At 45.1% G+C, this 72,089-nt stretch overlaps 4 protein-coding genes across 5 annotated transcripts in view; 1 reads left to right on the forward strand and 3 right to left on the reverse strand.

Annotated features, from left to right (window-relative positions):
- Positions 1-9,544, reverse strand: part of LOC149281782 (uridine-cytidine kinase 1-A) — an 11,118-nt gene extending 1,574 nt beyond the window's left edge. Inside the window, exons 1-6 of the mRNA XM_089499003.1 lie at positions 9,455-9,544; positions 2,741-2,900; positions 2,187-2,283; positions 1,411-1,553; positions 556-650; positions 288-336 (exon numbers count right to left, since the gene is read on the reverse strand). Of these exons, the coding sequence (XP_089355129.1) occupies positions 288-336; positions 556-650; positions 1,411-1,553; positions 2,187-2,283; positions 2,741-2,900; positions 9,455-9,544 (634 nt within the window). The remainder of the gene's footprint in view (positions 1-287; positions 337-555; positions 651-1,410; positions 1,554-2,186; positions 2,284-2,740; positions 2,901-9,454) is intronic.
- Positions 9,545-13,366: 3,822 nt separating this feature from the next.
- On the forward strand, positions 13,367-20,508 carry LOC149281783 (proline rich transmembrane protein 1B-like). Its single transcript, XM_089498958.1, has 4 exons — positions 13,367-13,376; positions 17,924-18,270; positions 19,195-19,326; positions 20,365-20,508. The coding sequence occupies exons 1-4, from the start codon at positions 13,367-13,369 to the stop codon at positions 20,506-20,508; spliced, it is 633 nt and encodes a 210-aa protein (XP_089355084.1).
- Positions 20,509-22,422: 1,914 nt separating this feature from the next.
- LOC149281784 (rap guanine nucleotide exchange factor 1-like) lies at positions 22,423-52,779 on the reverse strand. Its single transcript, XM_089498947.1, has 23 exons — positions 52,728-52,779; positions 39,330-39,469; positions 38,392-38,570; positions 37,663-37,819; positions 36,164-36,252; positions 35,806-35,955; positions 35,213-35,336; positions 34,934-35,117; positions 33,981-34,451; positions 32,861-33,063; positions 27,442-27,530; positions 27,029-27,152; positions 26,869-26,944; positions 25,979-26,063; positions 25,626-25,718; positions 25,086-25,274; positions 24,886-24,970; positions 24,543-24,637; positions 24,361-24,439; positions 23,841-23,942; positions 23,627-23,724; positions 23,087-23,215; positions 22,423-22,573 (listed from the first exon to the last, which is right to left on the reverse strand). Exons 1-23 carry the CDS (start codon positions 52,750-52,752, stop codon positions 22,423-22,425), a joined length of 3,117 nt encoding a protein of 1,038 aa, XP_089355073.1. The 5' UTR covers positions 52,753-52,779.
- A 15,310-nt stretch (positions 52,780-68,089) lies between these two features.
- LOC149281785 (mediator of RNA polymerase II transcription subunit 27) overlaps positions 68,090-72,089 on the reverse strand; it is an 88,090-nt gene continuing 84,090 nt past the window's right edge. For both annotated transcript variants that reach the window (XM_089498999.1, XM_089498998.1), the window contains one exon: positions 68,090-68,224. In XM_089498999.1, the coding sequence (XP_089355125.1) occupies positions 68,090-68,224 (135 nt within the window). The remainder of the gene's footprint in view (positions 68,225-72,089) is intronic.

Raw genomic sequence — 72,089 nt, forward strand, 5'->3', positions numbered from 1 at the left:
GATCTTATCACCAGTATATCAGAACATATCTTCGATGCACCGCGACACCATTAAAACAAAAAACAGGCTTAAATATTTAAGAAGCAGGAGGGTTAACGTTATAGTGAAGGAGCAGTCAAGGTTCTTGAATGGTCGTAAACTCAAGAACCACGTGAGACACCTGGATGTGAAATAACAATAAAAACCTCAGCTTTAACACCGCGTAGGAACCGTTTCGGGGTTAAGTTTACGATACGGTTTCATATCTAAAACACATAAGTAACTGAGTGCCCGTCGGCAGTACTTACCCATATTATCAACCCCCCGCGGGATAATTACATCCGCGTACTTCTTAGTCTAAAAAAAAAAAAAGGAAAGGTGTGAGGTTATGATAAGAGGCGAATGGTCTACCGCGGTGTCCCCTACGCTCTTCATCAACCCAAAATCAGCCCTGGGGCGTGGATATGAAACAATGCATTATCCTGGGCCAAGTCTGAGCAGGAGAAGCTCACAGAGGTTGGCATCTCACGGTATATAGCCAAGGTGGGGAGTCTCCGGGGGGGGGGTGTATATTACCGGCAGGGAGAACTCCTCGAAGGCCGGCTTCACAAACGTCGTGTACTGCGTGAGTATCTGCTCCAAGTCTCTGCCTCGCTTCATGTCGCGTAGAACTGAAAGAGAGAAAACGTGACACTGTGTTCGTCACCGGCGGGTGGAAGAGCTGCGTGGATGATGGGAGAGGGTGTGTGAATGTATGGTGTTAGCGTGAGTTACTGTGGGGCAGTGTGTGCATGTATCAGTGTTTGGTGTTACTGCGCATGGTTGTTAGTGTATAGTGTTAGCATGAGTGTGGGGGTATTCGAATACGGTGTTTAGAATGTGTGTGTTAGTGTATGGTGTTAGGCTGTATGTGTTACCGTGCATGGGTGTTAATGTATAGTGTTAGCATTAGTTGTGTGGGTATTCGAATACAGTGTGAAGAGTATGTGTGTGTTAGCGTATGGTGTTACCATGTCAGTGATGTGAATGAGGGAGAGTATGTATGTGTGTAATGTATGGTGTTAGAGTGAGTTACTGTATAGCAGAGTGTGCATGTATCAGTGTATGGTGTTAGGATGTATATGTTACCGTGCATGAGTGTGTGTAATTTATGCTGTTAGAATGAGTTTGCGTGTCAGTATGCACATATGGGGGTACTAAAGAAATACTGCACCTAGGGGCCATTAACCCTATGCTCACCCGTTAACTGAACTGCATTAGACTGCAAACTTTGGGGACTATTTAAGTCTATGAGCAACACTCAGAGTTCCTCATGGAAGATGTTTCAAGGAACGTCCCCCAAGTTCAGACCCGAGCCGTGACCCCCGAGTACCTTAATGGGGGCACTTGCCTCGTTTTCTCCCCTGTAAACGCCAGAATTTACAAACTTACCCCTCCGGGACAACCTGACATCAGAATCTGTATCGACAAAAAGTTTCAGATGGAACATGTCCCTGATTTCTTGGTTGTAGAACGCGAGGATCCCCTCAAACAGCAGGACGTCGGCGGGGTACACAGTGGTGGTCTCTGGTAGCCTGAGTTGGGGCGAAACATGACTAAAGTCCATCATGGTGGTCTAAACATATGCAATCTTCCCCAGGTCATGTACGAGTTCTATCTGCGGTCACATCCACACTAGAATTTGACGACCATTTTTAATTACCATATTTGCTCGATTATAAGACGACCCTGATTATAAGACGACCCCCCAAAATCTGAATATTAACTTAAGGAAAAAAAAAAGAAAAAGCCTGAATATAAAATGACCCTATAGGAAAAACGTTTTACCAGTAAATGTTAATTCATGTAAACTATTTTTTTTAATAAAAGCTATGATTGAGAAAAATATTTTGTTTTTATTTCCTTTTATTTTCCAACCTGCCCCCCCCAGTTATGCACATCTGCCCCCTGGCTTGCCACTCTGCCCGATAATGCCTTATACCCCCTATATGCCACTGTGCCCCATGATACGCCTTTTAACCCTCTATATGCAACTGTGCCCCATGATATGCCTTTTGACCCCCTATGTGCCACTCTGCCTCCAGAAATGCCTTATACCCCTATATGCCACTATGGCATTTAGGGGGTTAAAAGGCATAATATGGGGCAGAGTGGCATTTAGGGAGGTATAAGGCATTTCAGGAGGCAGAGTGGCGACACGCACTTACCTGGAATGAGTTACAAAGTCATAAATGGGCACATCCACAATCTGCCCTTCCAGGATACGGGTCAGCGTTCTGTGCATCAGGTCATTATCAAACGCGTCTAGAAATGGGGCAAAAAATAACACTTTAACAATAAATCCATAAAGTAGAGACCCGGAGCAAACCCCCTATCAGAGGCTTCACCCGTACGAGCGCACAGTCCCGCCGTAACACGACCGGGTACTGGAAGTCCACATACAGGTCCCACCAGGAGAATATTACAGGCTGCTCATCATCCACAAGATGCCATTCCATTACAGTCCAGCGCGTGATGGGTTAAATTACAAACGGCCACCAAATAAGTGAAATCGGTTGACTTTTTACCATCGGAAAAGAAAGATCCCCCTCGGCCCGATCCAGGCCCCGCGTCAACAAGCCCCATGTTTTTGGAGAAATCATTTCGTTGCATTAAGTGTCTGCTAGGGAACGATAACTAAATGGTTGATCAAAACAACCTGCAGCGTCCCCAAAGGTTCAGGAATTATTTACCGGGGGGGGGGGAATATAGATTTACTCACCGGGGTGATCGAAGTTGTACTGTCCTTTGACGGCCCTGGCTTTCTGCTCCGTCGTTAGCACTTTGTAGAACCGGTCCTGGCTTAAAATGACGACTTTCCTCTGCCGGTGATCCACCTCGTTCTGCCCCAGCAGCTCCATGATCTTCTCGCACACCGTCGACTAACAGGCAAAATAGCACAAGATGTTCCAGAGATCACATAATATGCATTAAATACACGCGTGAAGATACCGCAGAGCGCGCACGACAAACATTACAGCAGCGTGTTCTGTTTTTCAAACTGGTGCAGGACTCAGAACACGGAATAAATATGCACAGCCTCTCATACTCCAATGAACTGCTGAGGGAGGGTAAGCAGAAGCCGTCCAAAAATGCCAATTATTTTAGTAGATTCTCTGGCCTGACGGGTGAACCTCGAGCCGACAGAATCCCAATAATTACCAAATAACCAGAAAATGGAAATAAATCACAAGGCAGCCAGTAATATTAAGAAATGCAGACCCCACACTGGACACACACAGTCACATACTTACACTGACATACACACACACACACTCACTCACTCACACACACACACTAACATCCCTACTGACACACACACACTGACATACCCACACACCTACACATACTCACATACCTATACACACACACACTCACATACTTACACTGACATACACACACACACACTCACATCCCTACTGACACATACACTGACATACCCACACACCTACACATACTCACATACCTATACACACACACTCACATACCTACACACTCACATACCTACCTACACACACACACACACACACACTCACTCACTCACTCACATACACACACACGCACACACACACATTACAAAATATTGATTGGGGGAGGGGGGCAGCTCTCCTGCATCCATGTGCCAGGGAATTCATTATATTTCGGGGGTCAGACTCAGTCAGTGTGGGGACCGGACACAACACCCCCCTGCTGCCCGATCGCTCCATGAGAGCGACAGTGCAGCGTTACCCCTTCAATGCCGCGGCATTTTAGGGGTTAATTCCCGTTTTGTACGGGGTTCTGCAACAGCAAAAACACATGAGCGTGGAGAGCAGCCCCAACCCTCCCCTGCTGCCTGATCGCTCCCTGAAAGCGACAGTGCAGCGTTAACCCCTTCAATGCCACAATTGTGTATGACACATTCGTGGCATTGCAGGGGTTAACATTTGTCCCCATTGAAAGGGTTAAAAAAAACCAAAAAAACAAAAACCCAGCACTGACCTAAAAGTCCAGGGTGCTCCCAGGTGAAATGCTGCGAGTTTAGTAAGTGGGCTGATGATGATCGGATCCCTCCTGACCAACTGTTAGTTTAAAAAACATCCTGGCTCCTAACTTTTTTAGCTGGCGCCTAGATTCACAACTAATTTGTCAAGCCCTGTGTTACTGTGTGTACGTATGGTACTGTGTGTGTACATATATGTTACTGTGCGTGTACGTATGGTACTGTGTGTGTACATATATGTTACTGTGCGTGTACGTATGGTACTGTGTGTGTACATATATGTTACTGTGCGTGCACGTATGTTACTGTGCGTGTACGTATATGTTACTGTGCGTGTACGTATGGTACTGTGTGTGTACATATATGTTACTGTGCGTGTACGTATGGTACTGTGTGTGTACATATATGTTACTGTGCGTGCACGTATGTTACTGTGCGTGTACGTATATGTTACTGTGCGTGTACGTATGGTACTGTGTGTGTACATATATGTTACTGTGCGTGTACGTATGGTACTGTGCGTGTACGTATATGTTACTGTGTGTACGTATGGTACTGTGTGTGTACATATATGTTACTGTGTGTACGTATGGTACTGTGTGTGTACATATATGTTACTGTGCGTGTACGTATGGTACTGTGTGTGTACATATATGTTACTGTGCGTGTACGTATGGTACTGTGCGTGTACGTATATGTTACTGTGCGTGTACGTATATGTTACTGTGCGTGTACGTATATGTTACTGTGCGTGTACGTATATGTTACTGTGTGTACGTATGGTACTGTGCGTGCACGTATGTTACTGTGCGTGCACGTATGTTACTGTGCGTGCACGTATGTTACTGTGCGTGTACGTATATGTTACTGTGCGTGTACGTATATGTTACTGTGCGTGTACGTATATGTTACTGTGCGTGCACGTATATGTTACTGTGCGTGCACGTATATGTTACTGTGCGTGCACGTATATGTTACTGTGCGTGCACGTATATGTTACTGTGCGTGTACGTATGTTACTGTGCGTGTACGTATGTTACTGTGCGTGTACGTATATGTTACTGTGCGTGCACGTATATGTTACTGTGCGTGCACGTATATGTTACTGTGCGTGCACGTATATGTTACTGTGCGTGCACGTATATGTTACTGTGCGTGTACGTATATGTTACTGTGCGTGTACGTATATGTTACTGTGCGTGCACGTATATGTTACTGTGCGTGCACGTATATGTTACTGTGCGTGCACGTATATGTTACTGTGCGTGCACGTATATGTTACTGTGCGTGCACGTATATGTTACTGTGCGTGCACGTATATGTTACTGTGCGTGCACGTATATGTTACTGTGCGTGCACGTATATGTTACTGTGCGTGCACGTATGTTACTGTGCGTGCACGTATATGTTACTGTGCGTGCACGTATATGTTACTGTGCGTGCACGTATATGTTACTGTGCGTGTACGTATATGTTACTGTGCGTGTACGTATATGTTACTGTGCGTGTACGTATGTTACTGTGCGTGCACGTATGTTACTGTGCGTGCACGTATATGTTACTGTGCGTGCACGTATGTTACTGTGCGTGCACGTATATGTTACTGTGCGTGCACGTATATGTTACTGTGCGTGCACGTATATGTTACTGTGCGTGCACGTATATGTTACTGTGCGTGCACGTATATGTTACTGTGCGTGCACGTATATGTTACTGTGCGTGTACGTATATGTTACTGTGCGTGTACGTATATGTTACTGTGCGTGTACGTATATGTTACTGTGCGTGCACGTATATGTTACTGTGCGTGCACGTATATGTTACTGTGCGTGCACGTATATGTTACTGTGCGTGCACGTATATGTTACTGTGCGTGCACGTATATGTTACTGTGCGTGCACGTATATGTTACTGTGCGTGTACGTATATGTTACTGTGCGTGTACGTATATGTTACTGTGCGTGTACGTATATGTTACTGTGCGTGTACGTATATGTTACTGTGCGTGTACGTATATGTTACTGTGCGTGTACGTATATGTTACTGTGCGTGCACGTATATGTTACTGTGCGTGCACGTATATGTTACTGTGCGTGCACGTATATGTTACTGTGCGTGCACGTATATGTTACTGTGCGTGCACGTATATGTTACTGTGCGTGTACGTATATGTTACTGTGCGTGTACGTATATGTTACTGTGCGTGTACGTATATGTTACTGTGCGTGTACGTATATGTTACTGTGTGTACGTATATGTTACTGTGCGTGTACGTATATGTTACTGTGCGTGTACGTATATGTTACTGTGCGTGTACGTATATGTTACTGTGCGTGTACGTATATGTTACTGTGCGTGTACGTATATGTTACTGTGCGTGTACGTATATGTTACTGTGCGTGTACGTATATGGTACTGTGCGTGTACGTATATGGTACTGTGCGTGTACGTATATGTTACTGTGCGTGTACGTATATGTTACTGTGCGTGTACGTATATGTTACTGTGCGTGTACGTATATGTTACTGTGCGTGTACGTATATGTTACTGTGCGTGTACGTATATGTTACTGTGCGTGTACGTATATGGTACTGTGCGTGTACGTATATGGTACTGTGCGTGTACGTATATGTTACTGTGCGTGTACGTATATGTTACTGTGCGTGCACGTATGTTACTGTGCGTGCACGTATATGTTACTGTGCGTGTACGTATATGTTACTGTGCGTGTACGTATATGTTACTGTGCGTGTACGTATATGTTACTGTGCGTGTACGTATATGTTACTGTGCGTGTACGTATGGTACTGTGTGTGTACATATATGTTACTGTGCGTGTACGTATGGTACTGTGTGTGTACATATATGTTACTGTGCGTGCACGTATGTTACTGTGCGTGTACGTATATGTTACTGTGCGTGTACGTATATGTTACTGTGCGTGTACGTATATGTTACTGTGCGTGTACGTATATGTTACTGTGTGTGTATGTTACCGGGCCTAATGGTTCTTCTCAAGCTCCATGTTTCTAAGGGAAGGTCGGCTTTGTGCCGTCTCGGGTGCAGTAAGCGTTATAGTGCCGTACGTGTGAGGCGTACGCGTGAGGCGTGTGTGTTGTGCGCTCTGTGGTGCATTGTGATGTGTCTGATGACATCACTTACCAGGCATTCTCTTGCAGCCGCTGCTCAGACAGACATGACGCGGAGGATGCTGCCGCTGCTAGTTTTGTGTTTGCTGTTGACGCTGGACCTGTGTTGTTACTGCAGGCCAGTACCGGAGAGGTGAGCGCGCTTCGTGCCAAGCGTGGCCCCCGCGTGCCCCCCCCCCCTTCGGCACAGTCCGGTCTAACCTTTTTAAATATGTCCCCGACAGCTTCCCCGGAGACATCCCAGATGACTTCGAGGCCCCGCTGGAATTACCCATCGAACATTTGGGGATGGAGGACGGTAAGATCTGAAGCCTTTGGCATAAAACCCCATGAGCTGACACTCAGAACCGGAACACGCGGTGCGGCGGCTCCCACAATGTTCTCCTAGAGGTTGCTAAACCCCTAAAACTCCTGGAAATACCCCAAACACATATATACGCACTGGGTAGACGCCCCGGACATCGGCCCGCCTAAAAAGCCCCCTCTGCGTTCAATATTCTAACGCCCCTTCATTGAATCTCAAAGACCCCCATGGGAAACGTACTCGTAAATAATTTTTAGCCGTAAACTGACTTAAAACAGAGAAATTCTCGCTGCCCGACAGCAGATCCGATCATCTGACGAGATCTCCCTTTTCTAGAGTACGGGATTCTCCCGTTCCACCCAAAGTTAATCCGCAAACGGATCCGACCGAAGACTAAAGGACTACGGAGCAAGAAAACCAAGAGAGACGACCCGGACATCCAGGAGCTGTATTATGACATCATCTAACAGCAAGTAAGTAAGAACAGTCATAGAATGCCTCGGTCTTAATCACTCAGACACCCTGACTAATTAAAGTCTATGGAGGGACGGACTTCGTTAGCATTGCCGTAAAGCATCAGCTCAGTGTGGTGATTGAGCAGAGGAAGTCACCCAAAATATCTAATGCAGAATAAATACACATCCGCAAAACCGGACATCTCTAAATACAATCTATGCAGTCAGAGATAAGGAGTGTGCGTGTGAGTGTGAGTATATGCGTGTGTTCCAACACCTGAGACAAACTCACCTGTTGGGGTGATGGTTGTGCATGTTTGTTTGTGTGTTAATGGATGATTAAGTGTCAGTGTGTGTGTGTATGAGTGTGTGTGTGTGTGTATGAGTGTGTGTGTGTGTGTGTGTGTGTGTGTGTGTGTGTATGAGTGTGCGCGAGGTTAATGTCCCACTGTCGGCTGTTGTGCCAAATGCCCCATTTATCAGTATTGCCCAAGATGGGCGCTGTAGATCACATAAGGAAAAAGTCCCAAGCAAACCGGGGAGGAAAAGAGATCTGGGTCCCAAAAAGGGACTGGACCTCCTAAACAAGGACACATGGGTGGTATAAACAGCAAACACCTCCGATACAAATCTAAGGGGCAGATACATACATACTCACACACGCACATATACATACTCACACACGCATACATACTAACACACATACATACTCACACACGCACATATACATACTCACACACGCATACATACTAACACACATACATACACACACACACAAATATAAACACACACATGCATACTTACACACACACCAATACCGGCTTAGGAGGGGGGAGTCCCCTGGCCGTCAGCTCTTGCGCTCCCTCATGCTGCCTGCGTCCAACTTGGTCAGCGAGCGGGGAAAGTGTGGTGGTCTTGGCGGTGCTGGGGCCAGGGCCCCACCCAATGCGGACTGAGTCGGGTTCTGGCGCTGTCACTATGGCAGCACACACTGTCACTATGGCAACACACGCTGTCACCACGGCAGCACACGCTGTCACTAAGCCAATATTTATCAAAAGAGCGAAGTCGGCTTCTGTCAGGTTCCACTCCGCGACTAACATCCCCACCACGCAGCAAGTGACACTACAATGCCCACATCCATTAACTCTACACGTGCCACGGGGGCCACTCTCTGCCAGCATGCAATGAGCTGCGAGTACCATACAATAATCATACTAATAAATAATAATACATTTATAATAATAATCATAATAAACAATAATCATAATAATAATACATAATAATCACAATAAATAATAATCATAATAAATAATAATAATAGTAACCCGTCGGGGGGGGGTCATCCCTCCAGGGCCAAAGGGCTACGCACAATTAACTGCTAAACAGAAATAATGCCCTGAACCCCACCCCGGGGTAACTGCAGACGCGGCTGGTCACCTGGTAACTGCCCCAAATACCCCACCGTGCCAAACACGTGCAGTCAGAACATTTTGGGCAGAAATATTGTTAAAAGCCGCCCCTGGTCACAGCAGGGGGTCCTCACCTTGCCGCTAGCCGTCCCTCCGCTCACCCCGATCAGGAAAGGCCGCTGGTGGCCCCGCTCCGCTACTTCCAGGCTACCTACAGAAGCCATGGCCGTAATACCTGCAGCCAACGGGGGTGGGTGGCTGGAGGGACTACGTCACCCAGCAGCACTTGCGCCGCCGCACCCCCGAAACTACCCGTTTCGCAAGCGCAAAGCCTGCTGGGACTCGTAGTTCCCCCAGCCCAGAGCTGCACATGCGCCTGGGTGACGGTCATATGACCTACAGGGAAGTGACAGCTCTAATGACATGCAGGGGACCGAGCTGTCAGCCGAGACATCACTCATTTAACTCCTTATCTGCTGGGAGCGGCGGGGTCTCATCTGTGTGCACGTTTGGGGTTATTGCTTATTTATCACACATACTATACCACACGTACTATAGTGTACTATACTGTACTATAATATACAATGCTATCCTATAATTTATTATAATATACTATAAAATACACTATACTGTACTATAATATACAATGCTATCCTATAATTTATTATAATATACTATAAAATACACTATACTGTACTATAATATACAATGCTATCCTATAATGTATTATACTATATATCATACTATAGTGTACTATAATATATAATGCTCTACTATAATTTATTTTAATATATAATATACTATAGTGTACTATAATATATAATGCTCTACTATAATTTATTTTAATATACTATATACTATAGTGTACTATAATAGACATTGCTATACTATTATATACTATATAATATACTGTACTATAGTGTACTATAATATAAAATTCTATAATTTGTTATACTATATAACATACTACAATGTACTATAATATACAATACTATGTTATTTATTGAGATATACTGTACTATAATATGCTATAGTGTACTATACTGTACAATGCTGTACTGTAATTAGAATATTCTATTTAATATAATTTACTGTAATATACTATAGTGCACTACATTGTACTATAATGTACAATGCTATACTATAATTATATTCTATATAATATACCGTACAATAACATACTATAGTGTGCTATAATATACAATACTATCATTTATAATGTACCATAATATACTACACTATACTGTACTATAAAAAAAATATACTTTACCGTAATATACTATATTATACTATATGCTATACTGTACTATAATATAATACTATATATCATACTATACTGTACTATAATACTATATTAAACTATATTGTGCTGTACTGTGCTATCCTATATTAAACTATATAATGCACTATAATATGCTGTACTGTACTATCCTATATTAAACTATATAATGTACTATACTATAATATGCTGTACTGTACTATACTATAATCCACAATCCAGTTTCTGAATGTTTCAGAGATTGTTCCCCGATGGAAGCTGCGATCGGTGACAGAGCTGGTATAACACTTTGTCACGGAAGCCCCCGCTTGGTGCGTGACGTCGGGTTATATCCAGGTATTTGCTTGGACAGCAGACTCCATTCTTCTGCCAACAGTTGAGGTCGTTTATCTAAAAAATGGCGCTCTTTGGTTTAAAGGGGCAGCTGGTATTTGTGTACCGAGCAATCGGAGAGGCGATTGCTGCGCTTTTGTTTAACTTTGTGACCTCGACAGGGTGATTAAACTGTGCAGAGCCGCGCGTGCTGGGGACGGATGGGAAACTCTGCTCCGAGCACCAGGCCGGCACAGAATAAATACGCCTTGTCCTGGGTGCTGGTCTAGAACCCCCCTTTCAGCCTATAGACCGGACGGGCCCTGTGAAACAGACCGCTTAGCGCTATATGTGAGCAGAATGAGAAGACCTGTCCGTGAAGTCAATAAAAATAATAGTTATTAAGGGAAAGCGCGGAGATATGAATGGCAGGACATATATTTGCAGTTATATACATTATATATTCTTATATACTTTGCATTTTCCTGAACCGCTCTTCCTTACTGCACATTCCCCCCCACAACCCCTTCTTTTAAATAAAATTACAATTTGGGATTTTTTAAACACATAACTGGAACCAAAAAGAGTTCAACGATATCTGAGCTTCTATTTTAGTAAAAAACAAATTGCAAAGGATAGTCTGAGACCTTTGATCGGATTCCTATCTCTAGATTATCAGTAAAAGTAACTTTCGCTAATTACTGTCCTCCAAAGTCACCCCGAGCATTCGCAACCCTAAACCACAAACACTTGGTATGGCCCACGGCAGGACTATATTATATATTTATTTTGCTGGGGGCCGTGACATTCCCAGTCCTGGCCACCACAAGTCAAGTGGTCAACGAGGCCAATGATAGGAACAGCGGGCAATTCTGCATCTCTAAGGGTTAAATCTTTTCCATGCTATTAATGCAAAGGGTTAAAGAGGCAAATTCTCCCACTGAGCTCATTGATAGATAACACGTTGGGGGTGACAACACGTATGTGACATTGAATGCCAGATTCCAACCCCGCCACGTCCCATTTCACCAGGGAAACTGCCTAACACTGGATTACTTAATACCTCCTTCCCTCCTACCTCTATCCATAACTCCTTAAACAAAAGCCCCGCTTATGCCCGCTAATACCCCTTCCATATAAACAGCCAGCCCATCCTGCCCAGCCTCGAACTGTTTACCTCCCCACCGGAAGATTTACTTAAGAAGGATCCCAACACGTAACGCTTATTTTCTTTGGCACATTTTTTATTGTTAATTTACTTCCGATCTCTGGCCCTCAGCCTGCTTCGGAAACCTTCCCATGAGTTTTGGCAGCCTCCCTGATTGTGCACAGGTGGAATCTGAGACAATGGCAGGGCCGCGGTTATACCTCAACCTTTTCCTGGTGGCTTAGCGGGGATAGGTAAAGTGTCTGTACGAGGACACCGGTGTCCGTGGCAAGGTTTGGAGCGGGTGGACATCTACTGGACCACAGTCAATGTCCACCCCGAGCGATGTAGGTGCCGACCCCCCATGGGTTAGAGTTGGGTTCAACTAGACAGGTTACCCGAGAAGAAACCATCCAGAAACCAGTCCAGAGATCGCCACCAGGGGCCCAACATGTGCTCTAACAGATCACACATCATTGATGTATATGTAACACTATCAACTTATTTCGGTGAGCAAACACGTATATATTTTAAGGGAACCTGTGGAATTCTATAAAGGTTCCTTTCTAGCCCTGGTTGGGGACTCCTTAAATTATATCTGTGGGTTGCCCACCTGGCTACTAATTACCTGCTGATCCATAGAAAGGAGAGGCAACTTTGACTTGTTAGCCTACAGATCACATAATCCTCGGCCAAATAGTGTTGGGTTAAGCATGGTGGAAGTTAAAGCCTGATAAGAACTTTATCTACTGGGTATCAATGCCTCTTATCTGCCCAGGGTTCGCGAGATACCCCAGCTGAACACGGTACAAAGCTCCCGTCTGATCCATTCATAGCCTTTGAACCATTAAGCCATTGAGGAACTGGTACTGCCAGCTTTCTCGGGGAAAACCGCACCATGAGCCCATCTCCTATTTGCACAGCCGTCCGCAAACAGGTTTGTCAATTATTAATGAGGCAACTCAGCCAGGAAAACTGAGACTGCAGGGAGGGAGGGAAAGGGAGGAGAGAGGACAAGAGAGAGAGAAGATCAGCAGGGAAGGAAAGGTGTGAGCGTGCCTAGAAAGACAGGCAGCAGAGCGCCCGAGAGGAGGACAACTACATCACTTTGGGGGGCTAGTAATGGTCAACAAAGATGAGAAGCAGGGAAGGTAGATAAGAGGACGGTGAAGGAGAAGAAGCCTACAAAACTCATGACGAAGGGACATTAAGGAGACCACCAGAGTCAAGACACCAACTCCTAGAAGAGGAATCGCAGGATTTTGACCCGTCTCCTCAGGGACCACTGTCGTGGGACATTGTTAGGTCATGGCTACAGGTAAGTGCGGAGCCCAGTCCTCCGAGATACCACACCATCATATTATATTACCAACACACAGAATGAACATACAGAGCCTTACCCAGTCTGAAAGGCAATTACTTTAACCCCGGGCCTGAGTAGAAAGTCCCCATATTAGAGGGTACAGTTTCAGTGCTCTTTTATACTTCCACCTCTGACTTAAGACGTGGTCCTGTAATGTATCCCATGGAACGAGCAGCGGCGCCTGGTTAAATTGCGCTCGTGTCTTTCTTTTTCTGGTTATAAACTTTAGCATTATAGCTGAAATTGTTTCTTATCGTTAGAAGAACCAGCATACAAGGTCCAAATAACTTATAGCCAAAAGCGTGAATATTTACCAACCGAAAAAATAGACGGTCCCTGTGCTCAAAGCAACTTGGTCTACGATGAGACAGAAATGTTTCGGAATGGAAACGCATTACATTACCTGCTGATTGATCTTTCCGAGTAGCTGATGTGAGTCACAGGTTTCGGATATTGAGTCACCGGAAGGTTCTCTAGAAGTTCCGAGCGGACTTTGTGTTTTCTTTATTAGGGACGTTTGGAAGGGAATCGGAGAACGGACTTTGGGAGTTTACCGTGATGAAATGCTACGGTTTGGTCGTTTGATTTGTTTCCAGCCTATGTCTGCGTTGGGGGAGGTAAAGGCTGTTATGTTTGTACGCTCCAATCGTTGGGATTGCACACCAGTTTTAGTTACAGAATTACAAAGATCAGGTGTGCCCGACACCCGCGAGATAAAGGTTTTATACGTTTCGGTATCCAGTTCCTATACTGCACTCGGCAGCTCTATGGCAACTCAGATCGGTCACATGACATTAACTCATACATGCCCATAGAAGGTGACGTTAAGAGCACTATCTTCTCAAAAGGACTGAGAAGAACCTTAAGGATCTGTGAAGTAGACGAAAACCCCTGTGTGAGACCCAGATCTGCAGCTCCTATGAAACCACTTCATCTGCTCGTATCATAGAGCCAGCATTGTGTCCTATAGGTTAACGAACCTGGCGATGTCACACTTGCCCCTGAAGTTAATTGATGAGTTACGCCGAGTATCAATTCATCAGCGAGTGAGAACGTATTCAGCGATTAGAGGAGGCAAGCTGGGTTTCTCTCCAGCAGCTGAAGAATAACTAATACCATGACCGTCGTCAATGCTTTAGAGAGAGGACCACAGAAGACATAGGTCATTAAAGAATGATAATGATCGTAACACAAGAGGAAAGGGGGGAGAGAGAGAGAGAGACTGCTACGAGAGGACGAGGAATGTAAACTAGTTTGTAATGTGCGAGTGGTGAAGGTGTAGGAGGGGGAGTGTAGTAAAGAGAGAGAAAAGGCAGGAGTAGAATGTTGGGGAAACCGAGGGAGGTCTAAGTGTTGGAGAGACAGAAAAGAAGGGTGTTGGAACCGGAAAGCTCAGGGCATAGTAATGGAGATAGAAAGGGTAGAAAGAAGTGATGGGTTAAGAGGGCCAAGGGCAGAGGCCATGTTTTGGGTCAAGTGTCAGGCATTATGAGGCTAGAGGCACATTTTATGAGCATCTGAAAGAGAGAGGCTAAGGGTTTGTTGTATGAGTGTCGGGGGTACAGAGGCTAAGGGTTCGTTGTGTGAGTGTTGGGGATACAGAGGCTAAGTGTTCATTGTGTGAGTGTTGGGGATACAGAGGCTAAGGGTTCGTTGTATGAGTGTCGGGGGTACAGAGGCTAAGGGTTCGTTGTGTGAGTGTTGGGGATACAGAGGCTAAGGGTTCATTGTGTGAGTGTCGGGGGTACAGAGGCTAAGGGTTCGTTGTGTGAGTGTTGGGGATACAGAGGCTAAGGGTTCATTGTGTGAGTGTCGGGGGTACAGAGGCTAAGGGTTTCTGTGTTTTTTTCTAAAACTTCTTAAGATTTATTTGCTTAGCTCGAGACCTTCATTAGCGAGATGGTCCCCCTGGGAGATTAAAACAGAGGCTTTCTATTGTTTTGCTATATATATATATATATATATATAGTACACTTTGTTATTAGACTTGTAAATCTTTAACACATATAAAGTAGTCAAAACATTCTATTTCAGTAAAATACTGTCTTGAAAACGTTTTTTGTTTTTTTTTTATACATTATTATTATTGATCGGTTCTAATAATTAAACCTAGGTGGATGTTGTCGTTTTATTCCCGTTAGGTTGAATCCTGTTTTATTTTATGGTTTTCTCACAGCTTTAATGCTCAGCATTATTCTATTCACGTAGTGAGGTCACTTTTTAAATAAATAAACGTTGTCAGGAACGCCGCTATCTCCAAAGCCATTTGATTTCATCTTGTTTGTCCCAATACACGTGAATGTTTATCAAAATAAATGTGCTGGTTAATGAATATTAGGTAAGAGATCTGAAAATGGTATAAGATATCAAAGAGCCAGTTCTATGCCGGGCAAAGTTCACGCCGTATGCAGATAATATAGTATTCCAATAAATAACCGGCAGACATTTTAAAGGGACAGTCACACGTCCCAACGAGCTTAAACACAATCTTGGTAGATCCAGTCATTTAACCATTTAACTCCATTTTGGTTGTTTTTCTGGAGACCTGGATGGACCGGTGGGTATAAAGGATAGGCTGCTTGGTCATCTGACTGTCCGAGGGTCTTGGATCCAGCCGGATCGGTCTTGGACTAGCCATCAGGAAGACCGGGCAAATGTCCGGTTGACTGGTTCCAGATGGTATTGGCCATTTAAACCCTTGCTGCCACGTGTGGTCGCCATCACATGCACGCCATTTATCAGCCGCTGGCCTTAAAGCGCCATACCTGCTTTTCTTCCCCAGTCCGGCTCTGGGGCGAGCCTGTCCTGATGCGGCACCAGCTTTCCATCTCTCATCCGCGTGATCTCTTAAAAGGTTTTTTTCCCCTCTCATTCGCAAAGCAGCATTGTTGCCGAAATGTGTCTGCATGCATAAAAAGACGAGAGAGCGCCTCTTCCGAAAAGTCTATTATAAATTATTCAGTCGCTTCCGAGGGTCCCTGCCAGAGAAAGGAGCACTCCTGGCTCCGTCTGCATTTTAAAACTATTACTGTAAACGTTAATTCAACAGAATGTACAGAAAAAGCAAGAAGAGATAAAAACTCATCAATAGCCATTAGGTTTATTATAATGTGGTTTTTAGAACTCACAACAATACTCAGTCTCAAAAACAATAATTACGGTGTTTTTTTTCCTGCATTTTTTTCAAGATTGGTTTTATTTGAAGGTATGAATGGTTGCATCGACGTTCCATCAGAACTTAATGTTGTATTTAAATTCCAGGCAGGCAAAAGAATAAAGTGTTGTAAAAAGTGTTGCTGGGTGCTGGGTTGTATGGCCGGCGGCATTAATAGCAGGAAGAGGGATTCTGCCACTTTACAGATCTCTACAGACCTCACCTAGAGTATTGGGGGCAGTTCTGGAGACGCCTAGAGTATTGGGGGCAGTTCTGGAGACCCCATATCCAGAAAGATATTGGGATATTGAAGAGAGTTCAGAGGGGGGGCGATGAAAGCGGTGAATGGTTTGCAGGAAAAAAATCATCAGAAGACTAAGGGATCCTAATGTCGGGCTTAGGGGAGAGAAGAGAGAAAACTAGAGAATCAGTGGCTTAGATGTAATGTAAACAAGTTTAACGTACCAGAGGGTGGTAGATAAGTGGAATAGCCTCTCAGGAGAAGTGGTAGAGGCTAATAAAGGGAATGAAGTTAAGCATGCATGGGATCGGCATACGGCTCCTGAATCTAAGATGAGACCAACGACTAAGGTTTGAGTCTTTACAGCAGGAAAAACGGGAGACTAGACGGGGGCCGAATTGGTCTTTGGACTGATGTTCCAAAAACACAAAAGCAAATGAAACTACAACAGAGACCAAGAAACATTATACTCAGCCCGACGCATTTCACGTGGGTCCAGGCTTAAACATTTATGTATCACGCTGCTTTGAACGTTAACAGGTAAGCCTGGGTGGCGTGAAACACGTCAGCCGCGTCCACCCCATGACTTGGTCTCAGTCAGGCGGTCACCTGGAGTCTGTTGGCTATTATGGTCTGTTGGTTGAAATGGACTTACTTGGGACTTCTTCCTCTACTTCCATGCAACATCCAAGTCGAATTCATAAGAATTGTCTGTTAGATGGGCTAATATCAGACTTTTCAAGCTACAATTTCTTTTATCTGCATTGTATTCTAGACAGGTTCTGTGGCCATATGTAAAAGCGGATATAGGTTAAAAAATATTAAACTGGTGCCCACCATTCTTCAGCTCGTAGGAGGTCCATGGGTAAAAAGTCCTCTCACCAAACCTTCTTCCAAAGTTTGCCATTTTGTAGCTACACATAGCAGGAAAAATAGAACTGATTGATGGAAAAGTATTATATGTACCGTCCCGGTGTAGATTAAGATGGTTCATTTATGTAAAGATCATTGTAAATGGTATAAAGAGCATATATGGTACAATGAGATATACCATATTGTCATTATTTGCATGATTCTGCCCATATTGATTTTATGCTGTCTTAGCAGCTGAGGAGTTTGGAATCCTGCAAGATGGCGAAAGAAGAGCCGTTGAGGCCGGCCCTCCACCAGCCACTTGGATGGACCCCACAGCCAACCCTCCACCGGACAGAATTACGGATGGAAGCATCCAGCCCAAGGACAGCTCGGAGGAACCCAAGGGAGTTGAAAACACCGGCTTTATTGGAGATCCTCCACCATACTCTCCTCCAGACCCAAAGATCGCTCATCTGCTCTACCCAGAGTATCAGCCCAACTTCTCAGGCCAAGTGCCAGTGCTGTACCAGCCGGGACCCACAATGCAGAATGTGTTCTCCCACCATAACGTGCCGCCAGGATCCTATCCCTATATCATTGTAAGCAATTTTCACCTTTGGACTTCACAGGCGTCTTGAAAACCAACCTAGCCCGTTCCCTTATACATCTTAAAGATGCTACAAAATAAGAAGCTGTTCAGCACATACCTTCAACCCGAACACAGCTCCGTTCCCATAGCTTTTGATTCTGACGCACGGCCCCCCATAACACAATATTCACAGAATACTTAAGCACAAAGGGTTCAAGATTTTTTTTTTATCTTTCTGGCCTTGCCTGTTCCTCTGGATAGAGAGTTCTCTCTGGGGAAACAAAAAAAGAAATAAGATATTTGGAAGTCCAATTTAGGAGTCTCTTGTTCAAGCGCGTTGTAAATTATTGATGCCCGGATAATTGGCTGCCGACGCGGGCTTTTAGAAAGCTAAAAACAAGGGCATTCGGGACGATCTCCAGACGTAACCCTTTAAACTGACTAGAACCCGTATAAATTACAGATCCACGTATAAAATAAAAGGCACTAAGAGAGGGGGTGCAGATAGTACGTGAGAATGCCGCGGCCTGGAAGCAATCAGATTGCCCATTCTCTGTTGATTTAGATCCAGACACATCTTTGGCTTCAGTTTAAAGTAATCGGGGGGGGGGGGGGACATTCATGGTCACCCGATTTCCAGTGAACTCGGACTCTCTTTGCAAACACGTTGTATACGTTTCACTTGAGTTCCATCCCCGTTCATATGAAATCATACCAACAGCCTTTGGGAAGCCACCGCCTAAAGGTCATACTGCATCCATATCAGCATCTCCTAAAGTTTAAGTTCCCATAGGTACCATCTGCCTTAAGTCTCCCTCGATGTTGAGGAACTGGTGACCGGTCCAACATTCCAAGCTCATGGCATTAGGCCGTGAACCTTGGGTTCCTCGCTCACCTCCATTAATATGGCGCCTTCCCCTGTTCTCTCCTGCAGAACGATGGCTCCACGGGATTACCCCCTCATCGACCTGAAGTGAGGACAAAGGACTACATGGTGGAGTCTGTGCTGGTCATGATCTTCTGCTGCTTCCTATCAGGGATCATAGCCGTGGTATACTCGCACGAGGTGAGACGACGTCTCGAGCAGCTGGACAAGCAATCGGTCCAGTACATTTCTGTATGAATAGGATTGCAAGGAAGACGGATCTGCTGACTTCCATGCTAAAAAGGCACGAATGCCCAGATTTAGTTTATTCCTCCTTTCCCCCCCCCTAGAAACACTGCATGTTTCTGGGGAGAAAAAAAAAAAAAAAAAAAAAAGATATAGACAGAACGAAAACAGCACACAGGAGGAAGAGAAAAGGGAATTTTCTTTCCAGCACAGGGCGCGACTTTAACTTATCCGGCATAATAAATCCACCCCGCAATAAAACAGCTTGTAAAAGGCTCTGTATACATAGCGACTCCAAACAGCTTTATCGCTAAAGCCGCGTTGCTTAACCTCGCCGCTATTTATTGGGACAAATCTATTAAAGGGTCAATGATCCCACAGCAAAGAATAACTCCGCCATTTCCATCATTTTAATTGCCCAATAATAATATTCCATTTAAACACAGCCTATATGGTAGCGATTTTTAGATGAATACGTAAACCCTTTCAATCTTAATGCTTTTAAGCAAATTGCACTCTAAATGTTTTTAACCTTTTATTGATTTTTTATTTTATGTATAGGATCTACTCAAAGGCACAAAAATCCTAGGCAAAAAAAAAAAAAACAGGCTTTACATTTTACATAATGTTTCGTAACGGTTTTTTTTCAGGAGCTTTCACTGCTTCTGTATTGTATTTTTTTTTTGTGTTCCGTGAGTTTACCCCTAGGTTTTTTTGGGGGTATTTAAGCGTAATCTTACCTTCCTCCAGCTTCCTCATGTTATGGGTCATGCAAATAAACCCAGTAGGTCCGGAGTATTGCGGTACTGGTCCAACGCCAAACCCAATGGTAACATAAGCTGGGTTTAGGTGGTGACCTCAGAAAGGGGAAAGGTCGACCACGGTGTTCCTCAAAAATAAAAAGCATACGTGTTAATGTTATAGGGAAAACATGGCGCGTCAAAGCATGTTGGTTCACGTCTCACCTCTCTCCGACCTCTCCATCTCTTTCAGACTCGGACGGCTCTCAGCAGAGGGGACGTCGTCCAGGCCCAGGAAGCTTCCCGCAAAGCTCGGTCCCTCGTTCTTTTCAGCCTGCTTTTTGGAGTCTTCGTGTCGGTCAGCTGGATAATATACGTGGTTGTGGCTATTTTCTAACGTTTGGGAGAAGAATTCTCGGAAGCTCGGACTCGCGTTGCTCTTATGGTGATTTTCACCCGGTCGCTGCCAGGGCTTACAAGGAAGCCACGTCTTCATTTTCAACAAATTGCTTCCATTCCGTGGCATCGCTTAGAACCTCAAGAACGGTGCAGCTCCAACCTACAAAATTAAACGTTTTGTTCTTCTAGTGTAAGATAGGTAATCAGCAGGTGAGGGAGTACCAGCGCCGGCTTTCTCGCCCGCTCCTCACCATGTTTTTAGTCCTGTATTGGGGGCACCGAGATAAAAATTAAGATGTAGAGCCGATAACCAAAGCCACCAAAGTTGACATGGGGTCTTTCTGGAAGCATCTGGGAGGCACCAAGCACTATAGACTATGCAAGACGTGGACTGGCATATCCAACAAAGAAAAATGCATTCAACCTGGACAACCACACTCAGTATCTACAATCTATCAAAACCCCCTAGAATGGGTCTATGCAAGACAATAAAAAAAAAATCTTATAGAGATAATTCCGTTGATTAGGTACCGCAAAAGGTACGCGTGTATTTATATGTACAGAGGACATTTAAGTAAAAATAAAATATTGTTTTTTAAATTTATCACCTGAGTATTTTAATCAGCGGCTGCAGTCATTTTTCACATTGCACGGAGGAGGGATTTTCGGAGTATATTCGCCATTGGGGGGAGACGCTACCAGACAAAGCACTCAACTCACTGAGTGTTATCTCTATACTCAAGTCACCAGTTATTTTCCCTGAGAAGTCTCATACTTATCTATTTGTAAATTAATCTGGGTGTAAACTAGCAAAATCAAGCTACTTCTCATGTCCTGTTTGCCTGCCGTACACGCTGTATAAACCGATGAATCTTTCCTCCTTTCTGTGTGTTTCTTGCTTATGTGCTGTAGATATTTCTTTTTTTTCCAGCTATAAAAAAAATTGTATTATTAATTTATCAAAAAAACGACCGATGTTGGGAGCTTCATTTCAGAATCCGAAGTAACAAACCGCGTTCCGATTCTTACGTTCAAAACGACTCTAGGGTGAGAAGCCCAATCACTAAAAGGCCGGACGATATGAAATAGACGGAGGTTAGAAAGTAGAACCTTCTCATTTGTTAGAGACAATGGAGTTCCAAGAGCCTTAGCTTGCCCTATTTTCATTTGTATTCGGTTATGGTCGTATCGAAAATACTCAGTCCAGAGGCGGTTCATCAAGTGGCGGAGAGTTTCTCCAAATACGCCATTTGTTGGTTACGTTCCGAAGCTTGCTTTGTAGGCTTCGAAAGCAAGCGACTTAAGGAGTTTCCACCAATTTCCACACACAGAGGTTTATTTTCTGGGCTTTTTATTATTATTCCGGTATGTACATTTCACTCCCAGTCATGCAAGAGCATAAAAAAAATATATATCATACATATCACATTAAAGCTCCCTCCCTCCTAGAACAGAATACTGATATTTACAGGAGCCACAAGAGCTCTCTGCTGGGGAGGGAATGTAATGGTAGGGGGGGGGGGGGGGGAATGACCCAAAACACGCAAAATAAAATACAAAAATAACTGGGAAATGTGCGATTGTAAAGTTTTTTCTTTGTTATGTCGGGTTTTTTTTTGTCTCGTTCGTTTATGTCAGTTACTGTCCAAATAGTTTGGGTGACTCTTTAGTCACACCAAAAACACCAAGCAGAAGACAATGAAGACCATCCCGACGCGGCACGGCTCTGTCCATCCTCGATTGCACAAATGATTTGGGGGGGGGGGTCTTCAGGAAGAGTCCTCCAAGAGACGGCGATAAGAATCCGTAAACAACGAGTCTCTTGGACGTCTTCTATGGTTTCTGCTTGGCGGCCTCCCACCCGCGTCGTGGACGTTGCCCACCCTTCTTCTTCAGTCCCACCTACTTGCACTTAAGTTTTCTCTTCTCTCTCTGTTTTTCTCCTCGTGATGTTGCGCGGCTTAATTTTCAAGGACAGCTCCCACAAAGCCTCCTCGGCCAGGTGGTCGCTGAAGTCATTAAAGAAAGAGATGATTTCCTCGTTTCTGCGGATCTCGTAATGTCTGTCGGAAACAGAAGAAGATTCATAGAGAGGGAAAGCGATACGGCAGACTATCCGTGCGTGGTGGGGGGGGGGGTTTCTGCGGCACTATAGAAGACGACTACACAAAACTACACGCAATGACACCGCACACGGAAAAACGTCAGACCTGGGTTTCTATTTTCACCAGACATAAGTGTTCACAGTTACATTATTTCAGCAAACACTTATTAGTTATCAATTTAAGGATACTGTTATACATTTCAATAAACGCATGGCAAGGGTAAGAGATGGACCCTGAGCGGTTAATCAAAGTCTTTGAAGACTGGGTAGTGTCTAAAGCAAATTCTATAATAGCCTGGGGTTCTCCAAATAATATACCTACGGTAGGCTGCCATCAATAAATAATGAATAAAGGATGAAGCCAAGCCGGGAGAGAAATTAAGACAAATATCGGAGAAGTAGCAAGCAAGCACTTCCCAACAAATCCCACCAAAGAAAAAGGTTTGATTAAAAGTGCAGGGAATGAACTCACATCTGCTGGAAGCGTCTCATACTGTCCAGGATATTAAACTGCTGCCACCGTTTGGAAAAGTTCACTTTGCCATCAATGTAGTCTGGGTTACCCAGATGTACAAAGGTGAGGTCCTGTAAGATCAAGCCCCTGCAAGAAAGACGAAGGAAATCTTACATAAGACACTCTGTCAGCCTCTCAAAAGGTTTTTTTTGGGACCATTTTTTTCCCCAATGAAGAAGACAAACCTGAAACCCCGGCACTAAAATACATTCGCAAAGTATTAACTATATTAATATATTAAAAACCTAAAAGAGAAAAATATTTCTGCCTCGGATATCTAGGACACGCACTTTTTATTTGCTTTCATAGACAGAAGTCGTAGCAATGGAAGCCACTTGACAATTTTTGTTACGCAGCTCCGGCAGATTCCGTGCTCCTTAATATGCGCTTAGAGGCTAGCGTGACTATACGTTAAACCGTCTCCTCAGTGGGTAAGACCTACGTTTTAAATACATCTGTTAGACAGAACGCGAGGGTAAAACGGCTGAAACCACTCACAGGTAAGGTATACACGGAGGCTCCACTTCGGAAAGCGCTGCTCTGTAGGCTCGGAACGAGGACGAGCTGTCGATCAGAGTGCAGTATTCGGCCAGGCCCTGCGAAGAATAAAACACACACGGTGTAGAACACCTGCGCTGACAGGTAGAATCCGCCGTCCAGGAGCGGCGCTCACAGGTAGAATCCGCCGTCCAGGAGCGGCACTCACACTCACCTCCGATGTCTGTTTCTGCCACTCCAGCCTGCGGATGGGAGCGGAGTCGAGCGCGGACAGGATCGCCAGGTAGGAGTTGAAATTGTTCAGTTTCCTCAGGTGCTGTAGTGAGAAAAAAAGATGGAAGTGAAACGAAAAAAGTACCAACCAGAGGAGGAATAGCTACTCGCTACCCCTCAACTCTCTGAGGACCTGTAATACCCCCTAAGGTGCTGAATCTGGATGTGGAGAATTTGCTTACATGAAGCAGGTTTTTTTCTGAATTAGGGTGTTTGGAATAAAATACGTTGAGTTGGACGTACAAGACGTCGGCAGCTCTCCATCTAGACTAAAAGTCACGTTTCCACGGTTAGCACGAGACAATCGACATAAGGAACATCTCCCACGAGGCAGACGCAAACGATTTAAGGTATCGTCGCTCCTGAAGTCTAAAGGCGCAGGTAGAGGCTACACAAAGATCATATTTTATCTCGCTGTTCAGTAACCAACATTACACAGCGAGTCGTCCTCTATCTCTCACCTTCATGATTTTGATGAATTTAAGCAGCAATCTCTCGCGGTCCTGGGCCTTCTCCTGCAGCATGATGATTGACCGGACCCTGGGTGGGAGCAGACCTGTTACTATATGGCGAGCTCCAAGCGCGCTGCTCTTACGAAGGCAAAAGCCTCCTGCGGTTAGCGCGTGCTTACAGACCCCCTTACCAATAGGACATGTTGTTAAAGTGCTCTGTAAACTGTGTCAGATTCGGGCTCTTCTCTTCATTTTGCTCTTTGGCCCAGAGCAGGACCTCGGGGATCTAAAAGGATAAAGATAAGGACACTAAAGACCAGGAATAAGTCCTTAGATGTGAGGTACACTGTGCAGGGTGCTTGCATTCATCTGACGTACACAGAGGAAATCTGCAGCAAAAAAGCAACCAAAAAAATGACTTTTGCTGGTGTCAGGAATTTATATTAAAAGTAAAGGAAGCGGACCGCTCGCTTTATATGGCTGACGAACAGCAGTAGCCATTCTGTACCCCCAAAGCTTGGAATCTGCCCCTACCTCTATCTTGTAGAAGAGTTCGGCATCCAGCAGGGTCAGCTGCTCAGCGATTTCATGGCTGTGAAAATCGTGCAGGGTCCCTGGTCTGTGATGGAGAGAAGAGAACATTTACAGGTTTGAGGGTCCCGTCGGTAAAGCTCCTAATGTTTACGTGGTACGTGGCGCCCTGGTGGTTATGTACAGCGATCGGCGGCACTTACCTTGCAGCCACCCCCCTGGCAGCCAGAGGCTTCGGGACAGAGTTGGCATCGGCCAACATCCTCTTGTTCTCCACTTTTGCTAAAATGTTCTTTCTAAGCACGCGCGCCAGGCTCAGCTCTCCCTTACACACCAGACGGAAAACGAGTTCCATCAATAGCTTCAGGATCTCCTCGGTCAGCTCCACCAAGCTGGAGTATAGGAGAGAAAAGGCAGGGTCACAATAGCGAGCAGAGATTGATTAACGACAACATAAACAAGAAATGAATCAATAACACGACCTCTACTGTCTACGTGGGTACCACATACCTCCCAACAGTCTCGATTCTCACAGGCTGGTCGGGGAGATCCTCTGATCTCCCATGACCGGCTGAGTCGGCTGTGAAATCAATGCAGTTTTGTGCTGTTGAAGCACAGACCTCCATTGAAGCTCACATTCAGTTATAGGAGGCAGCATGATTTATTTATTTTGGGGGGGGGGGGTGCAGAAAAAGATTTATCCAGACAGATTTCCCTTTGTAACAGGTAGACATATTGCTTACCATAACTCGTCCACAACTCTCACCAACACAAAGAAGGTGTTCTTGCTCACGCGCTGCTTGAAAGTGTCTTGGAAGTGACAGAACCTCTCATATGTTGGAATTGGGTTAAAGAACACATTCAGTGAAGTCATTTGCAGAGGGTCATTCACAGGACATACAGCAGGGGGCAGCAGACCGACTCAAAGAGCCCGAAGCGGACAGTCATCTGTTCCACTACGGCCCCCATTTAAAAAGAACAGGGATGACCCCCACCCATCATTTACTAGTCTCAATGTACCGGATCCAAGATGGGCTGGAAAGGAACCCATTGGAACCCCTAAGCGAAAAATGCGCAGTTAACCCTTAAAGGATATCTGTACTGAAGCTTCTGTATAAGCTCTTCTGGGGAAATAAAGGTCCGGTAGGTAGTCAGGAAGGCTTCACAATACAGAACCAGATCTGCAGGAGACACAACCACGTCATGAAACACAGAATACAAAAAATAAACAGCCGCTATCATCGAAGTCTCTCCTACGGGTCATAAAACGCAAAAAAGAGACTTGTTCAACAAGCATAGTATCAAAAGATTTAAATTAAATGAATTCCTTGGTTAAAGGAACACCCTGCGATCACAGCTGCTTTGAAATCATATGAAGGCAAGTCACCCTCCTTTAAAGGGTTAAACGCTAGGCTGTCGGTATTTCCATAACAAGCGATGACATCAGCGGTAACAGCCTGGGGGGATTTCAATGTTATTTCACTGGATAACGTATTACATCAATACATCAGCAGAATGACACGAGGCGCGCCCAAAACTTGGAACAAATATTTCAGCGCCTGCGAGGGATATTCTATTACAGAGCGCATGAAGAAAGGGACTTCCGCTGTTTCGTTTTAGCCAAGTCCTAATTTACTGCTGAAATATGGGCTTAGATATTTTTTATAGGCAGCAGAAGTAAAAAAAAAAAACAAAAAAAAAAACCATGATTTTTTTTTTTGTAAAATATACTGAACGTCTGTCACTCCTGTATAAAGCTTTCATTCATCCGCACAAGCAAGCAAAGTCGTCGCTTTGCGGCAAACCAAATATCTGGGTCTTAACCCCCCTTTCCCGAGTGGGGCAATCAAACTATTAAATGGGAAAAGATGTGAAAGTCTCTACCAAAATAAAATAAAACAAATTTAGCCCCGTGAGGTTTGGAAACAGGGGTAGGTAAATAATGCGACAGCCGACTGGACTAGAGATGTTGGATTCCCAACCCACCTTTACGATCCGTCTCTGTGGCGTGGACCAGTAAGATATCGCCGGAGCCTCCTCTCACGTCCGGTCCGTCATCTCCCTGTGTAAACAAAGGACAGGCCCGGTGAAGGTTAGCCCACGACCCGGGATGAACCCCCCCAGCTTCCCGTTAAAGGTGCCTCACCTCCTGCTTCAGGGTCAGCTTGGCCATGATTTCGTTGTGATCGACGAGGGACAGTTCGTCGGTCTCTTCGCCCTCCTCTGCCTTCTCTTGGTTGTCGTCCTGTCCATCTGGGGACTTTGGTGGCCTGAGAGGAGACAGAAGAATGAAACCAAAAAATGTACGCTGCCCGAGAACCTGGCAATACACAACTTCCAAACTGGTAACTTCTGACGAGGAGGTGGAAACTGAGGTTTGGAAAACAGTAAGAGAAAAACGGACCCATTGATCCGGCCAGCGGAGCATCACTTCTCATATACAGCAGAAGGGCTCTGATGGGGTTTGCTGGATCTTCCACCCTTGACTTATTGGGGGGTCTTTACACATTTTGCTTCAAAGCAGCATGACCACGGTATGTTTCAGCACAGATCACTTACCTCTCCATAGCTTCGTGGCCATCTATGCCAGGGATACAGGGCTGCGATGAGGGGCCGCACTGGTGGCCGTCATTCCCCAAAGGCGTTTCCTGAGGGAACGTTCAAACCAGAAATGTAATTTCACCGCATTTCACTAAAACTCCCTTCCATGGACAACGGGACCTGCCTGAGACCCGAGGGAGACCCTTTAGCACTAATCTACCTAAAAATAAGCCGGTGTACAAACGACTAAATAATTAGAGTCTATTCAAAGACCTGGATGGTGTCGACATCTCACGCCAAGAAGAAAGTCAAATGGAATGAAAGTGAACTTGGCAGAAACCAGGTGATACCTTCTGTTCTACCGATTATTTATAAGCAGCAGGTCTCCATCAGCCTAAACGCTAAGCTTTGTTACTCAAAATTAATTGGCAGCCACTGTTCACAGATGATGACATAAGACGGCACATTATACGACACGGAATACGCAGAGCGACACATGTCGGGTGTTTTGCTTCAGAAATGGCAGCGGGGGGGGGGGGGGGCACACTTGTAAGTCACAGCGGGAAGTGGGAAAAAAGCAATGACGAGCCATGTTTGGAGCCGAGATGATAGAAAAGCAAGGGACGGTCCATCAGTCTCTTCTGGATTGTGTTAGAAAATTGGAGGGGGGGGGGGGGATTATAAATAGACAACTTGCTGAGAAATCAGATAGTTCTGGTTAAAGCCGGAAATTAACATCGCGGTTGGGCTGGGAAGTCGAAGTGAAACAGGAAGGGAGTTAATGACACAGATCTTTACACGTCCGTGTGAGCGATGTTTGGGTCGGCGGAAACCAGCGAATCCATCCTTACTTCTTATTCTACGCAGCAAGGTACCAAAAAAAAAAAAGGTTTCTCCAACCGGACCCCTGTCTTCCAGAACCGCCGTGTAATAAAGACATATTTAACGGGAGAGGGGGAGACACCCCACATACATGTGAGATCTTAACCGCAATACCTTGCTATCCTATTGGTTAGTACGGAGGGAGCAGAGCGTTTAGCGGACATGCGGCCCCCGCGGACCAGCGCAGCAGGAAGGTCGGAGGGGCTTGCGTCTAGTATTTCCGAGCATGCAGCTGGTAAGGTCCGACTTTTAAAAATCCCGCTGCACGCCCCCGGCTGCGCCCCTACTTACGCACGGAGGGAGCACTCCATTGCTTTGCCCGGAGGAGTAACTGTTGATGTATTCACCGGTCTCCTCACCGGCATTTTCATTCTACGTTGGGAAGAAGCAGGAGATTTATAGCGGCCGTGTCCGTACAACGCACCACGGCCGATATTTTCTTTATTAACCCATGTTTTTATCTTTTTTTAAACCGAAGCCAAGCTAAAGTCTTCTGTCGGAAGCAGAGAGTGTGTGTTGGTCTAGGACAGGTAACGCATATTATTAAAAAAAAGACAGAACGTCCCAAAAGATCACATTTTACGTAAAAATACATGATTTTTTTCATGTTAATTATTACACTTCTGGACCCAGCGGAGGAGCGAATCCAGAACAGACAGGCAGCTTTTCTGCAAAAAAAACTGCAGAACCGACCACAGCTTCCTCGCACATTTTTTTTGTATTTTGACGTATCTATTGTCAATACAAAAAAAGTGTATTTTCAGCTAAAGGAAGCCTGTAACATGCAAATGATTTCAAATAAAAAAAAAATGCAAATATGGAATGGGGAAACCATCACAATAAACCAAAATCCTGAATATCACCTAAAAAGCGATGGGTATTTTTATTTAAATAAAAGTCATTTTTTTGGCACCTTGCTGCGAGATTCCGACGTCTAGCCAAAGGTTACGGCATGAAAGCAAACACAAGCAACACGCGGGGTAAGACACGTTCACAAGGGCCGAGCAATGGACACAGAAGCAAAAGCGGGGTGGCGGGAATGACGGACGGACAGAAGCTGGACTCGCCATTCACAAATGACCCATTAACGCCTATGGGCGAGATCCCTCCTGTTCTCACCGCTGAAGACTGGAGAGAGCCGGAGAGAGGGGGCTCGAAGGGAAGGCAGGCAGAAGGGGTCCCGCAGGAGCTGCCGCTCTGAGAGGGGGGTAGGGGAGGGCAGAAAGGGGCTGGGGGTGCAGATTCCGCTAGCACTGGGGAGTAGGGAGAGGGGTAGAAGACGGCAGGGCCGAGCACGGGAAGGGCAGGAGCCTGGCAGGGAGGGACGAAATCTTGGGAGTAGGAACGGAAAACTGACTTGTACTGGGGGTGAGGGGTGGAGGGCAAGAAAAAAGGGAGAGGGAGAGAGAAACAGGAAGAGGTAAAAAAAAGGAAAAGCAAGATTAGTGTAAAAGCAGTTTAGTCGCCGACACAGAAGGAACGTTATCAACACAAGGGCGGCTAGCATGGCCCGAAAGGCATCAGGCAGGCGTTAAGCTCGGGAGCCGTGTGCCGTTTGGTCACGGACACGCTTCACTTTGAGAAATTAGTGTGTGTTAACCCTTTGAACACCCGAGGGGGGGCCCAACGGAAAGGCTTCTCATTTTCAATTGTCCAGAAGGAGGTTCCGACACATCTTCTGTAAACCCACCCCGCGTCCTCCCTGCCATTTCCTTCCTTCCCGGGATTCTTGCGTGCCGGAGTCTGGAATGCCAGCTATGCGAGTCGCACCGCGGGGACTCCGGAATGCAGGAGCACCGCTCCCTGCTTCATCTGCTCTCCATATGCTCCGGAGCCTCTGCGTGACCACAACGGGCTCTTCTCACCTCTCAACTGTGAAAGCCGATCCCCGCAAACCCCATTACCCCTCCCGGGCTATTATTACGGCAGGCAGAACAGGTGACAGTCTGGGTAGAGCGGTATATTATATCTATCATATATATATTATATAGATATATATATCTATCTATCAGCTGTGTTCGGTAGCCAAACCCCCCCCCCCCCACCCCCCCCCCCCGGGAAACTAGACCGCTCTCCAGCTGAACTCAGTAAGGAGTTCAAAAATTTGCATTCTTAAACGTTTCCTTCTTGAGAAGCTGGTACTGATTAACCCTGAATCTGTCAGATATATTCGCAACGCTGTCTGTGTTCTGGGTTTTGCTGCGTTCAGCTGACGAGGGTCCTCAAGTCATTTATATGAAAATAAAAGAGTGCAAATACCCCAAAAATCCTAACTGTGAAAGTGTTATTAGCGAATCATCACGCCCCGGGTACGGCGGGGGGCCCGGTCATCCAGCCACATGAACCCAAAGGGCTCCGTCGCCTAATCGGTGTATTATAAACCGCTATGGAAATAAATCCACGGATCAGTTATAAACCTGAAACGTTCTTATCCATAAAACATCACACAGAACCATGTGTACAGGTCACAGCGCGAGGAGTTTATGGTTGATTTGGACTTTGACTAATATAAAGTCCTTTCTACTCGCGATTGATATATTGTAAAATAAAATACCTTTTCCTGTATTTCCTGCAGCTGTTGTGCAAATAAACCCCCAACGTCATGGAGGAATGGACCATGTGGGCTACGGAGCCAGATGTGGGTTACTATGCGGTTACTACGAGAAACGTCCCGCAGATGTGCAGCTCGCTAGCTTTTATTATGCAGTTGCGGGGTGTAAATAGATCGTAAGCCTGCAAGAACAGAGCTCCCTTCTTCTCTACCAATATGTCGTGGCATGTGTTTTATTGGCAATTTGAAATTCTCACCATCGCTGGCGCTATAGAAACAAAGGTAATGTAATTAAGGTGTTAGACTTGATCACTGAGATGATGGAGTCAGGGCGGGGGGTCAGCCAGAGGAAATCAGAGAAACCTGCAGCCCCCCACATAATCTATTCCCGGACCTCCGCACCAGATACAGACGGGACTCACCGAAGGCACGGGAAAGGAGCCGTGCCGGCTCAGAAAGCAGTTAGAGACGGACAGAGTGATGCCCTGAGGGAGGCCGGTGTCCTCGGGTGCGAAGACCCCTTTGGTTGGCTGCGCACAGTACGAGACAGAGGAGAAGGAAGAGGCAGCAAAGGAGGCCTGCTGGGAGAACTGGAGACAGAGAGAGGAGCGGGGGGAGAAAGTAAAGAAGAGCACAGAAAGGATCCCGTACACACGTATGAACCGCTCGGTCCACAAAGCTCAACGGGGAAAAAAACGGCAAGAAACGATACATTTTCCTACTTCCCGCTGATCTGCGACATGAACACCATAAGACACATATCGTCCGTTTCATCATACTGCCATCCCTATGGATAAGTGTTACTTTCTAAAAGAGATTCAATGAAACTCCATAGTCACCCCTCCGTGGCACGCTAACACTAAAACCAACGGCACCCTGAGCAGCAAGGCAAGCAGCGAAACGGTGGAGGGCGAGCGTCCAACTTAATGATAAAAAGATAATAAAGACTGTCCCTAAAAAAAACATTAAGGAGCCAACGCAGTTCTGCTTATTGAACTACAGTTGTATTCAGCTCAATAGCTGCAAGACATTTACATAAAATCCCTGACACGATCTCTAGATGGCTTTTAGGTTCGGACAATTCTACGTCCTTACTACGGCCTACAATCGCAGGGGTTATCGAGGCATTTCCGGGATTATTATAAGCTGTGGCCGAAGGCCATCATTTTCAACGAGCAAGATGTCGCGGCTGTTATACATTGCGAAAGGTTTGAGGAACTTTCTATTTTTATAAGGTTACACAATAATGTCTGATATTCAAAGGCAGATGGAGATTTTATTTTTTATTTATTTTTTTAGAACTCCAACTTCTGCCAACGAGGATTTGCTTTTTTTAAATAAAATTCTGTGCCACTAAAGCTGAGGTGACAACACCGATTACAAAATATGGAGGACAGAAAAATAAAACAGCTCCTGTGGTGACATCACAACGTGACATCAAACACATACGCAACAGAATAACGCACCTCAATACAACGCTACATTATGGGGCGACAAAGAGGAAAGGAGACAATCGTCTTAAAGTCTTTCCTTGTAATCTAGGACTTGTCGAACATGGGACTCTCTGAAGCAGCTGACACTAAATGTGGAGGGGCATTCAATAGCGAGGAGCTTAAAGGCACATATTAAGACCACGAGGATTGTTACAAGCCTTTGGATGGGTTAGGATATCGAGCAACTGGCACGGGATTAAGAAAACCCTGTAGGACCTTTCCGAAAAGAGTCTACCAAACAGCTGTCCCTATTGGGTTTGGAGTTTGCCTGGCCTTTACAAAATGTATTGTCCATGTTGTATCCGCAGCAGAGATCTGCTCAAGCTTGAGCTGCTCTGGTTCTACCTGCCATAATGCGGAAGCAGCCATGGATTCGTTTCCTGCTTACTTAAACCCGAGGAAACTATCATCTCGCTGACAGGTTCCAGAGGGCCGATGAGAGCCGTAAGTCTACACCGTGAGAAGAACCGGGAGGGAGCAGAGGTAGGGGGGGGGGACAGAGTCGGCTTACCATCTGTCTCTGTTTAGGGGGTAAAGCAGGCGGCGGGGCTCTTTCATGGCCCATGTCGGAGCTGTTGAATGAGTCGTTGAAGCCATAAACCTCTCTCAGGTGTTTGTTCTTCTGCTGGTAGATGTGTTCGTTCTGCGGGGTCTGGTAGAAAACCGACGGCTGGGGCTCAGAGTAGTCTTCCACGAAACGCATGTAGGTCATCACTAGAAGACAGATTGCAGAACCGAGTATTATAGGACGTTTGAGGGAACAATGACCGGAATAACACTGTATCAGTACACGGCTTGGACATTCTTAAACCTCTATATGACCTGGTAGACATTTACACGTTCACAGACCGAGCGTAGTGTTTGGAATAATACGTTTTACGGGTTTTGATCATGCCAGGGGGGAGCAGTGAAGCTTCCAGTGGTTTTTTACTGATCTTACACAGACTGGCCGGCGATGCGCTTAAAGAGTCAGCTGCGAGATGACCCAGCAATGTCTGGCTGCAAGAAGATGATTTTACAAATGGCAAGCTAACCACAGCGGGAAAATGGGTTAGCGCAGAGGAATCCGAGCAACAGCTGGGAGTTCACGCCACAACCCACTCGATAAATCTCCCACCCGGCTGCATCAGGCTACAGGGATGAGAAATCGAGCCACAAGACTCTTTTCTATGACTGAGAAAGAAAAAAAGAATCTGGTAATGTCCTATGTACTATTTTATTTTATGTATCTCCTTGTCAAAGTCACTTTGGTATAGCAGATAAATCTTTTATGTGCTCCTACTTAGCATGGTCTTGTATGCCGACAGGCAAGCAAGACCTCCGCCTGTCCATGATGCATTATCATCAGTGGAAGGAGGAGAAGACTTGAACTGTGCAAAGAACAGCTGTTGGCATTCCATGTTGGTTAGGCCTATAAAATGATTACAATTTGTTCACATTGCCATGGCTGATAGCAAAGGACTTTTTCTCTGAACTCTAAATTATACTGAGCTCGGGGGTATAATTTCCTTCAACGTATCTTTGGTTTTGCATCGCTGTTCCATGCAATGATAAAGAACATGTCAGTGTAACTGTGGGAACAGTACTAATTACAGCAATTATATTGGGGGGGGGTTGGACACGACTCTTACTATGCTTGTTCTTCTTTTCGGGAAGAGGCGGAGGGCTCTCTGGAATCCCATCAGACTCGGCAGGAGCAAAGCCAGCCAGGAATTCCACCTGGGAGATATTCCCTGGCTGGAAGGGTGGGACAGCAGCAAAAGGAGTACCACTGGGGGCATGCGGAGGCAAATCGTCCTCCGAGATATTGTCGTACTGAGAGGGATGCCGCTCGAAGGAGACGCGGTTGCCAATAGTTCCATCTGCCACCTGGGAGACGGCGCTTCTTCTCTTCTTCTCGGGTAGCGCGGGAGGCATTTCCACAGCCGAGGAGTTGCTGAGCTCAGGGTGCGGAGGCAGCTGGAAGCTCTGTGCTTGAAATGGGGACCCAGACTCCCCCAAAGATTCGGGGAGAGGACTTAGGACACCGGTCACCTGACCTAAAACTTGGTCTGCACTTGAAAGATCTTGCTGCAGGAATTCATAGTCGGGGTCATAATTATCTGCGGAGAAGAAAAAAATGAGAGAGGGGGAATAACATGTGAGCACCAAAATATTAATATAAAATAAATAAAAACAATTTATGTAAAGAGATTTATTTATGACAGCGTTTCTCACAATTTAAGTAAAGCTCAAAGGGCTTGTTAGCGGAAATGCCTGGAAAGGTGACATTTTTATGAATGCTACCAGCAGTCCTTAATTCTTGATTAGCCCAGGAGCAGGACTGCTTTAGATAAGGTCAGCAATAAAGCAATTACAGTCTTATGGCAGATATGGGTTTGAGTCACACTGCTTACTTTAAGGGTATTATCAGCGGCTTATTAACACCTTATTGTTTTTTTTTTACACAATCTGCTCATATAAAGGTGTACATTGCGTACACCTTTATATGAGCAGATTGTGTAAAAAAAAAAAAAAAAAAAAAACCAATAAGGTAATAATACACTTTGTGTATTGCACACAAAGTGTGTAAAAAAAGTCCTACCCAGAGTTTCGCAGCTCGTGTTTCGGGAGCACTGCCCGCTGTCTCTGTCCAACGAGGAGAGCTGCTCGTCCGATTTACTCAGCTTCCCTATACTGCTGCAGGGCGACAGCCGCGGAGACTCCCCTCCGTACGACTGGCTTCCGCCTGATAACCTGCGCCGCGCGTAACAGTCAACCTCAAAATCCTTGACAAAAGAGGATCAAAGAAAGCGTTATTTTTTTTTTCTTTTCATTGCTTCGACTTCCAGGTAATGAGACGGCTTTTGTTTTTTGCACAAACCTGATTACCGATCCCGATGGGTAAACTAGATCCGCTCGTGGCTCGGCTCATGGGCGCAACTACGGCCACACGAGTGGGAGAAGGCGCAGACTGTCTCTTCTTTGGAGGTAAGGCGGGGGGCGGGCTGCGGAGCGAGAGGTACAAAGTAATAAAATTAACCTACAATTTTACACGTGTGCGTTTGTACAGATATGGCACTTTTAAAGCCCAAACCCTTCTCAGATAACGGATCCCCCCGGTTCCTGTGGATTGCAGACAATGCGTCAGTCTCTGACACACGGACGAAAAGCAATTAAGAGCCACTCTTTCCAATAAGGCATGAGGGGAAATGTATAAAAGTAGTTTATTTTTTTAATTTATGAAAGTAGGAGACGAAATCTATAAAGCTGGTGGGATGCAAGACCATGTGAGATCAAGAGGACTAATGGAACAGTGGGAAGACGAGGCAGCTCTTGAGAGGAACAGAGGCAATTAGCCACTGTGAGAAAGTATCGATTAAACTGAACGTGGAACAAATTGGAGCTTCTACTACAGAGGGTAGAGGATTGGTGAACGGACATGATTCAAACAGCCAGAAAAAAAATAAAATCTACCTGTTTTCCATCACTCTGATCCCGGGCAGCGGGGGCTTCGGAGGCGCCGCGTCATCTGCGTCCACGCAGTCTATCTGTACCTCCTGACACGTCTCCGGGGACTTGTTGAGGATTTCCAGCTCGCGATCGGACAATGGCAGCTCTTGCATGCTGGGGCAGGAGTGGAAAGAAAGGGAAGCGGATACTGGTGGTGGGCATAGGCGGCACAATAACAAAACAGAGGGTCCTCAAGTAACGAGGATAACGACGTCAGAAGCACCGGTTAACGATGACACGTTCATACAAAGTTTAAAAGGAGCCACACATGGCGTTGGCCCTTACATGCCAAATAAAATACAAGTCAGTCAGCAAAACTCACCTGTCTGTGCTGCATGCAGTCAAGGTGGGCTTCGCTGGTGTAGTAGCCGATGGGCGTTCTTGCTTCTCTATCATGAGGCGTACAAGCTCCTGCAGAAACAAATTATATATATATATATATAATGTGGTTATGTGATTTAAGCTGCCTGTGAAAGTGGTTTGGTTTGGGTAACAGAGATGGAGCCACATTCCAGCATTTAACCGGGACACGTGTCGCAATCCTGCACTCAATGACCTAGGTGAGGGTCATGACTGTAGACCCGACCGCCAGTTAGTGCAGATGCAAGCATTCCTATCGTTAGATATTTGCCATGTTACTTGTGATCAGGCTGTGTTCACATAATCTATTTCAAAAGAAATTCAAACACATCCTGGTAAAGCAGGTTTAATACACTTTTCTTTCTTGAACTCGTATTCGACGATATATTTTTAACGCAGACGTACGTTACCGAGGACCAGCTCACCATTTGTAGTCTGGATAAAAACAAAAAATCTAAACTAAACCCCAAAACTATATTCCAAATAACAGAAAAGGCCAACGACCTAGTAACGGGCAGAGTCCACAACTGATGTGATTTTCAAACAGCCTCTTGAAAAAGTAGATCGGATCTGAGGTTTGGTTTTTTTCCCCCCATATACCGAGAAAAGAGGTTTATCATCATTACAAATAAAAAGGCAAAAAGAGGTGAACTGTAATGTAAAGAGCTGGCGTGACAAGGACCGCTGAGCTAATGTAAGTCTCCCTGCCCCAGGCAGGGTATAATAATGAGGGTAACAGGGGCCCTGCGGATATATACATAGAGAATAAGCGATGATACCAGATCACTGCTGCAGAGCGGAGAGGGAGGAAAAAATACATTTAAAAAGATAAATAAAAAAGGGGGGCCTGGAAGGCACCCAACTATCTGACTTCACCGCCTGGATGACCTCCCGGACGGACGCAAACTGCAGCTGCTTCCCCCCAGAGAGATGCGCAGCCGCCAGGCGCACGGCCGGATTTAACCCCTCAACTGCTGCCCAACGCAGAAGCCAAGATAATCTCAGAATCTTGAATGTGTCTGTTTTTGGTGTGTGTGTGTGTGTGTGTCTGTGTGTCTGTTTTTGGTGTGTGTGTGTGTGTTATTTGGTTGCTTAAGGAAGAGGGTGTTAATGGAGATATTACATGCGAATAGTGATAAACATTATGGACCGCATGAGCGTGGAAACATTTGTTTTTAGTGGGGGGTTAAAAGTTTTGTTTTGCTGCACTTTTTTCCCCGTTAAAGCCAATTAAGTATCTCCATACCTAACGGCCAAAAGTTCTTCATATACGAAATTTCAGACATTAAGCGCCATTTATCACTGAAGATTACAGATTCTACTGTGTTGCCCTAAAAACCCAAAGACCAGACCACCAAGAAACATCATCGTAGACCCTCTCGATCCCAGCGAGACTTAAAAGCACCGTAAAAATGTGCCAAATAAAAGACGCGTGAGAAGGTGGCGAGGCTCAATCCGAACCTTAACTCCATCCAGAACGGCCTTTATGACGTCTTTCACGGTCGTCACCACTTCCTTGTCCTCGCAGTTCACACCTTCCAGCATTACTTGGTCAGACCAGCGTATTAGATTGGCGAGAGACTGGTACACGCGGCTGTAGCAGGACGAGATGGCGGTGCTGCGAGGATGAGAAAAGAAGAAAGCAGATGAGAAGCCTTTCCAATGACTCCTGGATCCAAGTTACTGGTCCCAGAGACAACGTATCCATCCCCAACGACACAAGTTCTTAAAAATTGGATCTGAAATTCTCAGCATTAAAATTAAAAGCCATCTGTGAACATAAATACGTTCTCTTAATAGTAAAACTGTTATATATATATATATATATATAAGATATACACACACAAAATAATATAAAAGGCTTTTTGTTTTTGATTTGTATGATGCCAGAATCCTAAATCATCAAGCAAAGAGTCACTGATTTAAATGCTTTTCCTATATCGACTTTTTTTTTGGGGGGGGGGGGGGATTCATTGGTAGAACCGCAAGTCTGGTCACATTGACAACGTCAAAAAATAAAATTAAATGGAACCATCTGTGATTTGCTTGTATAAATGACTATTACACCAAAAACTATTGCACAGATTTTAGCCTGAAGCACGAACATACGCAACCCCTTCATCTTGTTCCCCATGAACACGTATAACGTGAGCCACCTACGGCGCATGGCGTAACTGGTGAAGCACAAACCTTTGCTGAGAATGGGTATCTGCCTGCACTAGAGGCAGAATGGCTTCCAGGACCTTGCTAGCTGAACCGGGGAGCATGAGCAGAACCAGCTTGTCAACAGACATCTTGTCCACGATTGTCTTGAAGTAGCGCAGAGCGTTCACCACTTCTTTCTCCTGCTCCTCTAGCCTGCTCAAGGTCTAAACACGGAGAAGGAAGGAGAGACGAGACCTTCTCTATAGTGAAACGGATCTTGTAATTGTAACTTGTTTTTAATGGGGATAGATGACCCAACATTTAATTTTCCTCAATGACAAACCCAGAAATTAAAACAAACACGGTGCCCACACGACCAAAACCTAGATATTTGAGAACGGGGCCGTCCCTTCGAGGGTCAAACAGCACATAGGTATTTCCTAGGGGTTTGATTATTACAGAATATATATATATATTATATTATATATATGAAAAACATACATATATTTTAAAACTTTACAACTGTCCCAATTTTCCCAATATCGGGTTTAAATTGAAAAATGTTGCACGTAGACGATGTTGAATGGATATTAAGCACCAAGTGATATTAAACAGCTAAACCGCAGATAGCGATGTGATTGTGAAAGACGTGGCCGCCGGTTGGACCGGCAGCTGGGAGACGCAGGACTCGGCCGCGGGGTGGGGGATGCTGGATTCCTCACGGTGTTGGAATGGGGTCACGCTACAGCTGTAGGGAGGGACGCGATTGCCGGAGATCAAATTATGTTGTACGCGGCTAAATAAGTTCTGCCTGAGAAGATCCCACCAGATGGTTTTGGTGACACAAAAGTATAGAGTAGTATCTGAGAAGCAAAACCCGTTCTTAAACATCATCTTGTAATGTTACAGATTGGCTTTTCTTCCGATTTGGTTACTCGGCGTCTCCCCTGACGAAGGTTAAATACGTTAAGACAGAAGCTTACTTTGTTGACGGGCTTCTCTTCCGGCTTGGCCGTCAGGTCCGCGGGCTTCCCCTTCTTCGAAGGCGTTCGCTTGATTTTGGGGGAATGGAACTTGTCCTTCAGCTTCATGGTGAACGAGGAAAGATGGGATCTTTGGCTGTCTACAAAACAATAAGACAGAAAGAAATAGTATGATGTCTCAGGCTCTCGGACAATGTCTCTTTCATAACAAGGGATTCATGCACAATCACCCCCATGTCTGCTTGTCGAACTTATTCACTAAACCATTCCAATTAATACAGACACAATAATAAAAAAATGCAATACAGAAAATGGACACAAACTGGATGAGATTTATGAATATCTTGATGAACCAAATCCCACCTTTATTTTATAAATAATAATAATAATAAAATAAATAGTGTGCTAAATACTCAAGTCTCTCTAAGAGGTACCAGAATCTCCCAGTGTTAATCGAGAAATGGATTTCCAGCCCCAGGTCCCTAACAAGTCTTTTCTGTATCTAATCGAAAAAAAGAGTATATGTTTTTATTCTCCATAACTGTTTCGGTTCGGCTTTTAAGGAAATGATTCATAAAAAAAAAAAAGGAGAAAACATTTTTCGTTCTTGCTAAACGTGGCGACTTTGCGCATTAACAGGGCGACTTGCGTCACTGGTACTGAAGAGGTTAAAAGCGTATGCTGACGCGCACCTGGTCCTGTAGCTCCAACAGAAGACGTTCTGTCTGCGAGTTTCCCGGCAGACGAGAATTACATAAAAGTGACATTATGTAGCCGTCCAGGAGAAGCGTGCGCTGCCTGCGGCTACGGATCGGGCTGTTTCAGTCCGCGAAAGGACGCGAGAGCCGTTATGGTTATGAAAGAGACCTCCGCAGAGAGACGTCAGATTCATACGTCGAGAAGGTAAAAGGACGCGGTCACGTGTTATAACGTTCTCAACCTGCCTCTCCAATACCTTCACAAATTGCCGAGTGGAAGAGGGATTTAAATATGACGTCATCTCAAGAAGTGGGAAGAGAAAGAGGTTTTTATAGGATGTCTCGGGAATTATTCAGCATGAAGAGTAAGTACAAGTATGCATGAGCGCCGCCGATTCAAGCAACGTTGCATGCACATGGAGGTAAGATTGTTGTCCGAATAGTTGCCCCAGATATATAATGTATCACGTTACATGGCTCTAGCAGCAGAGACGCGCAGCTTAGTCAGCTGGACACCATCTGATCCTCTGCGGCCGAACAACTGTCTCTACCCATCAACATCATCAGCAAAAAAACGGCATATCTTCGGAGGGGACACGCCGACGGCGTCCGTAAATAAGAGGCGCACGACTCGTCCAGTATCGGAGAGACGGGGGCAGCTGTTAAATAAGCTATTTGTATCCCCCCCCCCAATGCTATCATGCATCTGAATTCTAATTCGAGAAGCTCCTTTGGTAAGTAAACAACCTGGTAAACAAAATCAAATACAACAATACAGATAAAGTTACCTTATGGATCTAAGTTGATCGTGTCTGTGTAGTTTTGGAGATATTTGGATAAAACGCAAAACGGTGGCCACTTACGGCAAAGCTTTTGTTATTTAATCAACTTCCTGTCCTGAAGTTCTATTTCCTCCTTCCCCATCTGCCCTTATTAAGGCTGCCTGAACCAATCAACCGCACTCAGCAACTTAACACGAGAGAGATGACTCAAGGCATAGGAATAATGATGATGACCCCGAGGACAGGAAGGTATGGCGGTTATAGGAGCAGAAGAGACAGCGAAGAGACCGCTGCATCTCCTGCCACCCGTCGGGTGTTTATCCCGCAGAGACTCCACCAGACAGCTTGTGATAACCTGCAATCAGCGATCGATTATCATGTATGTCTCCGCGTTGCAAAGCTGGTCTTATCTGATGATCAGATCTTATCTGGAGGAAAAGCAGTAGGTGCTCACAGCAAGCTTCCTTCATACATCATGAGAACTTTATTTTGGGGGTTATGGCAAATGACTAAATGTTATACTTCCCTTCAAGTAAAGAGCTAATGAAGGAGAGGGGGTATGTAAGAAGTCACTTAGACCGTTCAATGTCACCCCCTTTAAAGACGACTGCAGAGTGCTGCGAGAGTGCCGTCTGTCAGTACGTGTATCGTGTGCACGGATGCCGCGTGTCTCTCAATTTCACAGCAAACATGGAATTTATGCAATTTAATCCGGCACAGACCGGGTGAGAGTGCTCCCAAGCCATGAGCGGGATCCCAACTGCAAACAGGAGGTGAATTAAACGTCTTCAGAGAAGGAGATCCACGTGGCCGGGAAAGCGAAATAAGAGACCTATCTGCAAAACTCATCCACCGGCGAATCAACCAGTAATTATTTATCTGGGTCCTGGGAGGATCTGCGTACGCGCGAGTACCTATACGTGTGCGAGCAGTCCGATTCCTGATCGCCAACACGGGGACAACGGGAGAAAAGAGCCTACATGATGATCATCATCATATAATAATGTATAAAATATTACATTTAAAAAAAAAAATCTAGCCTCGGAAGATAAGTTAACCATGATATTTTAATACAGCAACACGTGCTTAGCCTTCAGGCATGAAATGGTGACGGGGAGGAGGAGAGCACCAGATGTTCCCTCTAAAGTCCCCGTCACCACCGCAAGCGCTAATCCTCCCTGCTTACCAATACATTGAGGAAGACGTCAGGCTTCCAAGGCTCCGTCTCCATTGGTTTGCATCGCTGGAATTACCTCAGCGTGTTCGGGGCGCTATTTGCCTGTTGCTATGGAAACATCTGGGCTGATGTAATGCTCCAGCTGCATTATTTCCTAGGCAGGAGGGAATCTGGGCTGCGGGACAGGAATGCGCAAAGAAGGCCAGGGCTCTCGCTTTTAGTTCGCATTCCAGGACCTCGTTTCGTCCTCCTGTTCTTCAGAACAAAACCGTCTTCTCAATGCCCTAATGCTGGAAACGTCGTCAACACCACCCATACAAGGGGGCTCTAAACATGGCTTCTCATCCTTGCCACTGGTGGGCTGTATGATGGGGCATATTTGGAGGGGCGCAAAAACCAATTGCTGTTGACTTTATCTACAATAAACCCATGTAACTGTTTACACAATAAAAACAAAAATATATATAAGTGTTAAAAACCCTGGGATCATGGGAGCGGACATCTTAACTCCCTGTTTTCAGACCACCCCCATTAAGTTATCTCGGCCCCAACTGGTAGGCTGTGGACAGTTTTTGATTGGTTCAGCCAGCCATGGGAAGGCAGGGTGTGTGAGAAGGGGGAGGACTTCAGGAAAGGAAAATTGAATGATTAGATGATGCTAGATTTGCCATAGACTGCCACCAATCTCAGCTTTCATATGGTGAGCTGAATTCACAAGCTATAGGTAGTTTCAACCAATGAGCAGCTTGTAAAATTCCCACCAATATTTCAGAAGGTATTCTGTCCCCGAGAGGCCACCGTAGGCCATAGGTTGAGGGCCTTAACCCCAAGCTCCAAACTTCTAGAACAAGATGGCTGCCCCCAGTGTGCATTCTTTGGACGCCTCATCAATTCCTGACCTCATCAATATATAGATCAGTGATTGCCGGCTAACCAGTCTCAATCACCAACGGTCTTTCTCTATTATAATATGTAATCCAAGTCACAAAAAGCTGCATTACAAACTATGGATTTATCAAGTTAAACTGAGATTTCTTATACTGGGAGGGAAGTATAAAAAAAAAAAAAAAAGAGAGAACTTTAGCTATTTTTAGATGCGTTGTGACATTTTCATTTAAGTCTTTAAACATTCCCTGTTCAAAACCCATCCAGGTGCCACGGGACATCTGGAACTTTAATTTCAGGGTTAAATCCAGCGAGGGGGACGATTAATCCTGCTGAACTTCACGCTAAGCTCATCCTCATAATTATCACTCCCCCACCAGCCTAATGACATGTGATTCTTGTAACTAACCAGCCATGCGTAAGCAGGACCTGACAGGGCTTTGTGCCTATGGCTTTCCACTGAAAGTTTAATTTATGCTGTCTGGTCATTAAGCATCACTAATTAATCCGATGGAGTGGAGCAGGCTGCCATTAACTCGCACCATGCCTGGCGGTGGCCTTGGATGGGGTTACATTTTTAGAAAGAGAAAGGAAGAAAGGCACAGGAGAGAGTATCCATACACACAGACCCATACACAACACTCTTACTACTGTGGGACTATAATTCCCATCATCAGTGGCCTGGAAAACACGTCTAGTACAGTCATCGATAAGAGAATATGGAACATGGTGGAGGGGGGGGCAGGAAAAAAAAAATGCTAGTGAACGGCAAGCACAATGGGGGAGTGGAGCAAAAAATAAATTATATAGGAAGAAAAGAAAATAAAAAAGGCGATGGTGGGGTAAAACACGAAAGAGGCGAGAAAGAAGGGCTGTGTTCCGCAGGGGGTTCGAGAGTAGGGAGAGAGAGTCAGTTGAGGGGGGGATGACAGACACGCAGAGGATGATGGGTAATAAAACCAAAAAAACTTCTGTGTAAATACTCTCCTAGCCTTCTTGCCTCTTACACTCGATATGAAACAAAGCTGGTTTGCTGAGGAACAGACGCAGAAAGCCATGAAACGCCTGTAGCCTCGGAGGACATACAAGAGCAGACAGCAGAGGTCAGATCAAGGACAGTGACAGTCAGGCTATCCAAACCGCTGCCTTCCCTGCCTAATGGCAAAAAAAGCACATCGGTGAACCAGTCACCCCAAAAACACGGGCAGGCAACGAATGCGCATGGCCGCCCTCATATAAACGCATTTATTTTTAGTTGAGTATTAACGTTGAAACAAAAGAAAATGCCCCCTCCCAAACGCGACCCGCGGCCCCTTTTGTTCCGTTACCCGATGAGGTAACTGTTCGGGTTCGCTGAGGAAACGCAGCAGGAAGCGAGGGCCGACGTGTCAGAGGTGACAGATAAAAGAGCCGTGAGACGGGAAACAGGCGTGCGACTTTATCACTCGCTCAGTAAAAGGAGCAGATTCTTACTTAACCCCCTACGACAAACACAAGATCCAAATAAATGGATAAAACTCATTGAAGTGTAACGGGGTTTATTTACTAACCCAACACATACAGTATGACCACATGGCTACCATACAGGACAAACCCAATCCATCAGTTCCCTTTCCTCCCGTCGCACATCGCTGGGCGCTAAAGCAGCTTCTCCGACGAGAACAAACTGCCCTCCTATCCCAAAACCATCGCTGCATACGGGATACGGCTTCCGCTTAGGAAATATTCAACTAGACCCAGCGCTCGGCGTCTGCCAGATAGAGCAAATTAAATTATTCCGCTGTGTATCGGCCTGGAATTGTGGAGGCGCACGTCGTCCAGCAGGGGTTCTGGTTGGGCTCTCCAAAACCAACAGTGCTATTTCCCACACGTAGCCCTGTCTATTTTAAAGAGTGCCAGAGTCTCATCCGACAAGCTCCTGGCCATTAGGTCGGCTTCGCTACGGAATGGATCAGATCCAACACGACCCTCTAGTCGTCAAAGGTCTAGGACTGCAGCGGGATGCGGAAAACTCCTAACGTCTTCCTCCATCCCTACAAACACTGATATCATTTGTTACAATACTTAGTTTAGATCTATAGCCCACGAAGGCTTTAACCTCTTGTTGAGATCCATGGGAAAAAATGATATAAATCCCATCTAAAATTAAAATCAATGCTTTCACTTAATTAACCAGGAACGCCCAAACCTTCACCAAACTCTTGGCACCATCCATGGCGCAGACTTGGAATACCAGGGACGAACCGTGCCAGGATTCACCATTGTTGGCTCAGATTATTGGGAGTTCAAGCCCCAGGAATGATCTTGGCTCGACCTAAATAGATGTCATGAACCCTCGGCACGTGAAAGCGATTTCCAACAACCTACGCCGCGTGGCCCCTTTTAGCTCGGCGACAGATTTATAAACCTGGATGCGCTTAGCCGTGGGGAGTCAACATCTAATAATTACACCGAACGCATTAGGGATTCGCAGCCAGCGAGCGGTAATTACAAAGTTTAGGCACACAAATTGCAGGGCAGGGTTTTGGAACATCTACGAGGTGAAATCAGCACATTTTCATAACCCCCGTGAACTCGGAAGATTGAAGCATAACTCCCAGATTAGTAATACCCGCGGGCTCGGCTCACGTACTGGCGATCAGCCCGGCCAAACATCTACCGGCAAATCAGTCGAGCATTGGGGCACTTAAACCTTGGGGTTTTAGCGAAACGCCATCTCTCGGCGGAGTCTTCCGAGCTTTCAAAAACAAACCAAAACCAGATGTGAAGATTTCACTGGCGGGTAAACAAACCCTCTCGCTGCCAAAAGCCCCAACCGGCCGCGCGTCTCAACCTGTTCCGACTCGCCAGCCCAGACCGCAGAGAATTTTGGAGCAAAACCATCTCCAAGCTGGAAATTAATATGAAGCGGAAATCCAGATCCCAAACTCCCATCGCGCGGCGAATACGGAGCACTCCAGTGTGTGGACACGCGCGTCAGAAGCGCACAACTGAATGACAATAGCGGACGTGGGGAAGCTGGTTATGGAGGAGACACAAAAGGACTTCGTTGAAGCTTCTGTCGCTGGATTTGGCACGCGCGACATTACTTAATATAAACTCTAGCAGCATGGCCACCTCTCCAATTCTGCTCTATGGACTCCAAGGCACAAGGCAGAGCTTATCTTACTCCACATGTGTCTTCTAGACTTCAAAAGACGTGTTTATTGTAAAACAAACTGCTTTGGGACTCCTGAGACAGACACAGATAAGGAGACACTTCCCCCTCGCTGCTTCCTTCCCCGATCAGAAAAGCCGGCACGGCAATGATTATAACCAAAGGTTTTCGTTTACAAAGTGTTACATATTAGGCTTGTAATATTTTAATACATCTCCCTGCGCGGCTCTTCCTCCATTCCATTAAACGTGGATCGACACTTTGCCATATGCTCCCCAAAACAGCGGCACCGGTTCTGACAACGTTTAGCACGGTTTCTCTTCCTCGTTAAACTTTTAAAGGTCTCTTTGTTTTAGGTAACACTTCTTAACCCCTTCAAGACCTGGACGTACCTGGTACTTCCAGGTCAAAGGTCACCGGCAGACCGGGACGTACCAGGTACGTCATCGATGATGTGCGATCCAGCATCGCTATGGACGTTGGGACCGCGAGGGTGTCCCCAGCGATCCGTAGCAGTCACTCCCCCTCAATTCCATGCATGTGATCGCTTTACAGCGAATCACGAGCACGTAATTTAAATATTTTCAAAAAAAACTGCGGTCTTCAAGGGAAGACGCAGTTTGCCAACGCCGGTCCTGAAGGGGTTAAAGAGGTTATATAGATGCCAAACGTATCTCCTACAGGGAAAATAACGGGGGGAGGGGGCGACGAACAGACAGGGAATACAATGTGAATACCGGGTGGCATGCACTGCGTGTTATACTTATAAGGGTGACAAGCGTTCTACCGGTTTAAACATGTCACCCAAGTAATGACCGGCAGCGTCTGCGAAGGCTCACACCGCAGCGGATCAGGTTAAGAGGCTTCTGTCTGGAGAGAGCCGCAGCTGGTTGCCGTCCCTAGATAATTTAAACGCGGCTCCTACAAAACAGCACAAAGGACGGCATCCGGCTGGTAAAAAGCCCCCCCCCCTTCGGTTTTCTGGATCTCTATTTCCCACTGGAAGGAGAGTTTGCAGCACCTGTTGTCAGTATAATACCGAATGAAAGATTTGCTACGCCTAAGGGCACTGAGTCACAGGCTGGATCCTGCACCGAGTACATGCGGCCACAGTGAGACTTACCCCCGGGGGGCATATCCTTCACAATTACTCATAAAAACAACTAGTAACATAAAAGCGACCAGCTTTCAACTAGAAAGACAGGCTTAAAGTATAACATCAATAAGGAACTTTAGCTTAAAGGAGACCACATAACATCAGGAAGAGTTTCTAAACCTTACACAAATACTTAAACATTTCTATACCTGTATGGGACGATACGACGTATATTTACACCCCTAAGATAGAAACACTCAGGACCTCGTTGACCACACGTTTTACTAGTTCTCCCCACAAATGGACCAAATCAATATGTCCGGAAGACTTTGGTTGCCACTGTCCACACCTCCCTCCCATTAAAGACATGCTTTCACAAATTATAAAACCTTGTAAAGTTTATATATTTCTATAAAAATAAACATATTACACACACAGCGTCACCAGCAGGGCGAGAGCCCGCAGGTAGGAGGGCGTTAGTACAGGTTCAGTCAATATCACCGAAAAGGGTCAGTAGCTCCTGTAAAGAATATTCGGTTTCTAGCATTCGATTCACGTGACGAAGCCGATTCCACGAGCCGGCCGCACAGAAGTGGAAGCATCGTACAGTCAGGACACATCCCCTGCGCCCGGCGGCGGCAGCATTGTTTTACAGAGGAAGAAGAAAACATCCTCGTTCTAATCTCTCGCTTGACATTTCCTCTGCGGCCACCGATACAAGACAGAAAGACACGGCCGTCTGCAACAATGTGGACACTTTCATCGGGAAGTCCTCCAAGCTCTATAGATGGAAGACGTTCTCCAAGAGAGGAAAGGAATATGGTAAAAAAGGCCTCTGTAGTTGGATAAAAGGCACGCTGGCTTTGGGAGTCTCCTTTTGGGGTCCAAGAAACGATTTATTCATTGAGAAGAATAAGACATTGAATAAAAAAAAAAAAAAAAAAAAGTAGAAGCCACCATGGCTACCCGGCCTTTTGTCTGAAATAAGCCTCTAGAGGCTTTTCGGAGGTGCGACGTTACAATTACTCCGGTGTGCCAGATGTGGCGTGAGCGTTAGTACTCCTTTATACAAATAACGCTGCTTACTAACGTTTGCTAAACACAATTTTAAATCACATCAGAGGTTCTTCGTGTGAGAAAAGCGTTCTTATGACATTTAATGGGAAGGGAATGTAACCACCGCCCGCAGCTTTCATCCTGAAAATTGCTTAAGATTGCCACCAATTGACATAAACGTCCCTTTAGTAGAAAAACGTTGACACAGATGCAGCGCTAATGTTCTTTTCATGCGGCATTTACTCATCGTGGGGACCCCGTCACAGTCTTTCACCTCTTCTCAAGGGATCATAAGTCAGCACGAGAGTATAACTAAGCAACGTATACCTCCTGACTTCTACTACGACACTGGGGTGGCGTGGCGGTGATAGACTGTCACTCAAACAGGCGGCCATACTGTGCATGTGTAATAGGTATAGCACGGCAGGACAGTGGGAGACAAGAGGCAAAATCAGGACTGTCCCGAGCAAAGCAGGACAGTTGGGAGGAACATATGGCTGCCCAAAACAGAAACACAACCACACAGGGCTATAAATAACAGAAACTGGGAGCCAGGATGACTGCGCTAAGACCCATGTATGATATTTAACCATAGACTTCTAAAATAGTTTTAGCATTAGGGGCCAGACTGTAAACCCGCCCCCCCCCCCCACATTCTCCTATGCCGGCCCATTAAATTAGTGCGGCTCTTCAGCACCTTCGCCCCCAGTTGTCATAGAGATCAGATTTCGTCCAGTCCCGATGGCCGTGAGATGCCGTCATTCACAAGCTATAAAATAACCCCAGGCTGCGGGGAAACTCTCGTGAACTTTGACCTGCCAAGAGCCAATCCGGGAGGATCACCTACCGATCACTTTAATCAACCTACCAAAACAAAGCGATAACGGTAAAGAGTAAAAGAATTGGGATTCTGTCAAAATGTACATTAAATCCATATATATCACATAACGTTTTAATCCAAAGGAAGAACACAGAGGTCCGCACCATGTCTTGCCCTCGGGGTTCTTGTTCATCGGTAGTGAATAGTGATTGAAATATCAGATTTTTGTATCAGTAGTACGGGAATATTGTGAAAGTTTCCCACACAGAAGCCCCCGAGGCTGGACTGATAAAAATGCACATTATAATAAAAAAGAAATCTGGTGTTGTTACAACCCGTAGAAGATGACGAGGTCAAAATACCTCACCCTCAAAGAAAAATACACAGAGCGGCATAAAGCGTGGCCTGGGCAACACATGGCAACAAGTGGCATAGGATGGAGACCCCAAAACTACTTCCTTCTTCATCCACATCGTTAGAAAAGAGATTGTTTGCCGGGGACCCGGACATTGACCGTAATCCCTAAATCAAGCTACGGGAAAACACAGGAGAAAACAAAATGCAACCCGGAGAAACAGCTTGGGAGTATACCGAGAGAAATGGGGGGCGAATGCCGTGACACCGCAGGAGTATACCGAGAGAAATGGGGGGCGAATGCCGTGACACCGCAGGAGTATACCGAGAGAAATGGGGGGCGAATGCCGTGACACCGCAGGAGTATACCGAGAGAAATGGGGGGCGAATGCCGTGACACCGCGGGAGTATACCGAGAGAAATGGGGGGCGAACGCCGTGACACCGCAGGAGTATACCGAGAGAAATGGGGGGCGAATGCCGTGACACCGCGGGAGTATACCGAGAGAAATGGGGGGCGAATGCCGTGACACCTCAGGGGTATACCGAGAGGAATGGGGACGACTGCCGTGACACCGCGGGAGTATACCGAGAGAAATGGGGGGCGAATGCCGTGACACCTCAGGGGTATACCGAGAGAAATGGGGACGACTGCCGTGACACCGCGGGAGTATACCGAGAGAAATGGGGGGCGAATGCCGTGACACCGCGGGAGTATACCGAGAGAAATGGGGGGCGAATGCCGTGACACCTCAGGGGTATACCGAGAGGAATGGGGGGCGGATGCCATGCCACCTCTGAGGTATAGCGAGAGGAATGGGGGCAAATGCCGTGACACCTCTGGGGTATAGAGGGAGGAATGGGGACGAATGCCGTGACATAAGTATACCTTAATTCAGACATTCCCAGTATAGACAGCAGACACAGATGTGACCCCCTAGCAGTTTTTAAACTAGAACTCGCATGCTGTCAGCCGTGGCTTAAATCAAAAACAGGACACAGAACTTGTGCTGCAGACACCCCCCGAAGGAGCAACGATCGGCCAATCGAACTCAGCGCATCTTCATCCGTTAAATCAATGAGAACCTGCTTTCTAATTATCACCCATCTCTGCAGAACACCGCAGATGCTGCCGATCAACGTGACTCCAGCCGCAGACCCGGCCGTCCGGTGACGACCACGGCTTGGACGCAACACCGCCAAACATCTGCCACCTGGACAGAGCAGCTTCCTTTATATTTTATTACAAATTAATTCAAAGGCTTCCTAATTTACTAAACAGAACACAGAATGCGCCGGGTAATACCCCAGTGTGGATATCGGAATAAGCGTTTCCAACGTCTTCCAACAGGTTTCGGTTGGACGCGTAACAATGTTTGTTTGGCTCCAGGGATTTCTGGTATCCTGGAATATTAATGTTTCACACTGTAGCCATTATATAATATGTTAAGTGTATGTAGCAGTCTCAATACAAGAATGACGCTTCCTATTATAACCAAAGTGTTCGATGAGCAAAAAATACATAGTCAATCACACAACCGTGTCCACCTCTTGCAATTCCTCCATATTTATGCCCAAGCGTTTTCAAATAATGGGCCCGGCCCACCAAAAGGGAGAGTTGTGGATTTCTCAGCCTCACTTCTCTACTCATTATGAAGGGCCAACGATCTCCAGTAAGAGTCGGCGTAGTTCAACGTGTAAGGAGGCTCAATGCATTGTACCACGGCCAGCCAAGCTCTCCCCGCATCAGACGTGCGCTGGGAATGGGCCTTCATAATGTATGGTGAAGTCAGGGAGCTGAAACACAGACTGAAGATCCTCTGGGTCAGTATCCCATAAAGCGTGTTCGTCTCAGATCCCCTGGGCCCACAGCCTGCAAATCTCACCTCACCTTGATCCTTAAAGGCTTCCCTGCCCACAAGTCTTCCCTTCCTCTACATACTCCCGGTCAGCAGCCAATAAATCTCACCTCTTTACTTTATTTTGACCTCAGTATCACCCTATCTCTTCTCCTCTATAACATCCGGGACACACTCTCTTTCTCAGACTCTCAACATTACCAAGGTCACCGTCCTGTCACAATCCATATCACCTCTGTGAAAGTTTTATTCCTCTGCCTCTAAATGATCCCATAATGACACCCACTAGTTACCTACATGCTAATGCCCACGTCCTATCAATTATTACCCTTAAGACCCCAGGGCTCAACGCTCATCAATGTCTGCTTCTCTACACCCTTAATATGTCCTGTACCCCTATATCCACCCCTGTCAGTATCTTACCGGATGTACCCCTATATCCACCCGTCAGTGTCCGCCCTCCTTCACCCCTATATCCACCCCTGTCAGTGTCTGCCCTCCTTCACCCCTATATCCACCCCTATCAGTGCCTGCCCTCCCGTACCCCTATATCCACCCGTCAGTGCCTGCCCTCCAGTACCCCTATATCCACCCGTCAGTGCCTGCCCTCCCGTACCCCTATATCCACCCGTCAGTGTCTGCCCTCCTTCACCCCTATATCCTCCCCTGTCAGTGTCTGCCCTCCTTCACCCCTATATCCTCCCGTCAGTGTCTGCCCTCCTTCACCCCTATATCCTCCCCTGTCAGTGTCTGCCCACCTGTACCCCTATATCCACCCGTCAGTATCTGCCCTCCCGTACCCCTATATCCTCCCGTCAGTGTCTGCCCTCCTTCACCCCTATATCCTCCCCTGTCAGTGTCTGCCCACCTGTACCCCTATATCCACCCATCAGTATCTGCCCTCCCGTACCCCTATATCCTCCCGTCAGTGTCTGCCCTCCTTCACCCCTATATCCACCCCTGTCAGTATCTGCCCTCCTGTACCCCTATATCCTCCCATCAGTGTCTGCCCTCCTTCACCCCTATTTCCACCCGTCAGTGTCTGCCCTCCTTCACCCCTATATCCTCCCGTCAATGTCTGCCCGCCTGTACCCCTATATCCACCCCTGTCAGTCTGCCTGCCTGTACCCCTATATCCACCCCTGTCAGTATCTGCCCTCCCGTACCACTATATCCTCCCCCGTCAGCGTCTGTCCTTCCGTACCCCTATCAGCATCTGCCCTCCTTCACCCCTATATCCACCCGTCAATCTCTGTCACCCTGTACCCACCCCTTTCAGCCTCTGCTCCCTTTTACCCTGTGTCACCCAAACCATGCTGTATTTGCCCTCCATGTTACCCCATGTTCCTGGGCCTGCAGCCGCCCCGCTCTCCCTGCGGAATGTGTCCCCCAAGGCGATATAGGGAGCGGCCCGTGTCGCAGGAGGTAGCCCGGGGCAGCGGGCGGGGCCCGGCAAACCTCTACCCACAGCAATCCGGCATCCCCTGCCCTGCCCCTGGACCCCTTCCCTCTTACCTGCTTTCTCGATTTTCCCAGACATGTCCGCCTGCGGGGCCTCTCCCCGGGGCCCGGGCTATGTCTCCGGGGCGCTGTGTCCGGGCTCCGGGGAGGGGAGGCCCGGGGATCACCGGCCTATTCGAGTAGCATGTCCCAGCGAAGGATGACTGTCGCAGGGGAGCGTGGTGCGAGGCGTCCTGTGTACGGCTGGGGCTCGGTAAGTTCCGGTGCAGTCTCTCAGGCAGTGCCCGGTGCCCCTCAGTCCGTGTGAGTGAAAGAGAAAGAGAGAGAGAGCCGCTGAATCTGCTGTCCGTGCGGCGCCTCCTACCGAATGCACAGCGACCCCGCGCGGCCCTACCGAGAACTGCAAGCGCGCTCAGCCTGCTCTGCTATGCTAAATACTGCCGGGGTCTGGGGGGTAATAAATGCAGTCTACAGGGGTAATATATACAGGGTATACAAATGGGGTAATATATACACTGTGTAGAAATGGGGTATATATACAATGTATAGAAATGGGGGTAATATACACAGTGTGTAGAAATGGGGTTTATATACAGTGTATAGTAATGGGGTATATATACAGTGTATAGAAATGGGGTATATATACAGTGTATAGAAATGGGGTATATATACAGTGTATAGGGAGAGCATGAAGGAGTGAGTGAAAGAGAAGAGGATACGTGGGTTGGAGCGAGAGTAAGTGTGCATGCATCTATGTTGCAGTGAATGTGTAAGCATGGCTGTGTATTGGCGTGAGCATGAATGTGTGTGTATATAAGCATGAATGTGGAAGTGTGTGTGTGTGTTGGCATGTGATAGCATGAGTGTGTGTTAGTGTGTAAATGTGGGCCAGTATGTTATTTACCAAGGGGCCAAAGAGGCCACTTTGCTTTACCCGCACCCGGGGCCAAAGGGTGCCAGACCCCTGCCCTGCAGTATAAATGGGGATCAGATATCGCCTTGTAACTGGCCCATTCAGCAGCGGCTCACCAGGGGGCCTGATTGGTATTTAAAACCCACCTTATACAATATATATACATTTTTAGGATCTCTGTGATTATTCCACTTTAGTGAGTATCTCTCACCTGTCGTTAAGTTGCTGAGTGTTCCTGATTGGTCGAGGCAGCCTTCAGGACAGGAAGTTGCCGGTTCTGCCACCAATCACACTTTCCACATCTGATTTTATATAAGGCCCATTGTTAATGAAATAATTTTGTGCAAGTGGAGAAATATTTAAATTTATGTAAATGTACCCAAATTATTCTATAATACATATGTTTTACCGCCTGTTTGTATGTATTACTTGTAGTCTCTGGCCTAAATCATGCTAATTTCAGCATTCCCACCCAAAATATAAAGCTCTTTATATTTTATCTGTTTTTTTTTCTTCTAGGTAAAGGAGCCGGATCCTGGGGATTCTGAAAACCAAAACCACAGCAGAGAGTTTATGCCCAGAGGAATAAATACGGGGAATAGAATTTGATTGGGCTTTTGGGAGTCGTAGCATCTGATGAGAAGGCAGAATTTAAATTTCTAGGGAAATTAAAATTAATTGGGGGGGGGGTCTGTTAATTTTCATCCATTATACACGAGCTTTAAAAAAATATAAGACGATGGTGTATAGAGTAAAGTTAATCAAGGTACACTGTCGTTCAAAAGTTTGGGGTCACTGAGCTGTTTTCATGGAAAACAAGGGAATTTCTGGCTGTAACATAATTACAAAAAGGGTTTCTAACAATCAATTAGCCTTTTACACTTAAACTTGGATCAGCGAACACAACATGCCATTGGAAAACAGGAGTGATGGGAGTGATAAAGGGCCATTGGAACACAGGAGTGGTAAAGGGCCATTGGAAAACAGGAGTGAAGGGAGTGATAAAGGGCCATTGGAACCCAGGAGTGATGGGAGTGATAAAGGGCCATTGGAACCCAGGAGGGATGGGAGTGATAAAGGGCCATTGGAACACAGGAGTGATGGGAGTGATAAAGGGCCATTGGAACACAGGAGTGATGGGAGTGATAAAGGGCCATTGGAACACGGGAGTGATGGGAGTGATAAAGGGCCATTGGAACACAGGAGTGATGGGAGTGATAAAGGGCCATTGGAACTCGGGAGTGATAGGAGTGATAAAGGGCCATTGGAACACGGGAGTGATGGGATTAATAAAGGGCCATTGGAACACAGGAGTGATGGGAGTGATAAAGGGCCATTGGAACACAGGAGTGATGGGAGTGATGAAGAGTGATGAGCGCCTATGAAGAGATTCCATTAAAAATCAGCCGTTTCCAGCTACAATATTCATTTACAACATTAACCCCGTCTGCGCTGGATTTCTTATCCATTTCATGTTATTTTAATGGACAAAATTTGCTTTTCTTTTAAAAAACAGGACATTTCTAAATGGCACCAAACTTCTTTAAGACATAACTTGGTCTGTTGCAGCATGTGGGTTACAGTAAGGGCAGCCAGTCCTATTGTTGGTTTATTTGACTCCTTTGCCGAAATGTTTGTTTTTGAAACATTCCATTTTTTACTTTGTGATTCCAAGAGCGCTGGCGCCCCCTGGAGTTTATCGGAGATACGAGCGGATATCATTACGTCATTCTTTTTGCATCCATCCCAGACGCTGACTCATTAAAAATGGTGAAAGAGTAGGAGAGGGAGCGGGTTTCACAGACAGAGCTTCCACCAGAGCAGAATATAAATAGGGGGTGTCCACAGCTATATTGTCTCCAAACATGTATCGAGCTATTATCGCACATAAGACAACCAGGTCTCCATATCTCCAAAGTGTCCCTGTTTTGAAGGCCCCAGATCCCTGCATTCTTTTTTCCTCCCCTAATGTCCCTCTTTCTAGGAGCTCAGAATGGCCACGGTGGAACTGGATCCCCAGAAGACTTGGTGTTTCTGATGAGGGAAATTTGGTAGCCTCTGGAGGTGACCTTCTCCATCAAATGTTTCCAAGGGAAGAACCAAGAAGATCAGTCCCTCCTGTAGGTCTTCACGCTGGGGACGTAATGAAAGGGTCGCATATCCTTTCAGGGAGTGCGACCCCAGAAGAAAAGAACGGAGGAACTGGTGATGACCGTGGTCCTTAAAGAACACGTGTTTGCGCTTTTTCTCTCTTCTCTCCTTGAGCACTTCAGTGGTCCCCCTCATTGTACTTTTAAAGCAGACCAAGAAGATCCGGACCCCCTGCAGGTTTCGTCCGCGGAGGGAAGGAAGGGGCGGCATACCCCTTCGAGATTTTGGGTCCCGGTGTGGTCCTACCAAGCATTTTGTTGGTCAAAAATGTAGAAAGAAAAGCTAAGTTTAAACCATACATTGGGCAGGAATTTTGTTCTATACATTGTGCTCTGAAAATTACCAGCTCACATCTTAATGGGTTTATCCTAAAAAGATGTATTCTTGTAACTTAGAAGGGTGTGTGCCCCCCCCCCCCCCATAACACACAATCCCTGCGATCCAGCAAAAGGTGCAGGTAGAAAAATCTTTCATGAAAAAATATCTTGACCTATACAGAGCACAATGTATAGATCAACTGTTTTCATCTGTGCAAAGTGACGCTTACGTATGATTGTCACGATCCTGAGCAGGAGAGACCATGTGGATTTTGATATTATATTATAATACAGTAATTATTATATTATTATAATAATAATTATTAATTATATTTATATAGCACCAATATATTCTGAATCGCGGTACAACGGAACAAGGAGACCTATGCGCTATTTAATAGATAATGCTATTACAGTCTTTGCACCTGCGCTAATAGGTAGAACGGTGGACAGACAGACGGACAGATGATTAAATCTAATTCACAGAATTCTAGTTTTTGTCCGCTGTGGAATGTGTAAAATTATGATTAGTAGTACATAGAGATGGCCACTAGGGGGCAGTGCAACCTACTAAATTGAAATATTAACTAATCAGAATTTACAAATTTAAATTTCACAGCGAATATTTTAAAAAGTGCGGAAAACCAAAAAAAAATAAAAAAATCCTGACTTTAAAAGGTCTGTTGGATCCAAACAACTGTGCAATTTTGTCGAAAAAAAAAGAAGAAAATTACACTCGGCAGCAATTGAAATATAACTGTCACTAACTTTAGAAATTATTCACAGATGCAGCAGCTGAGCGTCAGAAACTGAAATCCGTTGGAAAAATTGAAATATTTAACGGTAACCCATTCCTTGCTGGAAGACTTAGCAAAAAAATAAATTATAAAAAATTAATATGCCGTGTACATTAGTCGAAAACGCGGAGAATGTTTAAAAGCTACAGGTTGATCTTGAGTTGTGACTTTGTTTCAGACGAGCTCTAATGCAGATGTCGAGGAGTCATCTGTGCGTAATAGTCCAGAAATTAAAATGTTCCAATATTAGGTTCATTTTGATTTCATTTGCTTAATACGCTTTGGGGCCGTGATTTGAAATTTAAAAGCATTACGCCAAATATTGGGACCGTGTCCCTTTAAAACTTCTGGTTCGGACGATCCATTCTATTGTGCGACAAAGTTACAGGAAGGTCGCCGGGACGCCTGACTTTCGGAAATTACAATTTATTCTTCGTTAAATATGACATTTTTGAAAAAAATCTCCGCTATTGGTTTTAAAAGGACACCCAGCTATCATATCCCATTGTACACCGCTACGGAATATGATGGCGCTATATAAATCACTATATAAAGACTAAAACCTTAATCAGTCGTTGGTCTCGTCTTAGATTCAGGATCCGTATGCCTGTCCCATGCATGTTTAAATCCCCTCAGTGTATTGGCCTCTACCACTTCTGCTGGGAGGCCGCTCCACCTATCTACCACTTTCTATCTGGGACCGTCCTTGGAATTCTCCGCAGTCATTGGTACTGAATTGGATAACGTGGGCTTCTTGTAAGTGTGTCCAAGAACGGTTCTGTTTCCTTACGCATGGCGCAGACCTACAAGAATGATCTCAAAACATCTATCACAGACAATCCGCTCCGTTGTCTTTTGCGAGTCCCGGGAAATTTTCGCGCATCAATAATATATACGGAACGCATCTCTGTGCCAGCATCTACCCTCAGGCTGCGCTCAAATTATGCAAGGCCTGTCAGTACCCCCTCGGTTAGAATGAGGTGGGAGAGAGAAGGGGGGGGGGGACAGAGGGAAAAAAAGGCAGGGAGAAATGATCATTAATTTTGCCCTCATTTGCATTTTATTGTTGAATAATGGATTGGGCCGGTCTATTTTTTTTTCCTCCTCTCCCCGGGGTCTTCGATAGATCTGCTTGTCAGAAAAGTGGCATGGACTTTGGTGGCACGCAGAAGGTCATCGACGTACCGCGGTTATTGAGACTTAACCTTTAGAATGCTGGAGCAGACCGCCGTGTCTCCCTTCCTTATCAAACACAATTAGAAGGGGGCTCTTTAAAGCTTTACGAAGGAATATGTCATCTGCCCCACCCAATGCCCTCTTACCCCCATCCCCTCCCCATTCATTCCCATCCTTTCTCTATGGGTTTATCAATATCTAGATTGTTTTGTAAACATGGTTACATATGTTTGTTTGTTTATTTATAGAACTGTAAATAACCCCCCAAACACTAATCTGCCCCCCCCCAATTAATTTCTGGGGGCCCCGGGCAATCCTCAAGGTGATGAGATCAGCTCACAAAGCAACTTTACCCTAGTTTAGCCTGTGGTTCATCAAATACCCATTGTACAGCGCTGCGGAATATGATGGCGCTATATACAACAATAAAAAATGATAATTTTTTATTATTTCCTTTGATTTATGTCTAAAAACCCCTACTTTTTAGACCCAAATCCCCAATGCCCCTTTTTCCTCCTCTGATGCCCCTCTTTTCTAGGAGGTCGGAATGTTTGCTGGGTATGAGGGTATCGCAGGGTTCTACAGCCCTAAAAGCCCCGACATGTATAGAAACAGCAGGAAACGGGGCTTATTAACTGAACGGTTAAGATATATAAGTAGCTATTAATAGGTCACAGAGTAACATAAAAAGTCTTGTTAAAGCCCCTTGTTGGGTATAATGCGATCAACGACTCGTGGTGTAGGGCAGCGGGGTAAAGGATTTATTACCCAGGATCTGCGAGGACCAGATCCTCACAATAGTGAATATAACATGATTGAACATACCGGTCCTTGTAAGCAATGTGTTCCCCAATCTAAGTTCACTAAAAGGGTTAATGCACCCCACAATATTTCCTTTAAGTGTGGGGGATAATGCGGAGCTGCTGGGGTGCTGTTAGTTACCTGGCCCTGCAGGGGGCACCGCAGAGCACTTCTTCCGATTTATACAATGCTTGTTCCGGCCACTGATTCTCATACTTGGCTGGAAGGCAGAGGCAGGCGTCCGTCCAGCCTGCCCGGTCCTGTCTGTCTGCACCGAGCGAGGAAACAAATGACTTCGCAACGTGCAGACGGAGACGGCCGCGGCATCTTAATCAGATCGCTGCTCCGCGCTCAGCTTCTCGCAGTTCGTGTTTTATTAGGATCCGGAGAGTTAAAAATCCCAAAATGAATAATTCTGGGAGGATTTAAAAAAAAAAAAAAAGCCGCCTGAGAAAGATCCGAAGCGTGGTCACTCGGGCTGTGATGACATCATACCTCCCAACACTTCCAGTGGCAAAAACCGGGTACATTTGCTTTATGGGTCTTTTGGTTTATATGCTTTATACATCTCTGTGACCTATAGATGGTAGTGAATCAGTCATGAAGAAGAAGAATGGGTTTATTGACCCCGTTTAATTTATTAACCCATTTCCTGCTGTTTCTATACACATTATTGGGGCTTTTAGGACCGTAGAACCCTGCGATACCCTCATACCCAGCAAACATTCTTATCTCCAATAAAAGAGGAGCATCAGGGGAGGAAAAAGGGGCATCAGGGATCTGGGTCTCAAACAGGGACTGGTTAAAGTAAACAAGGCCATATTAAAACGAACGTTTTCATTTTTTTCAGATGGACGGCTGTCCCTTTAAGTCGTATTACTTCATTGCCCTAAAGTAACATGGCTGCCGAGTCTCCTCCGGTTTGGCCAGGGTCAGAGGAGCTGCTGTCATTTAATGAAGATGAATGCTTTGGCGTCCCTCCTCGCCGTCCGCCTCCCTAATACTCTCCCCCAGGGGCACTTAAATTGTCATGTGACACAAAAGCAGGCACTGATAGGTTGTTGCCATACCAGCTGAAAAAATCTGCTCAGAAGTTTCTGGGTTATGCGATTAAACCTTCCGAGAAAGAGTCCACCAGTCCTGGAAGGTGAGGTTAAGCTTCTCTTGGAGGAAACCTAAAGGCGCTACGGACGAGGCATGGGCAGGAAGGGTCTGAGCCTAGACAGGAAGGGGAGGGCTTTGACGTGAGCGGCCGTAGTATGAATTCACCACAGCAGGAAGTAGCCAGAAAGGGGTGGGGCTAGCAACTAACCAAAACAAAATGGCCGCTCCCAGTAGGTTGTTTGGGTAACTATATATAATCATAGACATGAAACTAAAATAGATAAAAATACATTTTTACATAAATAAAGCATTCTTGCGGTAATCCCTTCCCCCGCCAATAACATGATTCCAGATGAATTCTCATTAATGAATTAGTGCCCCCGGCTCGTTATTCCCATTCGCCGATCCGCGCCGGTCGGGTCGCCTGAGTTCCTAATGAATCGAGAGACATCTTTGACTCTTTATTAACGCAGAGAAAATTGCTTCCCCCTCGCGGTCAGGCGGCCCGCTAACGCTTTATTGTTATTTAAATTCGGGTTATGGCGGCGCGCGATTCCAATCAACTCCTCGGGCCGGGGGAACGGAGCCGATCTCCGCTCAGTAGACTCGAGGGGCTGCAGCGGATAACACGGCGGAGCGAAGCCCCCAACGCAGTCAGCAATATAATCCCCCATAACCACGCAGACGCCTAAACCCTTTGCTTGCCGGAGGATTAGACAAATCGATGGCAACGGTTGGCGAAGATTGGGGTCTCAAACGAGATTTCTCTAAAATAATTTACCCCAAATGACCCCCCCCCCCCCCTCTATAGAGGGCATAACGCGATGATTGTATGGAAGTTCCATTGAGTGCTGAAGACCCCGCGTAGTAATAATACGTTTATTTTTTTAGAGTATTGGGGGCAGATCCGGATGGGGTATCTGTAGGATATTGACACATTGGAGAGAGTTCAGAGAAAGTCAGGAAAGACTACGGGGTCTCAGGGTGTGCGGCTTGGAGGAGAGGAGAGAGAGTAGATGGGAGAGAGAGAGACATTTAAATGCTTAAGGGGTGCAGGAGGGAAGTTTATTTTACCGGAGGAGAAACGTTACAACAAGTAATCTAACCGTAATCTAATGCTAGAGGGTCAGAGATAGAATGTAAGGACATTTTACTTTACTGAGAGGGTGGTGGATAAGTGGAACAGCCTCCCAGCAGAAGTGGTAGAGGGTAATACAGCGAGGGAATGTAAACACGCATGGGATAGACACACGGCTCCTGAATCTAAGACGAGACCGACGACTGATTAAGGTTTTTACAGCAGGAGAAACGGGCAGACCAGACGGGGGCCGAATGGGGCCGATCTGCCGGCAGATTCTTGTTTTTGTAATGAAAAATATGATAGAGCAACAGAAAATAACCAAAGAAAAGTTTATTATTATTTAAGCAAAAGTAATATATACGATTCCCGTAAGTATAAGCGCTAACATGATGATGATCCGGAGCGCGACAATTTAACTTTCGGATAAGACCCAGGGGCCCCGGAAGAGGTGGTGAAAAGACCCAGGGGCCCCAGAGGAGGTGAAAAGACCCAGGGGCCCCAGAGGAGGTAGATTAGTGTTTTTAATCTAGATGGGGAAACGGGGTATAAAAAGCTCTGGTTAAGCAGTGGGATCGGGGAGTTAAATACCGCGAACGCATTACTCGGCGATACAGCTTAAAAAAAATATCGTCCATTTCTATTAATAAATTCAATCTCTGCCACGACCGCAAACGCATCGCGTGCACAGAGCAGGCCCGGCGAGGACGAGGCGTTCTGAGCGCCTTCCAGCCCTCCTCGCCTTAATTATTGATGCCCCTGTTTATTTTGGTCTGATAAAGTCACCTTGTTCTTCGGCTTTGATGGGAGAGATGCTCCGACGGCGATCGTCAGGAGGGACCTCGGCCAAACCGTAGCGAGAGCTAAAACCACAATCGTTCATTTTTTTTTTTTAAGGTTCTTTGATTTGACAGCGAAACAGATTGTGCGGTTCCAGGAGGACAGCAAGTGAGTTAACAAAGTGTTAAAAGTGAGAGAAGTTTGAGTGCCAACTGGGTGATGAACCCCAGTGGTAGCCGAAGGGTAGGTTAGCCCTAATTTTCGTATAAGTGCTGCCCCCTGCAGTATGTGGCATGCATGCGCGCCTCGGTAATACATCTGACGTACTGCAGGGGGCAGCACATTACTGGAGCTGCTCAGCAATATGCTGCGGTTGACCTTAAAGTGTTAACATGCTGCCACTTAAGGGGTTAAATGAAGAACACCTTGAAAACTTGTCGTATTAGTAAAAAGAAAAAAACATACAGAAAGGGAAGCGCAAGACTTAAAAAGCACAAAAGGCATAGACATTCAGATTCCGGGGTGGCTGCTAGAATAATAATTAATGACCAACAAGTACACAAAACAAAGCAAGAATTCAGCCCATCCCCCAGCGAATACATTCAAAAAACACTTAAATAACATAAATATTGGGGATTCCGTCACACTATATGGACATATATGGCTAAAAGTTATTAGACTTTTTTTTTTATTCTTTTGGGTTAGAGTTTTGTTACATTACTTGACATTAGACCATTAACACAACCTAACTTCCGTTTTCAATCTAAATTAGTACATTTTTCGTAGAATTTCCCCCTCCCAAACGCTATCCATCAACTAAAGTACAACGAAGAACATCCGTAACAGTAAAAGATCTGCATTTATTATGCAGAAAAGGACAAAAGGAATCGCTGAGTCTCCATTTTTAGTCTGTGATGCTTTCTTCTCCATTAATCCATGTTTATTGATCACAGATTGGTTCCCCTTCCAGAATATATATATTATATATATATATACATACAGTATACATTTATTATTTGGCGTGTTTCCTATTTTTTATATATTTTTTAAATATTTTTTTAAATTTTTCTGCTCTGGTTTAATTAAAGGATTGCTATTTTAACGCTTAGGCTTAATGAAAGGATTGCGTGTGGCTGACAGCATTATTATCTCTCCCAGAGCTTTATAGCCATAAATCATTCATTTTATATAGAAATCCAAATCCATCGTGGAAAAGAAGAGACTTTTGGGTTATTTCCAGTCCAGCTCTGTCCTCGAAAAGCCATTATCCAGAGTTTTTGGATTTCTCTCATTAGAATGTTATAAACTAATGAAGCTTTTGGTATCTTAATTATGATTAAAATCTTGCGAGTTGGAAAGTCTTGAGCCGTGAAGTGGGACTAGAGCTGTACACAGCGGCTCAAACATGGCTTTGCTGCAAAATAATATATCTAATGGCCAACTGTTTGGACAACATTGAGGACGGGATCAACACAGAAGACATGGGGTTGTGAGAACTCAACCGAGCTCTGTCAAGGTGGGATTAAGGAACATCGGTGGAGACATCTAAGAGGATAGAAGAATATCTCAGGACTACATACTATTATAAATGTATCAGTATTCTCATAGAGAACACCAAACCTTCCTGTAGGTAGCGCCTTCACCCCCATGGCTAAAGAAATTAAAGATCATAGACATGCAGAGACAATTATCCTAAAGCTCAACATTCTGTAGAAGACACCGTTCCTTCCTGTTGGATGTCCTTGACTTTTCATATTGAGGACTAAACGGGTTAGAAGTCATGTGGATCATTCTAAGGGTCACCCTAAAAGCGTCCTGAGGACCATCAGTGGACCATCGTATCGGCCGCTGTAAGTAAGGGATCTAACGTGAAGTGGAGGAGATTTGGAGATAAGGAACCCGCTTGTCTCAGGACACCATCTCATAACCATGAGTAGGGTTCCATAGCTAGCTAGGTGCCACCTCCCAAAAATCATTTCAAAATTAACCATTAAAAGTGCACCCCTTACACACAAAAACCTCCTTTAAACCAGAGCCGTGGAGGACGTTAGAAGTTATTTTCTCTTCTCCCAGAAACGTCTTTGGAGAGGAGGAGGAATCTGAAGCCCAAAGGGACCCTTGTAGGAAGCACAGAAGCTGACAAAAGGCCTTGAGGAGGAAATTGCACTGTTTTTCTGTGTCTTGATCAATATGAGTTCCTGAGGCGGGCAGAGAATAAGCAGCAAACATTGATGAAAAATGTATGAGGAGAGGGAGAAAGGGCCTCCCAAGAGGCAGAAATTAAACAGTCCCGTACACATGGAGGATATTGACATTGAAATTAAAGCGAGGGGCTGAAACAAGAAAACAGGGAACGGAAATCAGAGGAAAGTGTTTCGTTCCTGTTCAAGACAAGTACATTCTGTAAGCGAAAAAGTGAGGAAGGGCATTATGAGACCTTCCCGTTAACCTTCTGTGTATCAGAGAGCGCTCAACCTCTAAGGATGAATAACCATAAGCTATTATTACATATTTACAGCACATTCAGGGAATGTTTAATATTACTTAACACAATCAAATACCAAAAATGGGGCTACTAATCATTCCTGGGAACTTCCAGGCTCCGCTACCCGGAGCCCTCGCTCTTCGGGGGAGTGGCTTTGAGAGGGACGTGGCTATTGCCATATGTGGGGATGAGATGGGCGGGGAGTGGGCGTTCCTAAACGCTGCTCCCATGACCCAGACATTTCGTGCCGAGACACGGAGCTTCACCTGGAGTCTCTGGGCTCAACCCAAAGAGTTCTCAGGTATGCTAATAATGTAAGTAGTCAAAGTATCACAAGCACACCGTTTGGTACATGCATTAAGCTCCAAAGCTGGTCCGGAGTTGTATTCGGTTGGGTGCTTTATCAACTGGGGCTGGCTCAGCTCTCCTTGCAGGAGATGTTCACTGAGGTTGACTTTCTAAGTTAAATCGATGAGATAAAACAGGCCTTCTAATGTTAGAAATTATCAGAAGCTCTAAAGGTGGAAAAGAGCTCAATTTGTTTGGGCCCTTCATCAACTGGGGCCTTGACGAAGCTGAGTCTACATACATGGACAATCTTCCCAATGAGTTCCACTAAATGAAGTCCAGCAAGTTCCCTCAAGATGAACACCAAGATGAGCTGAATCTACAGTCAAGGCAAACGTGACTTTTCAGGTGGGTAAAAGCTGCCCTGTAATTGGTCAGATAAGTACCTGCCGTCACTAGAGGTCACTTGGTGCACTTGAGTTGCATCTTCAGACTCTTAAAATAGCATGGTTTAGCTCAAGAATACCCTGAACTATAAACACAATAAAACCATTGACTATAGTAGAATAAGCTTTCAAGAAAACATTCCTTTTAACAAGTTTGTCTTTAATATGCATTCTGAAAAATTGTATCCTTTAAAATCCCTTTTCATGGGTTTCTAAGAATTCTTGAACACTGAAAACCAGGACGGACGGAGAGGAGCATGCTCACTTTACGAAGCTCTCAATGTGGTTTCTTAGTCACCTTTAAAAGTGATTTCTAAAACACTGTATATTGGCACTCAAAGCCTTGGCCATGGCAACCTACCAAACCCGCATTAATATACATTAACCCATCGGTTTCTCACAAGAACGCGATCGATAAATATCTCCATTAGTTTTGCGGTAGGCAAATAAGGTTCCGTACAATCCACCCGGCAAGCGTTTTTGAGAACATATTGAGAATGTGCGCGTATCTACCAGACAGCTGGGTATGCGCAGAACCGGCTAATTTAGTAAGGAGTTATTTATTAAGTGTGAAGTTCTGAGATCACGTAATAATGCTAATAGATACAGTCAAATAAACTTTAAAACTTTGCTTTCTTATTATGCTTTCCCCCCAATCAGTATGGAAAGAAGTACCTTACTTTGCAGTAAAGAGGGGTTAACACCATCCAGGAATTGGCTTGATTAATAATGGATTCCAACAAGCTGGTGTCTTACCCCACCTTGTAAAGGGCACGATCCATTGTCCTTTTTATCTTTATTTTTTTTTTTAAGCCTAATGGTTTGTTAGAGTAACAGGCCAATATGTCACCCAGGCCAAAGAGATCATCTACACGGAGCTTTCCGAGACTCAACAGACGCCAGTCTTCGGCAGGTGAATAGCCAAGCGCTAAAAGCTCTCCAGGCTGCATCAGCAATAGGACCCCTGCCGTATGTATAATGAATGCTTTTTATATACATCTCAGAATCAGGTGGTAGCACTCATATGGTTAAGATGTTTCCCTTGGATGCTGAAGCGTAGAAATACAATGTCAGCCTGCTGTTCCAAACAGAACCCAAAGACTCATTTGTATGCATTTGGACACCCAGACACTGAACTATTGCACTAAAACCTCTAGAAAGTCGTATTTCTTCAGTAACGTTACATATATACAGAGGCCGGTGCATTAACAGATTTGACTGCACGCTCCATGATAAGGGGAACGCAATGTATAGAAAACCTAAGTTGACCCAGGACTCTATTGATGGAGTTTTCTTGACCCAAGGAGGCCAATATGGAACAACCACGCTGCCTAGTTATAGAACATATAGGGGTGCCGTGTTAAGTAAGAGGAAAATGGTTTGAAGTGGTCTTCTTGGAAATCCCTTAGTTCTAGATCACATAGCATCTAGAAACAGACGTGAACAAGGATTGTAAATCTTAAGACGACGCAGATCTGAAGACCATGTAGGTAACTTTACAAAACGCTTAATTCCCCAACCCAATATCTTTCTAAAACCATGAACCTTCTAAAACCCCTCGTACAGAATCCCTTCTGGACAATATAGAATTTTGACAAGGTCGCAATTGCGAACGATCAGGGTAATTTGAATGCCTTGCCCGGAATGATGCATGCTTTTCCTTGAGAAGACAGATGATAATTGTGTCTTTTCCTTCCCCACCTCTAGAAAATTCCAAACTACACCCAAGGACGAGAAACACCGTCCACGAGACAGAAGCTTAATTAGCGAGTAGACGGACTAAGGACCGCTAGCTAATTATCTCTACAAACAGATGAGAGTCTGATTCGTGTGCGATCTTTCCATGAACTCTGTTGGAACAGGGAAGTAGGATTTCTTCTTGCCAAAACACCCTCAAGGATGTGAAGAATCAACACACAGATTGAGGAAAGAATAACGATGTTTCACAGGTGTTAATATTAGGAACATAGAACCTGCCGGCAGATCGGCCCCATTCGGCCCCCGTCTAGTCTGCCTGTATCTCTTGCTGTAAAGACTCAAACCTTAATCAGTCGTTGGTCTCGTCTTAGATTCAGGAGCCGTATGCCTATCCCATGTATGTTTAAATCCCAGCGCTGTATTACCCTCTACCACCTGGGATCCAGAGGCTTTTGGACAGCAAACCGGTTTTATTACTTACCTGAAGCTCTTATCAACTTGGGAGAATAAGGGAACACGGACAATTTTGACCATTACTCTGTTAATAAAGTACTCGCTATCATGTCTACATCAAGTCTACGATGTACTATCTGAGAACACAACAGCTTCCACACCTAAAAAGCCTAAATATTAATGTAAAATAATAAGTGTTTTAGTTCTAGAATAAAGAGTTTGTAGAAACAAGTGTGATCGGGCTTCTTAAATCCTAAAAAGACACAGTCTTCATTCTTCAATTATAACGTCACGAGTATGGTGGCAATTGGTCAATATAAAACACAAAAAACAAAAGAAAAAAAAGTCACATTAACAATGTTTATTTTTACATTCTCCTTTTTTAAAATCCATTAATAAACCTACCAAGCGTTTTGTTTGATATTCTGTTCCGGCACAGCTGACGCGATGGACCTTTCTACAATTGTTTGACTCTAGAAAAGTTAATTTATTAACAAACCTTTGAACTTAATAAAAATAGAAAAAAAAGACATTTACTGGCATTTTCATTATAAAAAAAAAAAAAAGAGTGGAGATACAAAATTCCATTTTTTTTTAAAATAGTCACCAGATACTTGAGCAGACCACGACGGCAGCAAAGATAACAGAACGGATCTTCCGACTGTTAACCTTCTCCCTAATTCCCAGTTCTGAGTCAGCGCGAAATGTCAGAGGTGTTCCCAGGTCAAGAGAAACATTAAAACCGATGTCTCCGGCTTTAGACCAGCCCGGTCCGCCGAGAGGACATCTTTCCTTCTGAAGGTCCTTGTTCTCTGGTCAAGATAGCACGAATTGCTCTCTGTATCCATTTCGATTGTCGGAGGTTTGTCCAAAGAGTATTTGAGAATTTTCAGCGGAAAAATTCCATATTCCATCCTCGTTCTGCTGTTCTACTGCCGGCAGGTATCGTGAAAAGCTTCCAAGGTACGGAAGTCTCTCCACGTGGGCGGCAGACCGTCCTGGAGAAACTTCCCGCACCGTTGACACGGAGCTTGGAACAGCTTGATATAACTTCTTAACCAAGTCTGCAAAGAAAAGGTGAAGACGTAAAGAAAGTCAAGAACTCGCAAACCTCTCGTGACATCAAATTCTACCAGTAAGGGGGAAAAACAAAAAAACAAAACACTTGTTTTGAACCCAAAAACGACCCCGTACTGACTTCACAGCAACGCAACATTCCACAAGGTCACAAAACAGCCGATTTTAAGGCTTTGCTGGCGATAAATACTTTTTTTTTTCTTCTTCTGTTAAAATCAGCATCCCATCTGCTAGCAGATACCGTTTTTATCAACAGAAAAACAGCTTAAACTTACAAAAAAAATTAAATTAAAAGAAGCCGATCTGGACGGTGGATAGCACTATAAATACGTGTTTAATGTGCAATATTTTTGGTACCAATCTTCCTGCAAAGGTAATTTAAACCCAGATTATGTTTCCTTGATCAGAGAACGGCAAAGAAATAAACAATCTTTTTTTAGAGAAATAATGAGGAGGCCCTCAAAGTGATAACATCAGAAAGAACATATTCCTTTCAAATTCCCATTACTCCACTACAGCAGCGAAACGGCGATGGGAGGCAATAAGCCGGAAATATTTTGTATACTTTTATTTAAAGGGACGGCAAATCGTGTAGCCGCGGAAGGTAAACCGAAGAGTTAAACTCGAATTAACGTTAAATCAGATGTTTAGGACGCCGACGGCCTTCAAAGCTTGGAACGGTAGGAAAAAGTCTTGAATAAATGAGTTATCGTGCAGCAGGGGCCACGGCGCGCGTTGAGCATTTAAACAACCCATGCTGCTCGGATCAATCTGCATGCCAAGGCTCGATAGACGGACTTATTTCAAGTTCTTTAAATGAAAAATTAAAGGGGCTGGTGTGGAATTAACCCATTGAGGGTAAGGGAGATCTGAGCTATGGCTGTGGTGGTCCAGGTGTCCTCCTCCGCCCGTTCTAGGATTATCTGAAGGATCTCCATGCCAGGGAACGGCCATGGTTTGCCCCGAGCCTCAGCGCTTCTACCCCAGTCTCGGGGTGACTGGGCAGAATCTCATGGTTGCAAAGTTTGGAGCGAACCATTCTGCTCTGATTGCATTACATCTGAGCATCCCTTTTCTCATTGCTGTATCATAGCTGAAATCCCTGCTTGAATACAGGTGACATTTCAGAATATTGTGGCCTCCTGACAAGCCATGGTTTTCACAAGGACAGTTATTAGAACCGTTGGGTCGCAGTCGCTACAGAATAATGTTTTCACGAACTGAAGAACCCCCAGTCTCCATTAGGTGGTAGAGGAAATGGGTGCATGCAATGGTGGCAAAGATCTCCCTGATGCCACCTTCTAAATCATCCAGGATGGGGTTCACAGAGGGGCAGGAACTACTGAGATCCTTAAATCCCAGGTTCCAGGTATATCGTTACACCGCTTTATGAAACACTTTATTGGTCTATGTTATTTTCTTAAAGGTCGTTACCAATATGGCGCTAATTATTTCTCTCCAATTGAATTCTCCTTCAAATTTAAAAAAAACAACAAAAAAAAAACCTGTATGCACTAAAACAATTCTTTTGGTATATTTCCTTAGCCTTAGAAACGCAACCCTGGCACATTTTGTCCCTCACAGGCATCCTTGAAATCCCTACCGATTCTTTCCCCTTTATGTTTCAGACTCACAGTTTGCTAAAAAGGAACTGAAATAGTTGGAAAAAAAAAAAAATCTAAGCCGGATTCGGGGGAAGAAATAAACGCTTAAAGTACAACCACATTTTTAGAAACAAAATCTCCACCAAAATTCTGGTCGAACGATCTCAACGGAATAAAAAAATAAAATAAAAAATAAATTATAATAAAAGGACGGTGGTTTTGAGAACTTTTCTGCAAACTGAAATATTTCTTTTTCTTTGGTGTTTGACAGATGAGATTATTACGATATTAAATTTGCGCAACCGGAAAACAAATGAAAATATAAAAATAGCGGAGGAAATCTGTAGAGAGGTTGAATATTACTCCGTAACGTTTTATTTTCATCAGTCGATACGAGCGGAGTAAAGGAGGCAGGCTACATGGATACAAATGCGTCTGTCTCCTCTCCGCAGTAACTGCCAATACCTGATTGTAACATGAATCAAAGAATTAACTAGATGTGTGTCAGGCGACGAGTACAGATTAGCAGCCCCGCTGAGACGCGTTCTTCTATGGGGGCCGATAGAAGTAGTTACTATTACCTAAGGGTCTATTCACTAAAGCCTGAATTTAGAACATTTGGAATAGTGTCCTCTTTATCTACCGCCTTCCCAGTAAACGGGAACTTCTTTACCTTACATGTAAGCCTTGGTTTTAGATTCTGACCTGTGGTTCCAATAGAGCCTTAAATCAAATTAAGGGGAATTTAAAAAGAAAAAAAAAAAAAAAATCAGAAAAGGAGCAGAAATATTAAGAGATTTCTAGAATTGCATAAAAAAATAAATACAATTTTAAATATTTTAAATGTAAAAATAAAAAAAAAAGAAATAATAAAAAATAAAATATATATATATATTAAGCCTGGCCACTTGTGGTCTAGTTCACTATCTGAATTAGGAGTGTTGGCACCAAGAGAAGAAGACTGGAAGCTGGCACGGGCCACCTAGTTTCACTATAGAGGACAGTCTTCACTCAAATCAGAAGCAGGTTTAATCATATATTACTTAGTATTTAAGCATCATATATAGGTGTAAATATACAATGATGGTTATCAACTCTACTTGGTTGACGGCTTCCAATATGCCAGAAACAATGGCCTTCAAATAAGTTTGCAGACACCAAGGACCACAGACGAGACCTCACAGGTCTGGGAAAAATCCCATAGCGTCCGAGATACTATTTGTATCGGCTCAACCAGCGGTGAGATTTTTCAGCCAACAACCCACCCAGGATTAGGTTAACCCTCGTAAGTCTTATAACGCTTGGTGATACCCAACAAAGACCAGGTCCTGAGAAGAGCAAAGTCCAATGATTGGTCAATAATGGAAACCATTGGGTGAGTTGCCGAAATCCTAACTTTCAAGGATAGTCCAGACTCAGGAATTAATGTCTAGATCCCATCGTGCAGCACTTCACACGGAGTAATCATCGGGCCATCTAGCTTAAAAACACCAGGACACCATTTTTAAGAGCCTCTCCTCTTTATGTTATATATCTGAGTTTTCACGCGTCGTGTTTTACCCCTACGCTTGTTTTTGGAGATACTGTCTTAGTTTTTGGATAGTAGATTTGATGAACCTTGTCCTATTTCTGATTTATTTGCGTTGGTGCCATTGGTCTAGCCGGTGGCTCCATAAACTGCAACGAGATTATAGAATATTAATTCTGCGTGTAATTAAGACATTGCTGCACGCGGGAAGCCTCGCTGTACGGTTGATTGGCGAAGGGGCCAAGATATTGACACATTTATTGAGCGTCTGTCAGATGTTTATGTTCAAGAACTCAGCGGGAGGTTTCAACGATCAATCAAGGAGCTTCCCCTCCTTGTGCTAATAAACATTGTATGAGAAGCCGGGTGGGGGGGGGGGGGCTTTTAAACCCTTCAGAATATACTAGAAGAAATAACCTGTTTATTAAGACTGAGGAATTCTGCTCAGTACCCTTTGCTTCCTGGTGACATTTACACAAGCTTCCTGTTCAGGAAGTGTAACTAGAAATGCATTCCCCCTGAACACAAATCGTAATTCCATATTTTAATTTCCCACACTTTAGTCTAAGATTATTCTCATTAGTCTTACTTTATAATATTTTAAAAAACAATGGACTATGCCATATTGGTCCAAGAGAAGACGGAGTAGAATATGTATTTATATATATTATAGATACATATATAACACAGGAAGATATCGTCACTTCCTGATCTTATTCC

This window comes from Sceloporus occidentalis, unplaced genomic scaffold (assembly GCF_023333645.1).
Source record: "Sceloporus occidentalis isolate IW3139 unplaced genomic scaffold, rSceOcc1.0.p SCAF_127, whole genome shotgun sequence".
NCBI lineage: Eukaryota > Metazoa > Chordata > Lepidosauria > Squamata > Phrynosomatidae > Sceloporus > Sceloporus occidentalis.

Bases quoted from the DNA above. Each gene is read 5' to 3' on its own strand.
- LOC149281784 (XM_089498947.1), bottom strand. From the start codon at position 52,752: ATGTCTGGGAAAATCGAGAAAGCAG. The intron at 34,452-34,933 runs GTAGGACTTTTT...TCTTCTCCGCAG, and splicing joins CACGAGCTGCGAAACTCTGG to ATAATTATGACCCCGACTAT. The intron at 22,574-23,086 runs GTGAGTTCATTC...TGTTTCCGACAG, and splicing joins ATGAGACGCTTCCAGCAGAT to ACATTACGAGATCCGCAGAA.
- LOC149281783 (XM_089498958.1), top strand. The intron at 18,271-19,194 runs GTAAGCAATTTT...TCTCTCCTGCAG, and splicing joins GATCCTATCCCTATATCATT to AACGATGGCTCCACGGGATT. The intron at 19,327-20,364 runs GTGAGACGACGT...CATCTCTTTCAG, and splicing joins CCGTGGTATACTCGCACGAG to ACTCGGACGGCTCTCAGCAG.